This window comes from Barbatula barbatula, assembly GCF_947034865.1.
Source record: "Barbatula barbatula genome assembly, chromosome: 17".
Taxonomy (NCBI): Eukaryota; Metazoa; Chordata; class Actinopteri; order Cypriniformes; family Nemacheilidae; genus Barbatula; species Barbatula barbatula.
In genome coordinates, this window is record NC_136780.1 from 11,954,690 (window position 1) to 12,018,843 (window position 64,154).

Consider the following 64,154-nt stretch of genomic DNA (forward strand, 5'->3'; position numbering starts at 1 on the left):
ATGTTAACTCTGTCTTCATTTACTTACTCACGCTTTGTTCCAAATGTGTATAAATTTTTTGTTCCAAAGAAAACATAGAAGGATATTTGGAAGAACAGTTCTTGGCCACCATTGACTACCGATAGTCAGAACTGTTTGCTGTCCTACATTCTTCAAAATATCTTATTTTGTGTTCAACAGAACAAAGACATTTATCAAGCAATTTTCTTACTATGGTAGTCAATGGTGGCCAAGAACTGTTTGGTTACAAGCATTCTTCCAAATATCTTTCTCTTTGTTCATCAGAACAAACAAATTTTACAGATTTAAAAAGTCGAGGTTGAGTAAATGATGGCAGATTTGTATTTTTTGGTGAACTGTTCCTTTTACTTTATACTGATATTAAAAGTGCAACAGGGTATAGATATTCTATGTAAAGAAATCTAAGATATGGTCAATTTAAGTACATGGATTTCCTGATTGAGTTGTGTTTCTGCATTCACAGGTGTTCTCTGGCTGTAGCTGTGTAGCAGGGAACGTATCATGGGATGAGGAGGGTTTGGCTGAAGAAGGAAAATGTATGTCGTCCTGCAATCATATGCCCGCATTTCTCACCTTCCTCTTCATCACCATCTTCTTCACATTCCTTTGCAGTGTCCCTGCACTCACTGCCACACTCAGGTATGTATGAGCTTTTATTTACTTGAAAGATCACAAATTATGTTTTTCCCCATTGTAACCGAATGTGACAACAGTTTAAAATGTTCTCCCTTGTAGGTGTATTCCTGACCGTCAGAAATCATTTGGACTTGGAATTCAGTGGATTGTTGTAAGGACACTAGGTGGGATCCCGGGCCCCATAGCATTTGGTTCAGTGATCGACATCTCCTGCCTGCTGTGGGAGGAGAAGTGCGGGGAATACGGGTCATGTTATTTGTACCATAATTCAGCCATGAGTCGATACTCGCTTATCGCAGGCATCATCTACAAGGTAGACAAAGACACTCCTAATACACAAAATAAATTAACATCTTATTTCCTAATCTTTGTTTAAGCGTTGTCTTCAAGTTTTTTCATCATTAAAACCCCTTAAAACATTCTAGAACAAGTACTACACTGCAATACCTTTACCTTTATGCATATGTCAGACACTTTTATCCAAAGCGACTTACATTGCATTATGCAATACATTTGTTTCTAAGTATGTGCAATCCCCTGAGATCGAACCCACAACCTTGGCATTTTTCCAGTGCCATACGATGTCTCGAAAGGCCCACTCATATTAAAACCATTACGATATTGGCAAATCAAATATTGAAATATTAGCAGATCTATTATAAACAAGGAAAGATTGACTAGAAATTTATATTTATTCCATGGGTATTTGTGGTAACAATATACAGCATGCTATTTCTTGACCTTTTTGTTGATTTCACTTGTCTGTCTCTGTGTGTGATGCAGATCTTAGGCTCTATGTTCTTTCTGCTGGCCAGCGTTCTTTATCAACCTCCTCCTGAGTCTCCTCAGAGCAGCTGCGAGAGCACAGATGTGGGTGGGCACGACAGCGGGGGAGTGACCAAAAACCTGCCAATCAAACATCGTGCCCCTGAGATCATTGCAAATCCACATGCCAAGTTATGACCTCTGTGTGTGTCAACACCGTATCGTCTTATTGTTCCCTGTCACTCTGGCTGTTTTTATATTTGTAGGACATACAGTTGTGTTTTACACTAAACCAAAACCAAAAGTCAGAGGAACAGATTGAAACACTACTGTATATAAATTGGTATTTTGAATTGAAATTGAAAATAATGTGCAAATTTAATCTTTAAAAAAAAAATCTAAATGGAAAATGACAGATTATCTTGTGACTGAAGAAGCCATAGATGATACAGAAATGAGCACTATACAGTATATAAAAAAGTATATATAGTAATGTAACAAACACAAAAATGACAAAACAGGACTTGAATGCCAGTCGGTAACAGAGAGTGATGATACTAGAGTTACAAACTGTGCCTTTTAGCATCATAGTTTTGCATCATTTGGCACAATTAGAGGAAGATTTTACATGTGTTCAACATTCAACTCTCTAAATTGCACTTTACTGATGGATATGTACATTTGAACCATGTGTAGTAAACAAGGTGCCATTACAAATTCATAGCACACAGTTCTGATTCACATTCCACCACAACATAAAAGCATTTAGTCATTATTTTGTGATTGTCGTATTTGATAAATGTGGATTTATCACAAAAATGTGCCAAATTACTGCCGCTCAGAAAAGAGCGGGACAGAGAGGATTTATAATGACAGATCGCACAGAAAAACAAATCAGATATGGAGTTTCATAAACATCTGTAATTCTATAGCATCTCAAGACCAATGTTTGATTAAAAATGCTAATATTTACTATCCAGGATGAGATATTTGTGAAAAGCACTTCACCCCGAGATTACATTGACCAATATTCATTGTGTCTTGGAGATTTTCAACTGCATTTTGAGAAAAGGAAACCTAATAAGAACATTCAATTATTATTAAAATAACAGAGCACATGGCAATTTATTGTATATGAAGCAGGGATTTGAATTATCAAGCCGCTAAAGTCCTAATATGTAGAAAACACAACTAATATTTACTTTAGATGTAATTCGCTTTTAACATTTGCATTTAAATTTGTGTGTTTATCAGTGTATTTATCAGTTGGAATGTATTATTTTTTGCTGTCTGAACTTCCCTAATGTTAGAGATCTCTGAAAAAAATCTTTTGAATGTCATGACAAACTATGAATGAAAACAATGCACTTAAAATTGATTTTGCACAATGAAAAGGAAAATGAAAGACTGATGTGACTTGTAATAATTGTGTGCTGTATTATTCTAATTATTCTGAAAGAAGTGAAAGAAAAGTAACTGTTTTTTCTCAGAAAGCATTTGTGAGTGAGCCGTTATTGTCTTTATATAATATTTTTCAGAATTGTTTGGCACGGTGTACATACTCACAATATAATTCTTTTTTGGCACTTTTTGTCAACTACTTTTATATGCAAAAGTTTCAATAAAAGCAAAAAAAAACAATACAAAGAACATATTCTTTCGTGCTAGACCCTATACGGAGAAGTTTTAAAAAATCTGACTCAAGTAGGTAAAATGTAAATAGTTTAAAGATGTTTTATTCTTTATATAGCGTAACATTTCCACATCTGTCAAGTTGGTTAATTATCAGGTTTAAATGGGATTTTCAATTACAATTGCACAATGTGGTCTCAGGTCATCCATCATATGCCGAGTGGCTGGACCTCAACAATCTTCCAGAGGGGCCTCAAGATGACGAAATGAAAGCAAAATGACGAACAAATATACATATTTTTACAAAACAAAATGTATGCAAAGCTGTATAAAATAGGGTACAAACTATGAATAGGGGTTGAGTCAAAAGGTTAAGATCCACAGCTTTACAGTACGTGTCCGACAAGGATATAATTCGTTAGTACCACTAGATGTCGCTGGTGACGCAGAGCTGTAAATTTTGCTCACCAGAGAGAGGGATGTACTTGCACAGCATGTTAATATAACGCTTTAATGTAGGTACTTATACACACTGCTGATAAACATTTAGATTTTTCCATCAAAAAGTCATTCCGAAACAACAAGCGTCTGCAATTTCAGCAAATATCGTCTATTTTACACAAAATGATATTTGAGGGGTACAGTTACATCACTGCTGTATACTGTTTCATTCACAGTACATGTTTTGCATCATTGCTGCAGATTTAATGAAAGTCTATCTTTTATCTTAATAGACAATGAGTTTAATACTCATCATTAATGATACAAGTCTACACGTAATTCGGTCATTCATCTTCACCCAAGAGGATCAAAATTGTTTTCTATGTGTGCGGGAACAGGTTTATCTATCACTGCTGGAATCCACAAGGACGGTAAATGCCGGGTCTATGGTTGTGTCAAACAGGTACAAACACAACTGTTGCGTTACATTAATAATACAATTTTCATATTTGACCCAAGTAACTATGGGTTGAAACAACCCAGCAAACAGTAGGTTTATTTATAACCCAATGACTGGGTTCCTCCATTTTGACCCAATTTTGGGTTAAAAATAATCCAGCATTTTTTAGAATACAATAAAATGGAAATGTATTAAAAAAAATTAAACTAAACGATGTTTATTTGAAAATGTAAAATGCAAAAAGGTTAAGTAGGGTTGGGGAATATAATTTTCAGTTTGTACAGACTAAAAGCCAATATGTCTTTGGAAAAATTTTATATGAATTTAGATTTGTCAAATTTATCTGAGCAATGCCATTTATGTTTAAGATCTGTATCAACCAACAATCAACTTTCTAAAGAAAAGTACAAGAGAGACATCTGAGATGAGAAAACTGTCAGATGATGTGAAAATAAAATATTTAAACCTTGTCACATAAAGACATACATGTAAACAATCAGGTGAAACCGATGCATGAACATGGCATGTGTACATGGAACAAGACCATCTGTTTTAGCCGCTGTGTAAACACCACTATTGCCAGCGGGGAGTTTAGATCTGCACTTCACTTCCAGCTCAGAAAGGCTTTTCAAACAGCACTTATAGCTTGAAACATACAGTAAACATCAGAGAAATGTACTGGATGGTGACCGTTTCCTTTCTGAGCTGGAAAAGATTTCATTATTTTGAAGTTGGCATGTAGCAGATGAAATCATCAACCTGTAAGTGCTGCCTTGCAAATTGAAACCTGGAGTGTATATCAATCTGAGCTCACAATATAATGTCATTTTCTTAAAGTTTCATATGGTGACAAGATTCCACTTTCTTTAGATCCACTTGTAGTGCGTCATAATTTAGTTATATTTATCTTTAATGCCCATATGTTAAGACAGACCATGTATGATATTTGGGAAAGACATAATAAAGATTATTCAGTCATAAAGATATTCTACAGCTTGTCCTTCTGCAGTTTGTCTCTGAGATTCATTCAGACCGGACCGAACTTGCCCGAGGCAGACAGATATTGAAATCGAATACAGTCGAAAACACACAAACAAAGCCTATTTCTTATGGTCACTGTCAAAGCAGTTTTGTCAACGGTATTAGACATCTATGGTGGTTGTGACGCAGGCTGTAAAGGTCAGCTCTTTCGTGTCAATCTCACACATAACAGCCACTCCATATGTCATTGTGTGATCAAGATTAGAGAGCATCAAGAAGACAACCAATTCCCCTCTGACACCCTCTCTAAAAAACACATGCACACATTTTCACACCTTCATGACCGTGAACGTATAAACCGAACCAATAGATATAGAATAAGAAATACATGAACACACGCAGTAAAGTTTATCACTGCTTGACCGTGGTTATTCTCCCACTAGAAGCCTCAGATCTGGATCTATGCTCCTCTTTTTGACATCCAGAACTCTGCTGATATCAAGGGGTAACCATGCTTTTAAAGTGGCTGACCCTGTATCATGGAATAAGCTACGGCTCCATATTAGATCGGCTTCTTCTTTGTCTGAATTCAAGTCCCATCTCAAAACTTTCTTCTCTCTTGCTTTCAGCCTATGGGGATTGTCCTTGATAATTTATACTTGGCTTTTGGTTTGTTTGTTTAATTTTCTATTTTGTTTCAAATATTATTTGTGTTAATTATTTCTTAGTATTATTTGCACATGTACAGCACTTTGGTCGGCCTGGGGCCATTTTTAAATGTGCTCTATAAATGAACGAACTTGAACTTACACGGTTTACTTTCCTTTTTAGGAAACATAAACATAACCTGAACATTAATCCTTGACTAATGTATGTGCTTACATGCATAAGTTTGATTGGGGTAGAATCCTGGCAGTTGGGCAAAACAAATCTTGCCCCAATATTACCCCGCTTGAAATATTATCCTGTCATATTTAACATGTAGTGTGTGTAGCGTTAAAAATATTAGATTGTCCATCCCATTACTGCTTCATGAGACAGTGTTTGTTGTGTGCATCCATGCTTTAGGGGGTAGAATGCAGGCAGGTGTGCAAAACAGATCCTGCCCCAACATTGCCCCCCCCCCCCACCTTGAAATATTATCCTGTCATGTGTAACATGAAGTGTGTATGACCTTGACATTTTAGCCTGTCTATGTAAGCCACTTTACTGCAAGTAAGAAATGACATTTTGATGATGATTACATACCAAAACGTCACCAGATAAAAATCTGAAATAATTGGCCAACTTGCAAAAGTGATTATAACAGAAGAACCATGAGCCATTAAAGACATGTTTTATTGTAGTGTTTAATAGCACAAAATATAATGTCATATTTTTAGCAATTATTTTTACCTTTAAAAACGTGATTCTATATACCCGCTTGTTTACCTTTGCCCTCATCGCCTTGTTCATTCCCAGTTGCTGACGCTACCGGCACGTTAGCTCGCTGCTAACCAGACATCTAATACGCTCGCCCGGGATAGGACACCAAACATGCATAGTAATTGTCCCAGTTCATTACCTGCAAGGCGAACTTGTGAAATGCTTTCTTTCTCACTGTTTGTTTTCTAATAGGAAAGTAGAAAAAACATCATGGGAGCATGGGCGTAAATTTCATTTAACAGTAGGGGGGACAATAAACATAAAATTTCTTAAGAGCAATTTTTGAAGGGGACACAAATAATAAAGTCTAAATTGTATAAATATATGTGAACACAGAGGTATGCCATGCTACTATCATTATTATAGCATGGAGACGGCATCATTATCATTTTTTTACGTTTCTTCGGATCAATGAAAAAGCATTTTTTTCTTCAAAACTATTTATTGAAATGTTTTTAGTTGTTTAGAATCAAGCCATCAACATACAACCACACTCAATGCTATCTCTGTTATTGTGAAAACGTATGTAGTATAAAAAATAAAAATAACAGACTGACTCCTAAAGCAGCAGAAAATAATGTTTTCATACTCATAATAACTAACCTGTTTTCATTACACTTGTAAAATTGACAGATCCTTCTGTTCATTGGTGAGCCTGTGATGTTCATCTGCTGAACAGCCACAACTCCAAAAACATTAAAGGGATAGTTCACAGAAAAATCCTGTCATTTACTCACCAAATCTGTATAAATGTCTTTGTTCTGATGAACAGAGAGAAGTATAATTGGACAAATGCTTATAAACAAATAGTTTTTGGACCCCACTGACTACCATAATTACATTGATTTGTTTTTGTTCTGTTGAACACAAAAAGTGATATTTTGAAGAATGTAGGAGAGCAAAGAATTCTGGGGCACTTTTAACTACCATTGTCATTTTTACTACAATGTTAGTCAATGAGGTCCAAGAAATGTTTGGTTACAAGCATTCTTCCAAATACTCTGTGTTTAACCAAACAAGAAATGTATACAGATTTGTAGAAACTGAGTAATCACAGAATTTAATGTTATTTGGTGAATTATCCCTTTAATAAAAGTGGAACTTTTTTACTTTGCGTTTAGGTGAACTGAAAAATGATCTTATGTCCACTATGTGTTAGGTTTATAGGTTTACCATGCAGACTTACAATCATATTATATCATCATATAATTAATCGAACCAGATCGTGTGCACTTACAATTTACACACGCACCTCAATTCATAAAATAACTGCGAGCCGTTTCAGGTAACGTTAACGGGAGCAAGGTTTCTAAAAAACCTGTGGTAAATCGACAAAGTAGCAAACTATTATCTTGTGTACTTGAGATAACTTAATCTCCAATTGCGATAGCAAAAATAATCAGTATTCAAATAATCAGTATTTTTACAGAAAAACATAAGTTGCCTCACATGTCGCAAGTTATATTTACTCACAAAAACTTCTGTCATCTCCGTCTCTTCTGACTGACTCTTCATTACCCAAAAGGAGGCGGGATTAAGAGTTTTAGAATCCAATCACATTACAGTCTGCCAGTTTAAATATACACACCCTACGTTTCCATATACATGCATTACGAATGATAACTTAATGCACATTGTGCAGTGTGCACAGAAACATAACGGAACAAATTGAAAACCCTTTTACACGTATTTAAAAATGTTTGAGTTTTTTTCAAGGCGACCGTTACGTATCACTTTAAAATTTTCATGGCATTTTTTCTTTTTTATTCAATATATATAAAACTTGTAAACTATGTCATGAAACCTCTGATATTCTGATTGTCAAATATATGTATATGAATGTGTTTTGTTGTTTAAATACTTTTATAATGATTGTGTTAGTTGGGGTAACAGTTATATGTGGGCGCCGCAATGTTTGCCGCGATTCAGCAGGATCAGTTGTTTCCAGTACAGTTTCCACAACTAATTTATTAATAAATCAGCACCAACTACTTTAAATATAATCAGTTAATTTAAAGCTAATAACTTAATAGAGTTCAACATCAACAACCACATGAGTTGAGCCATGTAGGCCCTACCTGGCTTGCGTGTCTACTTTGTGCAGCGTAATAAGATGAATGGGGAAAGCTGGCAGTGGGAGGGGAAACTCAAAAGTTTCTAAACTTCAAACGCGTTCATTGCGTTTGTATTTTTTCTGTTTACACAATTATTTTAGGTATACATAAATATATATTTTTCACAATAGACAGTGAGATAAAAAAAGGTTTTTTGGGGGGACAACCCTCGGCTGGGGGGGACGTGTCCCCTGCGTTCCCCCCGGGATTTACATCCATGCATGGGAGGTAATAACATGAAACATGCCTACACTGCTTAAAACATACAGCTAAGATGTGACCACAGAGAGAAAAAACCTCTGATATCTCTCAAATGAGTCTCTAAAAGCTCAATTCAAACATGTTTGAACAGAAAAAATGATTAGGTAATGAAAATATAAACTTTAAATACAGTTACAGAGAGCAGGCAGCGTGAGTAAGACCCATTCACATAGATTGGGTTTTTGAAGTTGATTTGTTTAAAAATGTATTTTTAAACGTATGATGTCTTGAATATAGCTGTAATTGTGAAAGATGTTCTAAAACAGCACGATGTGACACAATGGTCATCCGTTTGTACTGTGAATTTCTCCCTTAAAACTAAGAAAATGTAATGTGATGTAATGTCTATTCGATGACTTCATCTGGCACAATAAGGTTTTATCTTCATTTATTAGCTTTCTTCAAGAAATATCGATGATATTTTTAATTGAATTATTCCGAATACATGTAATCAATTTAATAACTTTCTTTTAAAAATAAATGAACAGTGTTTACAAATATTTAGGTATATCTCTGCAAACTCAGTGACATTGTGGTACCGATTGTTCGCAACGTGGGATCTAAAACAGTTGGAATTGACTGTGTTTTATTATATTGTATTGATTCTTACAGAGGGATCCTGGCAATTTAGTTTTACATCGACTATACTGAACAACACAAACAATTGTTTTGGAAAGGGGATTGAAAACTCAATCCTGACTGAGGTTCAACAAAGATGACCTCTCTGTACAATGTAGGCTTGTTGACCGGCTGGTTCTACTAATGCAGATATTTTAGTTGGAAACCCCTAAATTCCTTAACTTTTCTATGATAAAAGTTATTAACTTAATTCCAGTATTCCAGTGAAGTTCTATACATGAACATCGAGAGTATTCAAAGTATTTCAAAAAATTGATTTGAAGATTTAGAGCTGTTGAAAGATGTGGATTTAGAGTCATCAATTTACTCATCCTCAAGTTGTTCCAAACCTGCAAAAATGTCTTTGTTCTGTTTAACACAAAGACAGATATTTAGAATGTTAGCCAATGACATTTCTGGGACATCAATGACTACCATAGTAGGAAAAATCTAAATGTTAGTCAAATGTGCCCTAGAACTGTTTGCTTTTCTTAATTCTTCAAAATATTCAATTTGTTATTCAACAAAAGAAAAAAAGGATACAATAATTTTTCCAATAATGAAATGACGCCCCAGAAATGTCAGTTGCTAACATCACAATAATATGTTCATTAATTATTGTAGAAACTGCCACCCGTACATGATGTTCAGAAAGCTATGTGCACTGATACATTTCTGAGAGTAAAAATCCACCATAAGAACATTTATAACCCAACGGTTGTTTTTGCCTATACTTAACCCAACTACAGCTACAGTTCAAAACCGAGCCATCATTTTCTAGAGTGTAAAGTTAAAAAAGAGAGAAATCGGAATAGAGCGAACAAGAGAGGGAGTGAAAGTGAGAGAATCTGCCAATAACGTTTCCAAAAGAGCTATCACACTGATCTTTATTTGTCTTGTGAAGAGGACTCCAAACACACAAAAGCACCTTGGTTTGTTTTACGAGTCAATTAACGCCTACAGAGCCGTATAGATATTCCTCACTTCAAATGACACTAGCAGAGTGCACTGTGAATGTCATGCAGACAGAGGTCAAGAGGCTCTGTTACGATCATAACTGGACAACTGGACGTCAGAGAGAGATGAATGTGTGTTTATGTGTTAATGAGCTTTCAATGCATTTATGTATGAAGGTTAAGAAAAATCAGGTAATGCATTTGTTTGTGTCCATTTCATTGTATTTTCCGGCTTCCACGTTACAAACTTTCCCTTCCAATGCAAGATTTATTTGCCCATACCTGCAAACAATCCAACAAATGCTGTGTGTGAATCCATTTTTCAAACCTGTCACCCTCACATGTGATGTGAATGAATAACCTGCTATCTCAAAGGACAGGGAAGCATTACGAATAACATTGAAGGCACATCATGTTTTCAATGACCTCTGAGTATCAAAGATGGTGCTTCTGAAACCCTTGTGTCAGAGTGTTGCTCTGAGGCTAAAGAGCAGAGAGTCTTGCAATTGGATCAAGCACAGGGATCGATCACCTCTGCGTCTGGTTTAAAGAAAGAAACATACACACAAAAGATTCTTGTAACCAGAAGCTGTCCGTGCACCATGTTACTATAACAAATACGGTACCCTTTCTCAAATAATAAATAAATGTTACTGTACACTACAGTACAATCGAGTTGGAGATCTGTAAAATGTAACCCGTCCAACCTCATGCAAACAAAAAACTATTGTTGCACCACCCGTATATTTCCTCTTTAATGAAATCCTTCACAAGTCGTCAGCATCAATGTATCTCTGACAAGACAAGCTGTGTGGATAATCCAATAACGGTTCTTTGACTCTTACAGAATAGATTCTTCCTCAGTCACATCATATTTGAATAAGTGAAATAAACCCTGAATGACAAAGAGGGATTAAATAAAATATACTTTGATACATGTTTTAAAACTAATAGAATAGTTAGTTTGGGGTTACATTGTCTCCTCAATTGGTGAATCATATATTCTGCTATCCATTTATAATGGTATAATATATGCTTTCCCAGTGTGAACCTTCTCTCACAAATGAAAATGTTGGAAACTCTGTAATGATTTACGCGAGCTTCAATCTGAACCACAGAGCCTCTTAATGGAGATGCTGTTCACCAGAAAAACAACAGTTACAAATAGGGGACTAATAGCATCTGCTGGGGTGTTCATACAATTTAGCTGTTAAAATTATTCAAATCTGTTATTTGTCTTTGCATTTTCACTGTAAAACATAGTGATTTTTTAAAATATAGTATATTTAATATGATGTCACTATAAACCACTTAATTTTATTTTTTAAATCTTACAGATACAATTAAATCCTAAAGATATTTTTTTAACATTTTGACTCAATTATAAATGTTCTGTTGGATGTGTTTTGTACAAACATTCCTGCAGTGTTAAAAAACGGAAACCATTCCATTGGACCAGTGTTGTTTAGAGTGTATATACAGTATATAGGAAGTGTATATTAATCACCGTTGTGCCACTGCCATAAAAAAGTAAAAAGAAAAATGGGGTTCACACTGACAGTGATTTGCCGCAACAAAACAAGTGAAAATCATTCATTGTCAATGATAATTGGTCATTTCAGGAGACACGAGTGAATGTTTGTGATGGGGCAATTAATGTACACAGTGTTCTCGCAAAAAAACAGCGACTATAAAAAGAAAGAACAACTGGAAAGCAGGTCTGACACAGATGTTTTTCTCTGTTTTTCATTATTTTCTTCAACTTTTTCAACAAAGTTTCAAAACAGATGAAAGTTTAAACCTGAAGTCCTTGGGTTTTGAGCAGCAGTCGTGTGTCTGGATTCTACAGTCTCTGTCTGTACTATTACCATAATGTGATTTGAGTGGATACATTACGCTATGCTTAATTCTTTAACACACACATGAACAAGCACAACTGTAATGAATCCTGAGAGATGTGTGTGAGTTAAATATATGAGATCAATTCTCCTCTCTGGAGGTCTGAATCATGGAGATATTGGAGGTGCTGTAAATTATTTCTGAGAAACACTGTTGAAAATAGACCAACACCTTAACAAAGTATTTTCTGATTATTATCTGTGTGTACAGCATATGCACATAGTCCTGGCTGTGTAATTAGGAGAAAATAAAGTGGATTGGACTGATCAATCAGTGTTCATGTCTGAGAATTTTGCTGTCAGATACCGTTTCGCTTGTGTTCCATTACACAGAAAGTTCATACTTCTCTGACATTTACACTGCTGACTTCAAAACCACAAGAATTAGGTTCTCAGAGTGTCAGGCTTAGCACATCATTAATTTTTTGTTTATCAAAGCAGGAGAACGTATCATGACAAGATAAGGTTCCCCTATATTTAATGTGAAAAATTAAGACAGGTCTTCCCATTTCAAATCCAAAGTACTAACCACAACATCAGTTGGTTTATTGGATGAGCCTGTTTGAAAGTGGAGCCAAGGCTAAATGTGGCCAGTTATAGCAGGGGGAACGTTATCTGACAGCTGAGAATTTTACTGTCAGATATCGGAATTTATAAGCGGGGTTTGAAGTTGGCTGTAGAAACCTCCAGAGGATTATGATTGGTTTATGTTATGTCGTGTGTTGTAGTAGTAGGTTTGTTCGACTTCATGTACTGCAATATAATTTTTATTTTCTCATTTCAGAAGCCATTTCACTTGGATATACATCACAACATGGAAAAGAGGACAATCGCTACTTCCGCTTCATGATGACTTCAAAAGCTGCTTTGTCAGGCTGACTTTGCTGTAAACAAAACGTATTGGTTTTTTCAAAATGGGATGGGGCCACTTATGTGTCACGCTGTCTAGACTTTTCAGTTGAAAATACGTCAACACATGAAATAATACTGCACGTGTCAAGGCCATTCACTGAGTCTTTATAGACCCTCTGACATGCATACAGACGCAGTACTGACAGACATGAACATCCTTCATCTCCTCACTGATGTTGCTTTGTAAGCAGCGCAAAATTTGTCTTTTTCAGTTACCGTATACTTTGTTTTCATCCCATAAATGGAAAGAGACCGTGACACTTAGAGAGATGAGACTTGAAAGTAAGATGATAGTGTATGATGAAAGTGAACAACAGCTTGAGGAAGTGAAGACGACAACAGCTCAAAATGAGCTATTCCTTCTCATTTTCTGCCTCTTTTTATCTGCACTCTCGTTTACAAGGCTCCTTCTCATTGGATGATGGCAACATTATCTGTGCTTCACTCCCAAAAAGAGGCTCAGTATCAGGGATCTATTAATTTCTCAGAAGCATTTATAAACAGCTCTCCACTCCTTCATACAGGTGTAAGGATCCCCATAAAAGTCAGACAATTGGCCCTTAAAAACTAAACCCTCTCAGTTAGCCCTCTTTTTTTTATTATTCATAGCCTTCTTACTCATATGGTCATGAATTTGGATACTGATCTATGCATGTGTGTGGGAGGCAAGTACCACTATTGTGCCTTTATCTAATATAAAAGTAAAACAGTTTGATCAGTCTTTTTATTTTTTATTAAGCTTCAGAAATAGAAAAAATGTCTAAATAAGACATTAAAATTAAAGACATAAGACAATACATGAAAAAACACGGATTGGAAGAAACACGTTTAGCATTTCTCTGTAGGGTACAAACTGTTTTTGAAATTGTAAAGGGTTTATTAAATGAAGTGATTCATGGCCAGACGTTTTTATCTATTGTATGGTGTGGGTTTGTACACAACCAGTCACAGATCAGATTTTAGCATAATGACAGTCAGTGTTATGAAGCTGTAGATAGGAGGGAGATTGGTGGAAAGAGGCTGTTTGTTTCTGAGTCATCATGTTGTGCGAACAGGTGCAATCTTGCACACTAGCAGATAACAGCAATCCCTGGCAGGTGTCTAATACTAATTGTTGGTCCATGTTTACAGAAATGACAAACCATTTGATCATCAAAAACAAAGTGTGGGTCTCATGGATTGCATGCACACATGTAACCACATAATGTTCCCAATTACAAAAACGTAACATACATAAAAACACCCACTTAAATGATGTGGGGAAATACCAATGGCACAACTATCATTTGCTTACCTAAGCAGTATGAATTTGGTTGTTCTGCTGAACACAAAGATATTTGGAAAATACTTGGAACCAAACACATCTCATCTCCCATTTACTGACATTGTAGGGAAAGTAAAATCTATGGGAGTCAATGGTGACACGCGAGGCTTAGAACTCAATTGCGGGAGGGTAAACAGATCTTTATTAATCAAAGTTCATAAAAATATACAAAAAAGTCCAGATGCCAGGCACCCCCGGCAGCACGATGACTGACGGGGAGAAGCTCAACCCTCCGGAAAAATGACGAACCCACAGAGAAAGTGCTGGACCCACACGGGGAGGAACGACCACAGAGGGAGAACTGGGTAGAACTGGGTATTGTCTCGACCCGACGATAACTCACGAAGAGAGAGATAGAGTGTGGTCCCGTCACGGGAAGTGTCCTCCGCCGGGGCTGAGGTGGCTTGATGCAGAGAGATCCAGGACGCCAACGAGTACTGTGGAGAGGTAGAGGAGAGAAGTTACAGGGGTACAGTGGCAATGGGCAGCAGGCAGAAAAAGAAAAACTAAGACTGAGGGTAACTGTGGCTATGGCAAAGACTATGGTTAAGCAAATAAAGACAAGACGTGCTAGACTTTGGCAGTCAGAGCTGGCAAAAAACATGCAACTGTCTGACACAAGACGAGAGAATAAGAGGGATTAAATAGACACACCTAATTAACGGGAAGGGGCTGGAGGTGAGAGGATAGTGAGATAGCAGGGGTGCTAATGGCCGGGGAATGAGGTGAAAGACTGATGTAGTAATGGGAAATCGGGGAAAGCCTGACTGGGGAACACGAGGGCGGGCGAATGATGCAGACCGAACGTGCGGGGCGAGCTGTCAAAACAATGTGCAATGCCCCGGACTAGAACCAGTTTTTATCTCCTTCAAAACCCTCATGGCCAGCTGTTAAACAATTAGTCACTAATTGCAATCATTAGCAGCAATGCAGAGGCAATAATAAAGTTACCCAATTACAGGAAGTATCGTCCAAATATGGGCAGAAAGGTGGAGCATGGTGATGAATTCTAATAAACAGAATGGGTTCACATCAGCAGGGGAGGATGCACAGTCCAAATTCGGGCTTAATAATAAAACAGGAAGCCGGTTGCCAGGTTTGTCTAAAAAGAGTCATGTTGGGCAATTTAAAAAATGGTGATTGCGCATGCACAGTGAATAACCACTACAATACAGAGTGCCAATATATAAATGCACACAGGAAACATGACACAGCACACACTAAGGCCCTAATGTCTCGAACTAAAAAAATACTGTAACCCGTGACATGACCACTAATTATTACTTCTAAGAGAGCTTCCACAAATATTTACAATATATACAATTTAACTCAATGCTGTAAATTGGTTTTCTATGTATATTTGTATTTTACAATGAAATCACGTTCCCTGCTATGAAGTTGTTTGCCTTTTTTTCAATTACGCTATGCCCATGAATACCTTTGCTCCTCTAACAGCATGCTTCCTTTGCTTCCTGTGAAATCATAAAAAAGGTGACTTGACCAGGCATTGATCTATTTCATTTCAGTGTTTTCATTCTAAAAAATGCATTGCCTTTCAAGGATACAATCATAATTATTTTCCTATCCTCATGAAATAATAATAAAAACAAATAGACTTTGTAATAGACAGAGGTTCTTATAGACCAACACCTGCAGCATCTTCTTGTTTCTTCTGTCTCCTGCTGAGGAATTGAGGGGTAGATCTGGTGCTTCCAGGGGTGAGGTGCCCTTTAAATGTCAGAGATGATGATGAAGATGCTGCATGCAATCGGAAGATTTGATCAGCTTGATCAGCTAAAATGCCTGATATATTTACATTTACATTTACTCATATAGCAGACGCTTTTATCCAAAGCGACTTACAAAGAGTTCGGGGATGTATGTGAAGTATATCAACCACTGCATACAGTATACTGTATGTCAATAACAAAGACACACTACAAAGTTACTTGCAACTGAAACATCCCAAATACGTATATCCCAAGGTTAAGGCCAATTTGCTTACAAACCACCAACTGTCTTTTCTCTGCCTTGTGATTTTCAGTGGTACAAAAAATTTTTACAGTGTAGACTTTTTGAAAAATATAACCAGGTTATACAGCAGCGACTGTATGGAAAATATTTGTAACCAAGTGCGGGTCCTGTGAAATGGACTTTTCAGTTAATTTCACAGGATAACAGCTGTCACAATATCAAGCTGTTTCGATATTCACTACAAAATTATTGTGGCCAAAAAAATGTATTCCATTATTTAAAGAATTGTTGAAAAATAATGATGCCAGTCAAATTAATTTATAAGTTGGTTTGTTTTGAGTTTTCTTATCATATTATCATCATATGTAAACATGTGTAATAGTTACTTTGTAATATTGGCAATCATGGTTATTGTCCATATACTGTATTGTGACACCCGTAGAATTGCAATATATTAGAAAATGTAAAAATTCTGAAAAAGTAGGCACTATTAATTATTCATACCGGTTGGAAACCTTTAAACAGAGTGGATATAACAAAAGCTGTTGTGAAAGCATTCAGACAAAGAGAGTCAAAGGCTAAATTCGACCCCAGTTAATGTCTCCATGAGAGAGATTTATTCACTTGTTCAGAGAAAGAATGGGCGAGAAAAACACAACAGTGTTTATATATTTATAGGCCTTTATGTTGTGACATTTAACATGTGTGACTGCATCTGAAAACAACAGCTAAATAGTCACCGTAAGATAAGCGGATTTAAATGGGTGACTCAACTCCTAACTAACAGAAAGTTACGGAGGTCATTTTACTCACAAATTTAAATGACTCACAGCCAATGAATGAATGTCTTGCTCCCCAGCTCTCTACACCGGTGAACCCACCTCATGCTGGTCTTTTTAGTCACAATACTCCCTAACCTTCTAACTTCAGCCCTCCTGTTTTCCCACCGAAAAGTTTATTGTGGCTTTTGGTGTCATGCACTTGGTGGGGGTTGCCAGGGAATGGGGAACGGCATTATGGGACAATGGACATGAGTGCTGCAACTCTGTCGAAACGTTTTCCCACAGCCAGACACGACTCTCCGCCTCAACTTCCTTTCCCAAAGGAGGAACCAATGTAAGTCAGCCAGGCCGGTCTCTCCACCAAGGAACGACGACGTGTGTCAAACGGATTATGCCTCTATTGCAGCGACGTAGGACACCAGGTCACCAACTGCCCAGCCTGTAGGCCACGCTCCACTGGCGCAACGCCCTGCAGGGTAAGCGCCACCTCCACCCGCCTTCCCGTGCGCAGCCAATCTACTCTCCTAGCAGTCATTCGGTCAGGTGTAGTGAGTCACCAGGTTTCTGCCCTCATTGACTCCGTAGGGGAAGGAGACTTCATTGACGTTGAACTGGCTAGGAAGTGGGGGTTCCTGTTTTTGGTGTTCCCACACCATCTCCATCAGAGTAAGTTCTGGCTCACCAAGCATAATCCCTGTATTGACTGGAGGAAGAATGTTGTTTTAGAGTGAAGTATTTTTTGTTCTTCAAACTGTTTGTCTTCCGCACTTTCTCCTTTAACCTCTGCTTCTCTGTCACAGGAAGAACCCATTAGCCTCACTGGTGTACCGGCTTTTTATCACAATCTGAGGGCAGTCTTCAGTAGGTCTGGAGCAGCATCTCTACCTCCTCACTGCCCGTACCTGGCACTTCTCCACCTAAGGGACGTCTTTACTGTCCCTTAGGCCATGGAGAGGTATGTGGCTGATTCCTTGTTTGATGGCATTCTCTCCTGCTGGGGATGGTACCCTCCGCCCCTGCATTGATTATCGGGGTCTGAACAACATCACAGTCAAGAATAGTCACCCCTTGCCCTTGATGTCTTAGGCCTTTAAACTCCTGCAGGGGGCAACCATCTTTACGAAGTTAGACCTATGCAATGCTTATCACCTGGTCAGGATCATAGAGGGGGACGAATGGAAAACCACCTTTAATACTCCTACAGGAAGAAAGGAGGCGGGAAGTGGTGAACGTACAACCACTTTTAATATAATAAACAAACAAACAAACAGAAAGTAAAATGCAGGCAGCTCCCTTACGGCTGACTGCCGGCCACACAAACATAATAAAACAGACATAAAGTCCAGGCCTGGTCCTCCCTCACCTTTCCCTGTGTCGCTCCTCTCTTATGCTTCCGGAGCTCCTCCGTGAGAGATGCGAGACCGGTGAGACCGGTGATACTCACAGCTGACGTTCCCTTATGGCTCTCATCCCGCCCTGCTTGCCAGGTGGAATCTAGGGTTCGTGAGGCATTGGTCGCATTTCCCCCCCGGTTGATTGTCCTGACGGTCTACTGTTTGTTCCCCAGTCGGTCCGAACCAGAGTTATCCAGTGGGGGCATTACTCCGATCTTGAGTGTCGCCCCGGAGTGGATCGTACCTTGTTGTTAGTTAAGCAGCGGATTTGGTGGCTGTCTGTGGCCCTCTCGTGAGTGCGTTTCGGCCTGCCCAGTTTGGGCAGCGGGTTAGAGCTCTAATCGCCTCCCGGTTGGATTCCTCTGGCCACTTACCACCACTTCCTAGTAGACTGGGAATGTTACAAGGATAGAAGCTAAGTCCCTGCTCTCCTATAGATCAGTTTCTCCGATCACGTGAGTAGCTTTCTAGATGCCAAGAGGCATCCTACGGGAGGGGGCTCTGTCACATTGTGTCTTGGTTGTGTTTATTTTAATATTTTTTTGGTTCAGTTTTTGGGCAAATCATCACACGTGTGCCTCATTTTTCCCTATTACTCCACTCTCACCTGATTCCCGTTTTACTTTAATAATTACATCACTGATTATTGCCCACACCTGTCACTCGTTTCTGTTTGCCCTATTTATGCCTCTCTCTTCCGTTCACTCAGTGCAATGATGTTTTTAGTATGAGGCTAATCCCATGGATTACTCATCGCCTCATTGTACTTTTTGTGATTTACCCAGGATTCACCATCTTGTCACGGTGAGGCTGTACAGAGAGCTTCTTGGACATTTTGGTACAACCAGTTTCCGGAGTTGGATTACTTTTTGTTCACTGCTGTGTGCCTGGAGTTCCCTGTCACTTTTGTTTTTCTGCTCGTTTTTGCAATGTGATTTAATAAACTTTCTTTAAAGACTTTCCCACGACGAGTCCTTTTGTCCCGTAACACATAATATCTGCTAACTATTCATAAGACAGGAGAAATGCTTACAATTAGCAGAACATATAAATGAATACACAGTATACTTTATGAACATGTAGTTTATTTGCAAAAGAAAACTTATGTTTTAATATTTCAAAAATCATGTTGCTTGTTGTGTTATTGTGTATTTGTTGTGTTATATTGTATTTGTTTGCTGTACTTTAAGTTATTGTTAGTTGATAACAAATAATAAACTGTTGGATTTATATTAATTGGAATGCACAATTAACTCTTCACTTGTTTAATTAGTAACTTTGTGTATATTTTATAATCCTTATTTGAATGTGGCTATATTTTTCTATTGAATATGAATGACAGAGTAAGTTCTGGCATGAAACTCTAGATGGTGCAGTCTTAAAGTCTAAACCAATCTGACATAATCATTTACTACACAGTGAAGCTGATTGGTTCCTTCCATATCAGCAGCCAATGAGCTTGCTGCTCTATGTTTAAATATTGGCTAGTGATTGTTGTAGCGTTTCAGAAAGCATCTGGATCTAAGAAAAGTAAAATATCTTCTACTCCACCCTTACTCGCTTTGCATTATGTGTGGTCTGCCTATATTATTAAAAATGAGCAGCCATATAACAAGTTCAAATAAGTTTTCTGTACGCAGTCTTGCATTGTATACTTGAGCTAAAATTTAGCAATTGGCAGCAGCATTTCAATTTATACAGCTCGGGCAATATGCAGTCTAGAGCATGTATGGCTCAGACATGCAAAAGTAACCAATAAGAGAACAGGCTAAATATATAGCTAGGTTTTATTTACTGGTGTACACCCTGTCCTGCAGAACCAAGTTGTTGTCACACGGACTGATTTAAGTGTTGGACGGGAAGACAATTTGATGAATGCTCATCTCTGCACGCTGTCTATGCTACGTATAATGTAAATGGTTCTCAATACACATGGTTGTAATTATACTTACTTTTTGTTTCTTTAGACCAGGGGTCCAAAACTAGCGGACTCCGGTTCGAATGCGGACCGCGAGATGCATCCGTCCGGACCTCAAAGCCTTTTGACATAATAAATAAATGAATGCCTCATACTATTTTCTAAGGCAATCAAATTTATACCAGGAACATCAAGGTCCGCTCAGTAGTAGTTTGGGTCCTACGGCGCCACGGACAGTTAACGTATGGGCACTGTTGATACGTTCAGACGTTGAGGTCATGCAGTGAAGAGAGCAAAGCGCACAGACAACTGTCAGTGATTGAAAACCAATGTCCATTTCAAATGTTTGAAAAGTTGACGCTTAAAGCCATGTTTTTCCGAGATAAATGGGTTAAAAAATTTGCATTTATTCTTCCCGCATCGATTTGTACGATGTGTAATTTGCTCGGAGTCTGTCGCATTTTTTCAAAAGAGAAGTGGTCTGTGGAGACAGACACATTGAAGAAATGTACCCGCAGCTGTCCGAGGTGAGGACACGGAAAATGTGTTAGCTCAAAGCCAGCATGAGCGATCTACACGGGTCCTCCCTCATGCACTTACCGCACAACAACGTGAGTATACAGTGGATCTTAGCAAAACATAACAAGCCCTTTACTGATGGGGAAGTAGTAAAAGAGGGCATGGAGACTCTGTGTTAAACACTTTTTGAAGGAAAATTAAGGCCTGAACTAATAGAAAACATTAAACAACCCACCCTTTCAGATGCAACAGCCACAAGAAGAGCTGAACGTTATTCAGAAGATGTTCAGTCACAACTTGATGCAGTTCAGAAGAAAACAACACTTTATTTTATTTTAAAGTTGTTAATATTGAAATAAATTTATGTTAAGTGCAGGTTTAGAGATTAGACAATGCCTTATATTGTTGTCAGAGATTGTTGTGACGTCATATAGATATGAAAAGACATGTTTATTTCTTTGGTTTGCCAAAAAACATCAAATCAAAAACTATCTTTGCGAAGAATCATTTTCAATCACTGATTCTTTTACCGGAATCCTGTCCATAATTGTCCGCCTCAACCAGCATTGTATGGAGTCGCACCACTACTCTGGGGTTGCCGTACCCAGCTAGTAATTCCATGTTTATGTAAGCGTACGCAATGGCAGTTGCATGTCTCTGGATGGCGCAGTCCTAAACTCTAAACCAATCTGACATAATCATTTAATACACAGTGAAGCTGATTGGTTCCTTTCATATCAGCAGCCAATGAGCTTGCTGCTCTACGTCAACATTTTGGCTAATGATTGTTGTAGCAGTGCAACGCATTTCAGAAACCCACCTCCTTCCCCAGCCCAACTTGTATAGATCTGCTACACATTGATCACGTAATGTATCAGGGTTTATTCATATGTTATATGTGTAGCAGCTGTTTTCCTTATATACAGACAACAGCATGATGTGGATGTATTGGCAGTAGAAAGTCTCCGTACTTGCTCCACCGCAGCAGCGTAGCAGATCTATTCCGCCAAGACCAAATAAATTATTATGTCTTGTACCCTACTATGCCAAACCCTCGGAGAGTTATGACAGAACGTCAGTTCTGGTCCTTGATTCAATATTGGCTGAGCAGAGTTCGAAGCCGTTATAAAATGCTCCGATTCATAATGGCTGACTGCATTACATAGCCTAAATGTCACGCTTGTGTTCAAAAGATACTCGCAAGACACTCACATAACACTTATATCCAGGGTTCGAATTACGGGGGAGCTAAGGGGAGCTCGGCTCCCCTGAAAAGGACCTGGGCTCCCCTGAAAGCCTACTTTGAGACATTTAGGGGGAGCTCTAAAATACTGTCCATTTTTTGTGTCGCATACAGATTTAGATTTTCTGTACATTAAGTTTCCTGAAATAAATGATGATATTAACAATGTTGTGTGTTTATTCGCTCATTACATTACTATTTCCGAACATCTGTCTCCACTAATAAATGCAATGCTGTGTCTCCTGCTGTGACCATCCATGCGTGGCGGCGCTGCACTGAAATTACTACGTTTACGTCACCAATTGAACTTCTCACTGATTTGAATGTTAGCTTAACTTCAAGTAAGTTAATACTAAGAATGTCTAAAAGAAAGCAGCCAAACCTCAGTCAATTTGGAGTTTTTCCTAAACAAACGAAGAGAAGTGATGACAGCGCACCAGCTACAACTAGCTTGCCGGTGTTACCGCCGCCGCCGCCGCTAAAAGTTGCTGCTAGTGACTGCACCAGCACCGAGGATAGCGAGACTTTGGTGCCAGAAACCACCGCTGCGACCTGCAGCGGACCAGGCGATCATGCAACACCTTTCAACTGGACAACAAAGCAATGGAGTGAGTGGAGAATCAGGAATACATGGCTCTACTCCAAAAATCAGAAGTTATGATGTACAGTATGCATGGAGGCAAAAAGCCTGTTGCTCGCCGAAAGAGCAACGGGAGTACATCTGTCAGAGGAATGGATGAATGGAGAGGTCAGCAGCGAGTCACAGAATAACCTGCAGAAAAAGATTTACAAGCATCGGGACAGTTTGGCACACAAAAGAGCGGTTGAGATTTCGGAGATGAAGGAAAAGGATGTGCTCACAAAAAACGTGCTTGAAGTAAATGCTAATTTTATGCAAGAAACAGCTACCTCTTTCAGATCTGCTTATATGGTGGCCAAGGAAAAAATGGCCTACAGGAAGCTCCCTGCTGTTATGTCCCTTCAAAAACTTAATGGTGCAAACGTGGGAAATGTGCACAAATCAGACCATGCTTGTGCTGAAATAATCGGACATATCGCCAGTGAAATGAGAGCTAAATTTGTTTCAAAAGTAAAAGAACTGGGATCACGAATCAGTATCACGATAGATGAGAGCACAGTTCATGGCCTGGCTTATATGATCATTTATGTGCGGTGTGACATGACATGAACGGGGGAAGTGGATAATGTTTTTTTAGATATCGTTGAGCTTTCAGAAGGCACGGATGCCGAATCGATATACAAAAGTTTGAGGAAAAGCTTGAGACAAGCGGGACTGGATGATGAGTTTCTGGGAAAAAATCTCATCGGCATTGCAACGGATGGAGCAGCGGTACTGACGGGCAGAGTAGGCGGACTCGTCACTAAACTCAAACAAGATTTCCCCAAAGTTCATTCAATACACTGTCTAGCTCACCGACTTGAGTTAGCTGTCAAAGACTCACTTAAGGAAATAGCTGGATGTAACCAATTTGAATTTTTTATCTCAAAACTTTACGCCCTCTATAACCAGTCTTCAAAAAACGCCCGTTTGCTACAGGAGGCAGCGACAGGTTTGAACATGCAAATCCTAAAAATAGGTCAAATCTTTACAATTCGTTGGGTGGCTAGTAGTTTTCGCACTGTGAAGGCAGTATGGAACGATTATCCTGCACTGGCGCACCAATTCAGAACAGCCATGGAAGACACATCTCGCTGCGACACAGAGAGGCAGAAATTCAGGGGCCTGCACAAACTCCTTACTAGCACAGGTTTTTTGGCTGATTTGGCCTGTATGAAGGATGTCCTGCGAGAACTAGAAAATCTGTCCCTAAAACTGCAACGCAAACAAACATCTTTAGTTGATGCAAGTTGCCTCATTCAGCAGACCATTGACGTCTTGACAGCCATGAAAGCAAGTGGAGGAAAATCCACACAAAAAGCTGAACAACGCATATCGACTGGCCTGTTCAAAGATGTTGAGCTTTCAGAGAGCAGGCCGAAGATAAACCGATTTCAGTTCAATCAGTCTATTATCAACAGCCTAAAGAAGAGACTGCCCGAACCGGACCTTGTCCAGATGCTGAAACCGCTGGATAAACGCTTTTGGCCACAGCAACATAGCACCCGTATCCTATATGGGGAAACTGAAGTTCGAGCATTGGCAAAAACACTGGGAAAACCGGCCCGAGAGGCTGTCGAGGAGTTCCGGGACTTTAAATTGCAAAACAGAGCACCAGGGAAAACGCTTGTCAAACTTCAAACAGCAAGTCTGACCTACTTGCCGTCCTTAGCTGAGTGTGAGAGGGGATTTTCTGCCGTGAATTCTACTGACAGCAAGTATCGCAACAAGTTGCGTGAACAAAGCCTCTCCTCGCTTCTCTTCGTGGATCTGAATGGACCCCCTTCGGAGCAATTTGACCCTCTGCCTTTTGTATAATCTTGGAGACATCCAGTGATACAACTAACATAAACATTAGACAATGCACCGACACTGAACACAGGGAAACTGAGACTATATAAAGGGAGACACTAACGAGGAGTGATTACATGGGGAGAGTGGTGACAGGTGATTGGAATGAAACCATAATGAGAGTGATTAACAGACCAGGTGATGGGAATGAAACCCTAATGAAATTACAGAAGATAGGAGGGTGGGGCTGAGAGACATAACAGGAAGACACGTGGCCCCACGTAACAACATAAAGCCACGTGTCTCCACACATAACACAACAGAAACCCGAAAGACGTGGCAATGTCATGACTCTGCCCAAGGAGCTAGAAAGCTTGAGACAGGAAGGACAGAGTCCTAACAATGTCAGCAGCCACGGAGAGCCCCAATTAATCATCAAAATGGTCTTGCCGGGGGGATAAATTTGCCTAGGTCCCCCAAATCACTAAATCCACCACTGCATAGAAGTGCATATCTGCAGTTACCACATGCTGTGTGAATTCTATGCTCATTTTGATTATGTCGTTTGCTGTCCTTGCAAGATATTGTATGTCCAAACTCGCAGTTTTTATGGGAAATGGAAAAAACACTGCACTTTTGAAATGATAACAAAGTAGACAAGCACTTTTTGATACGTTTTAGTGCTTAAATTTGATCAAAAGCCCAGTGACAAACGTAAAGTGTGACTAACAATGATTTATGGCAAAAACTAAAAATCACGAAAAACAGAGATATGTTTCAAGCACATACCAGAGATATGTTTTCTGTTTTCTGTTGCTTTCAAAAGACATGTCAGCCACAGACAGTTTAAATGAACAAAACCAGTTCCATTGAAAAAAAAATCAATCACACACTTGCAGTCATGTAAAAACGAAAAGTCATCACAAAACCAGATTATTCAACCTTCCCTGATAACAAACATCCTGTTAATATCCGGCACTTAAAAGGGAAGAAGGTATTTATAGCTACAAATAACTGCTCTAAATGTTTCTTATCTAATGCCAATTAATTTGAAAGCCTTGAATGCATGGCTCACAGAAATAGGTTTGTTTGTATCTGAATGTCGTTTTGCACATCTTAAGTAAAACTAAAATATTTTGTATTTACTTTTAAATTTATGGAGTATGTGTGACATTTAAAGGTCCAGTTAGTAATATCTAGCGGCAAGGTTGCGAATTGCAAACAACCGCTCACTCCACCCCTTCCCCTCCTTTTTGAAACACTATACGACGGCTGACAGAACATGGTGAATTTCATGCAAGGGGACCCACGGTGTATGTAGATAGAAATTGCTTATTCTAAGGTAATAAAAACATAATGCTTTATTGTGTAAGCTCTTTATACACCTCTGAAGACATAGCTATATACTTTTTATTACATTTCTATCAATAGATTATCCCAAACCTTTAATGCTTGTCACATTGTTTTAAATAAAAAGGCAAGCCAAATAACAGAGCTCCCAAAGGGAAACTTCATTGTACTCTGTTACAATCCATAAAGCCAGAGTAAGTCCTCAGAAACTGTGTCTGACAATAAGATTTGAATCTGAGCCATGGGACACATTGTCATGCATCGCAGTACTCACTGAAAAACTACTGTTATATTCCTGAAATAGGGAGTTATGAAAATATGTTATAACATGAAATATAACAGACACAAAAGATATTGGCAAAATAAGAACAAAAATTAAAGCTTTGGCTTGATTGACATAATGTTAAGACAAATAAGACAGAACACATTAGCGCAGGGCTGATCTTCAATTTGGACATGACAGCGATAGACGTAAAGAGATCAGAGGACATTCAGAGACTATAATCCAAAGAAAATAAATGCCTGTTCCTACCAATCTATCACAAAATTTTTCCTTTGTTTCCTGACAGCCTCGCCTATACTGTTCATTTCTCTGGGTGAAAGGTTGTCTAACTATGGGCATATCATTTAATTACTGTATTATATTGAATTAAATGTAATTTAACCTATGAACATTTTCCCTTGCAATGGGGTATTCATTTCCGTGGAATATGTCAAATGAAAACACAAGAACACACTTGTTTCAACTCTGGATATTTGAACAAAAGCTCTCAGAAGTGAGATGGCGCAGTCTTTCATATGGTCAAGGTTATAGCGCATCCTCGCAGCAAAAATACACCAATCTTTGAATGGGGTTGCGTCATTGCTCAAAGGTTGCGTTCAACACGCCTCCTCGTCATTTAAAAGCGTCTGAACGGCTCTCCTCACAGACCTCAGTGGCCACTGGCTCACCAGAGATTTTGCGCACAGCCGCCTGTTGAGTTGACGCGCAGCGTGAAGATGTTTACCAAAAACTCTGCGATAAATTAAACCACGTTATGTGTTAGTGTAGTACCCTTAATGAATAACATGGAGGTCAACGGTACACTCCCAGAACGCAACTTCATAGACTTGCGCATCTTAACAGAACATCTTTTATCGTCGGCGAACAGGTCTCAGCAATTTCTGAACAACGAAACGAACCGCGTCGGCGAGGATGATCTGGACGTGAACACAGACATCTACTCTAAAGTTCTGGTCACCGTGACATATGTGCTGCTTTTCGTAGTCGGGTGTTTGGGGAATTCCATCACCCTGTACACACTTCTCACGAAGAAATCTCTTCGGAACCTCCAGAGCACGGTGCATTATCACCTGGCGAGTCTGGCCATATCCGACCTTCTCATCCTGATCCTCTGCATGCCCATTGAGTTGTACAACTTCATCTGGGTGCATCATCCGTGGGCTTTTGGAGAGGCTGTGTGTAAAGGTTACTACTTTCTGCGGGACGGGTGCTCGTATGCGACGGCGTTCAACATCGCCAGTCTGAGCGTCGAGCGCTACATGGCCATCTGTCACCCGTTCAAAGCGAAGAGCATCATGTCGAGGAGCCGCACGAAGAAACTGATCAGCGCCATGTGGCTCGCGTCTTTTCTCCTGGCCACCCCGATGCTCTTCACAATGGGACAGCGTCTGGTTGAAAACGAATTCATATGCACCACTATCGTGTCCTCGATCACTGCCAAAACCGTACTGCAGGTGAGTGCGCAGCGTTGTATTTTCTAGTATTGCAAAATTTGGTAAATGTCCACATTAGATTAAATGGTTTACCTTATCATGCTTGTGTCATCAAAGTAAAACCACCTGTTGCATCTATGGTCAATCCAGCTCCCACGAACAATCTCTCACTTTAAATGTCATGCACGACATTCATTTTTGATTGGATTATTTTTATTTTGATCGCCTTCCATAAGAGTCTAATGCTCCCTTTAAAAATGGTACATGGCTTTTCCATTTGTATAACTACATTGTTTAAATACAAGTATCGTGGTAGAAATGTTGTTATTTTAGCAAAAGCATGGTTCATTTGTGGTTGCTGTGGATTCTACAAATAAAAATCATAGTTATTATAATCAAATCATGGTGACTTTTCATTAGGGCTGTTACAGCATCCTCTCAAGGTAATTTATACCCCTTTGCTTCTTTTGAATTACAAATAAAATTTCAATGACCTGAATATTTATAAACATTTAAATGATGATCATTGTTTTCAAGCACCAGCTGTTTGTTATTTATGCACCAAACGCCATGAAAGTGAAAATACATTTCAGTTTTTCTTAAGCATTTTGTAAATATAATTACCAACCAATATATAATTTCCACATGCCCTGAAGTAAACACTGACTGGCTGAAAATGTACACATAATGCTTTGATTCTTGGAAATTGTGCCCACAGCTGTAAACAGCATGTCTGCCTTTTTCCGTGTTTATAACACCAGTGAATCAAATTTAGTTCGGAAAATCTATTTACAGGGGCTCCTAACACCCAGTTTCATAAACTTTCTTTGTACAGTTAATAAAACACAACCCAGCGTGAGACCAGGAAAAACTGACACCTGTGGAGTTCTATTGTGCAAGATAACAATATGGGCATTTTAAAAGGATAGTTCACCTTAAAAGGAATATTCTTTCATTGTTTACTCACACTTAAGTTATTCTAGATCTGTATACATTTGCTTGTTCTGTTGAACACAAAAGAAGATATTTTAAAGAATGTGGGTTATGGGGGACTTAACTACCATACTAGTTTTTATCCTACTGGTGTGCCCCAGAACTGTTTGGTTTCTCACATTCTTCAAAATATCTTCTTTTGTGTTTGTATGATGACAGAATTTTTATTTCATTAAGTCCTACAAACAGATGAATGGACTTCAAAGGGCAGTGGACACATGAGTCACAACATAAGATATAGCATTTAACTTTATACCTTCAAACAACAGTTACTATAGAATGGATATGTACACATCAACACAGATGGAAGAAAAAGGATAAGCTGGGAGATAAAAAGAAAGGGATGCAGAGCGATAAGAGACATGAGGGATGAGTTTGTGCTTACAAATGTTATCAGAGACTTATCAGTCCAATGTGTTGAGGAAATTGGTTAGCACTGAATATCCTAAAATGCTGTCTAATAAACATAAGGTTTCACAATATGAAATAGGGTGTATTATTATATATTGATTTGATATAAAATGTTAGACCTGAAACTCAGTTGCCTTTTTGGCCACAGGTGATTTCATTCTGAGCAGAAATGGCATACTGACAAACGTCTTCTACAGCAGGGGAACTGTGATCTCTGACCCATAGCAAAGCCCTATATGAGATCTTTATTTATCTCTTTATTAAGTCGACTTTAGAAGACACGTGTAGATTTCCTTTTTTTGTCAATTAGAAACAGACCCCATTAATCAATATGAGTCTCAGAAGACATCTCAACAATATCTCAATTTGTGCTGTTCTAGAAAACCTTTCCCTGTTGTTCAAGCCCAGTTTTCTGAATGCCGTTTTAATAGCTTCCATAATGTCCCTTTACAGTAGTCACAAAAAACATCTCTCATTCATTAGATTCATATGTTGTTGTGTTCTTCTAATGGTCTTTCCCTTTCATGTGTTTGCTTCTCTGATCTTGTGTTGTACTGTCCATGTCTGAAATGACTGTCTACTGCACGTTCAGTCAGTTGTGTAAAGTTTTGGAGGAAATGTAATTAGTTACTGAACTCAAGTATCTTTTTGGCTAGTCTGTAGTTGTACTGAGTATTTAAGATATTAGCAACTTTCTACTTGACTACATTTTTGAACAAGTGTACATACTGTATGCACTCTTTTCTCCACTACATTTGTAATGACTATAATTACACATTACATTTTGTATATGACACCTATATCTTTTTTTTGCAGCAGTTTATTTTTGCTACAGAATAATTAATATTGCCATTTACAGGGCATTGAATGTACTTGTGGATTTTGCCCTTACTTTCAAAAACGTGTCTACATGGATCTCTATGTGAATACATAGAGTGCATTATTAGGTAGTTGTCAATCGCTGGCGGTTTATGTGAAATGAGGACATGACTGCACCTGGCCATGAGCCCAAAACCAGCATTGTCCAATGCAAAAGGGCTTTGACTTTTAAATTTACTTAATATTATTTTATTTATCCGTTATATTAAAGAGACATTTTTGAAGGATTTTTGCTTACTTATGAGCACTTGAGCTTAGATGAGACTTGGGTGTTTTTGTAATAGACGTTGATTTGTTTGCAATTTTGAGGTGTTCAGTCAGAAAATAAATGTGATTGCTCTCCTCACGAATCAACTGTTGTTTTTCACTGACATGTCTCGTAGGTGCCAAGGACTAGTGCTTCTTTGAGCCTACATTTAGTGTGAGTAAAATACTCAGGTACTATTCAAATCAGATTCTCTAAGACTTTTACTGAAGTCGTTTTGGAATTGGTGATTTGTAATTTTTGCTGCAAGGTATCTTTTACTTAAGTATAGTTTTCAGGTACTCTTTAAACCTCTGCATGTGGTTCAAGTACATTGAAATAAATACACAAATAAAATTAGACGTCTTTTAGAAGCAGGAAGTGGTTCTGCCATGGCCGATAGCTGACAGTCACTAATAAGCACAGGTGTCTCCTCAGCTATAAAGTGAGAGAGAAATCTCCAGCTTCTCCCCCCCACCACTTTATTCAATAGTACATTCTGGAATTGATAAAATAGGGCACCTGAAAGAGACACCTGGATTGAAATATAAACGGATTTCACTCCAGGACATTTGTGATACAGCTTTGCCAAAACAAGCTTTGAATATTGGAACCTAAAGAGGGCTCGAAATTGCCTTTTTTTCTTGGTAGCACAGGTGCTCCAAACTTAAAAGAGAAAGGAGCACCAGCAAAAATTTTGCAGCACCCCCCTGTCTGAATACCCAATACAAAATAGTAACAATTTTGCCAACATGCATGTGATGCCTGCTGTGTTTTACAGATCATAAATGCCTTCATGGTTTCCTAATCACATTTTTAATCATACACATTATGTTACTTTATATGCTTACATTGCACATATGTGAGGGAACACGATTTTTCAAGAAGTTTGCACATCAGTGTATTTAAAATAACTGTTATGCCAACTTGTAAGAGCAACACCTGTGGTACGGTCACCTTCTGTTCATTTAATTTCAATTTTATTTATATAGCACATTTAAAAACAATCATGGTTGACCAAAGTGCTTAACAATGTCCAGAATAAAAACCTCACATATATACAAATACAGTAAAAACATCACAATATCTCACAATGTGAATACAGTTCAGCCACACAGTACGCGCTCCCAATGCTATCAGCGGTTTTGTTTAAACTGACAGACAAAACGAAACTTTAGCCGAAAAATATGTCGCTATTGTTACCAGTTTGTCCAAAATGCGGGAGTACTATGTAGTAACTTTGTATTAGCACCTATTGTACTATTGCTCTTGTATGACATATCGCTTATTGCTCCCTGAACTCTTTGTAAGTGACTTTGGATAAAAGCATCTGCTAAATGACCAAATGTAAATGTGTTTACTATGTCATTTGCGAACAAGTGGGCGGGGCTAGAGAAGTAGTCATGATATCATTTATAGGTATATTCCAGGACCTGCCATTCGCTGGGCCTGGTGTCAATAAAAATAGTCTGACACTTTCAGGATGTTCGTTTTAATAAGATGAGCTTTTATAAAACAAAACCTCAGGTTTTCAATTTGTGACACCTTTAAATTATTTATATAGGTTTACAATGAGATCAAAAGATAATATTTTTGCTTTGTTAATTAAAAATGATTAATATATTGAAATCTGTTTTTATACAAATATAGTTTTATTTATTTAAATGCTATGTTTAAAAATAATTAATTATTATTTATGATCAACTCATATAATAATTAAATAATTGTGTTTTGAAGTACATTCAATAAATGTAAATATAATATTCAAATAAACACTTAGCAGCAAAATATTTTCCCTCTAACATCTTATTACTTTAAACTTTTAATTTGGATCATGAATACATGGGGAGTGGCTTCACTTCGTCAGATACGTCACTTTTCTAAGAGCTGATTGGTCCAGTTTTGGTTTGCGATCTCTAACCCGGAATTAAACCTGCTCTGGAGCAAGTTCGCCATGTAGCCAAAGTTACCATGGCGACGAAACCCGCTCAAAAACAATTCACCTTCTTGAGCTCGAAAACTCTGAGTATTCTCAAACTTAACGCAAACTTACCTGGGTAAAAACCGAACTGGCATCAGGGTACAATACCACAGGCCTGGCATACCCCAAACGAACCCCAAATAATACACGGTTTTCCTCCAACATCATGTTTCCCAAAATACCGAAGACTTTAGAGGAACTGGTTTTATCCCCAAGCTACAGAACATAAGGGTCTTCCATTGCTCCTCCTGATATTGAATGATGTTTGTTCCAACCTATAAACAGATTCTCTCTTTTGTAATATGCACACATACAGTATTATTATTATTACAATGATTATTTATAATTTAAAACTGTTTCGTCAAAAATGATGTTCGGTCATGTGGAAAAAAGTGCAAGCACACTTGAACATGATGAAGAATTCATAGGTCCTTATATCCTATCCTGATCGCCTTTAGGGGTCACACTTTTCCTAAACGTTTTATGTCCTTCTTTACATGACTGTACTAACAGGAAGTTTTCAGACATTAATCTCTTACCTGTAAATCTGTCGTTTAAGGCTTCACGCTTCCAATTCTGAAGATTTCCTTCGTATATAATCTCTCTAAAAGATATATAAATATATATTTAAAGTATACAATGAAGGCCATTGCTGCCACAAAACAAAACTTTGTGAGGCAAGCCCCCTTGATTTGTGGTCAATGAAAGCCCCACAAAATGTGCTGCTATTTGCTTTAAAAGGGGTGATTTAACACTTTTTCATGCATTCTGACATATTTACAATGTTGAAAGTGCTTGCTTCTCATGCATAATATGGTCAACTTGTCAAAAAACAAGTTGGACGTATTACGTAGTATTCCCATGCTGGATATTCTCCCCGAAGGCTCAAATAGATTTTGGAAAGGTTTTGTTGGACATGGAAAACAGTTATGTCACAAGTTTTCTAAGTCCTTAATGGGCAATTCTCCCGGAAAAGCAGGCCCATGGCGAGGCGAATTTTGGACACAGCCTTGGCATTAGTCATACTGTATTTGATGTGTGTGCCTGCGTGTCTTTTAAAAAAATGAATTACTCACCCTCAAGTTTTTCCAAACCTGTATACATTTCTTTGTTTGGTTGAACACAATGAAACATATTTGGATGAATGTCAGCAACTAAGATTTCAGAGACATCATTGACTACCATAAAAGGAAAACATATTGTATAATTTTCATTAAAAGGGGGAACTATCCCTTTAATGTTGTGAACCGTCTGTGCACAACCTCCCTCTAAGATCTTTCAGTGATATAAATTTATTATCCATTATTTGCAATGGATAGCAAGGAAAACACAGCCAAAGAATTTGTATGAGACAACAATACAATCTGGAAAAACACATCTTTTTCATTATAGAGACAGCGCTTTGACCATGGACATACAGAAACCATCCATTGAGAACTTTCATCCATTGCTGTGATGTTAAGTGTTAGAAAATGATGGCACCACTGTTGATGTACGATTCAGAAACCAATGGGTTGTCTATGTATTTATTATGTCTATGGGTTTAGACTAGCGAATATAACAAAGTTGATAAACTGAAAATAGAGATGATCAACCCTTCTTATAAATCTTACATTTGAAGATTTGCAGATTAGCTGGATTAATGTGGACTAAGCAAAACTGTATACTGACTGATTTGTCACAGTTGATGTCAGTCAGCTGTGTTTTCTATTAAAAATTCACTGTAATTTTGTGACATTGATTGACAGGATTGCTTTACTTGTGACCAACAGCTCTGTCCAAAGTGTAATTTTCAGAGTCAGAGTGCTTCAAAGGAATCCCTGGTTCACAGGTGCTTCAGATACCCAGAATACATCAGAAAAGTAGATATTGACAGCCCTACAGAGAAATGTCTGAAATATAAAAGAACCCTCAGTCAAGAGATCAGAGAGGAAAGAGGCGAGCCTTCAATGTACATAAAAATGTCTCTTCTAGAATATGTATGTTAAATAAAATGTGATTTGAGCAGTGTTATTCTATCTTTAAATTCTTTATTTCTAGTCTTATTTTTCTAAAATAAATATATTCAAAAGCGTGTTTTACTGACCATTGGAAGGTCTTTAATCTAATCTCAGTTCAAGAACCATTAATGGCGTCATTATGTGCTGCTATTTGAAAACAGATGTGAATGAATATTGTGTAGGTTCCAGCCACACACCACAGCCCAGAATCCAGAATCATTTACTCATTAGAGCTTTAATGAATCATTAATTGATCAAATCTAACAGTACAGGACTTGAACAAATGTGTGCAGGTCTCATAGAACTCAATGATATGAAACCAAAGGAAAGTCGTCATGCTGCAGGTGTCATGCTGCTATGGCTTAGTTCATCCGTTTAGCATCCATTTTATAAGGCTCAATTTCTTCCTCTCTCTTTCCATCCACATATTTTTTATATTGGTGTATTTGACTCCAAAAGGTAGGCGTTGCAGCTGTATTGAGTGAGGTGGTGTATCTCAGAGGTGTCAAACATCTTTTACATTACAAACGCATTTGGTACTAAGTGAGTTCTTTGAGTTCAAAGTGCTGTTCTTAAAGAAACCTTCATTGTGAGTTCTGCTCAAGTGATCTTACAATTGAACAACAGAATTGGCATCTAAAAGAAGAGAGAGAGAAACAAAAAATGTGGGGTTTCATTTGTTTTTAGCTTAGAAACAAACCCTTGAGACCTCCAGAAAGTCCTTTCAGATCTGTTTTCCGGGATGTGATAAATGTTTCAACATACAAAAATTTGAAAATAATTTTGTTAATACAGCGTATAGGATCGCCCAAATATAAAATGCACACAATCCACAATCTTCCTGTAATGCTGTTTCATCGTCTAAACTCACAACACTGTTTCAACATCTTCATTCAAGGTGAAGATAATCCACGCTGGACTGGAAGACTCAGAGAACAGGATCCTCAACAAGCAGACACTTGAACAGAATTTGATTTTTTTGGTTATTCGAGTGTGTCTCTGCTGTCCTAGTGAACGTACCTGCTGGAAAAGCTTTGATGGAGAAATGATACAGGACAATATCAGCCACTGGCTCTAGTAAAGAGCGGATAGACATCACAAATCGATTAGGGGGATTTATATAAAAAACATCAATAAGCAGATTTAATTAGTTTTTTGTGCATAGGGATGAGTTTGGCTCAGGTGGCTGGACAAATCATGCCTCTTTTAAATGGCCTCCATGGTTCCCATGGAGATGTGGTCTTTGTAGGTAGTGTGTTGTATTCAAAGGCATAACATTCCATCAGTGCAAAATTTTAAGTCGTTGCTGGATTGGTAGAAGTATGCCATTATAATTTAGGAACAAAACCTACAATCAGTAGACATTGAAACATATAAAGGTCCGCAATATGTCCAACACACTGTACATCATCGGAGGTCCCTTTGAAAACCCTTGATGTTCAAGTGCTTTTTTAGGAAATGGTTTTTAAATGACTGAATACTGTGTTGTCAAGTTGACAAGTACTTTTTAGTACTGTTTATTAGTTAGATATTTGCAAAACCTAGTGACAAACTTAAATGGCGATTAATAATAATGATTTATGACAAAATATTGAGATCATGAAATATGGAGATACAAGGACAGCAGTGATATGAAACATTATACATTTGTGCCTGGGTTCTTGCCATGTTTTGTTGACACTATGAAATTGATTGTGGTTAGTCAAGTCAAGTTTGCCTCCCAGCAACAGAATCCCTTAAGAAACAATTTGTATGCCAATACACACAGTAAGATAATGAAGATCGTATCTTCATTTGAAGTGTGTTTGTGTCTTCATCTACACATTCAGGACTTTTATAAATTCCCTTAAGCAAAGTCTCCACACTAGCATACCATATTTGCAATGTCTCCAGCTATGAGACAATTCTTTCTACTTGAATAGGGGATGATACCTTGTAAATCACTTTCTAAGGCCAAATAAAAACTTTTCCAACTAACAAACCTGCAATGTAAAAAACATCCTGTTTAAAAAACATTCTGGCAATTGGGTGCCAGAATTATACTGTCAAAATTTTAGTTTTTATCAATAAATTCATGAAAAATCTTTAAAAAAAAGTAAATTTTTTTACAGTGTTACATTAACTGTGCCGTACAGTGGGTCTCATTTGTGAAATGAGCGTATGACCGAAAACTGGGCACCCAACTGGGAAAACCTGACATTTATCAAAATGGACATCAGCGGTTGCTACGAACAAATCTCACGACAGGTCTCAGCTCGTGTACGCAAGTTTTGAGATAGGGCGAAGGTCCATGTATGCTTAACCCTTTTGAAAACTGATAAGGAATATGGACAAATAGGAAGATAGATTACGTTTTCAATACGATTTTCATTATATTAATAAAGTATTTTCTTTTCTAACCTAACTATATAAAAAATTAAATGCTTGAAATTACAAGGTAGCGTAGGTGCTATTGTGTTCAAAACTTTAATACATTTTAAGGCTACTTCTAAGTTGGTTTGTTAACCTATTTGCATGATGATAACTTCTTTGATTTGACTAATATACATTCTAATGAAAAGAAACAAAACGCATGATTGAATTGGTTCTTGCCTCTGACTGACAGATCTGAAAGAAAAGAGAAATGAAGCAAACGTAAAACTGCGTCTGCTTGAATTAAGCAACATGAAATGCAAGATGAGCAATAGATCTAGAAACATGCATCTGTCTCCTCTGCCACAGAGCATTTTCTCATTTTCACCTAAATGATGTTTTTTATAAAAAACATTTAATACACATTTAATTGCGCCACAACAATGACCAGAAGGGCTTAATTTACACCTACATTTGTTTTTACATTATCACATTACTGTAATTCAAAGTTATTTCAGACTGAAGTCAGATTCATTTTGTTTAAATGCATTATACAACCAAAGTCAGTTAAAGCAACAACAATACTTTGTGTAAAATAGTGAAACAATAATAATTTATTATTTGCAGTCTTCAACATATATATCCAGTAAATATCCCCTCCAAAAATTCAAACCTCAGCTCGAGTTCGGTTTGCTGTTGCCTGCACCAGTGATCTCTTTACAAACTGTTTTTCACTTCTTCTGATTTTGCTTTTCAAGGTTAAAGTTTTACATATCTAAATCGTAAAAGTTCCTCTTTTTGGCCGCATTGCGTTTCGCCATGTCTCAATATCTAGGGGCCAGGTGTACAAACGCTAAATTTTTAGGGGCGTGAAATGGAAATTACGATCGATTTCAGCCATCACATTTACATGAGATTTGCGGCATACGCATGTTAAATGAATCACACGTTAACCCTGTCGTAAGATGATTTCTGTTCACGGATCTGCACTCAGTTCTATGTTTAATTGATAAATGCTACTGTGCATGCACAAAGGCTGAAAAGCACAACACACAACATTCAGTACAGAGCCCCTGCCCCATAGAATGAATAATATTTTATTGAGTAAACATTTGTTTATCATAGCTTTTATATTGTAGAATTTAAGTAAAGAAATGGACTTGAAATGTTGATTTGTGTTTTACTTGATAATGTGAGGAAAAACTGAGAACTAATAAAACACAGAACACTTTACTTCAAACAATGTTAAGGCAAATTGACTGTCAGTTCTTACTCCTTTACTATTGTTGGTTTTCGTCAGCAGTTCTAGCTTAAACACTTAGAGGTAATAACAAAAGAGGACATTTCCTTCCTGAACGTGCAGTTCTGTCTCATCTGAACCACTTCAATCAAAGACCTGTACAATTATCCCCCTCTTTCTCTCCAGTGCATATTGATGTGTTGGTTATTTCTTGCAGATCTTTTTTGATGTTTTCTAAGAAAAAGTGCTAGACATGTAGACGTCAATCTGTTGAAACCCAATTAAACACGATTGCTTCAACTAACAACATGTAATTCAAAATTAGTGTCGAGGACATTTCAACAGTCTTTGCTTTTCACGCAGTGCAAATGTCAGAATGGGTGAGATTTATCGCTTTGACGAAAATTAGTTGCGATTGTTTTTGTACTGTACATGGCCTACTATTCTTTGGAAACAAACGTAACAAAAACACTTGAAACTTTAAAAAAACTCCTTTTAAATAAAAGTATGAATAGTAGTAGTTTAAAAGTATTTACCTTTAAAGCCTCGATCTGAAAATGTTGCCTCTATACCGTCATCTTGAAAAAAACGTTGCAGGTTACTTCATGTGGGTAGTCCACAAATAAAGCGTACATGACTCCTGTGATGTGACAGCAAAAATCTAGAAAACACACTGTTAATAATATATTATTTTAAATTGTTATTATTTATATTTATAATATTAAATATAGAATGAGCGATATTTATCTTTATTGTTAATTTTTGCTGTCACACCATAGGACACATTTATTTGTCATCTACCCTTGTACTTATCTTTACGTGGGTTGATGTTAAACTGACATATCCTGTCACATCTGACCTGACAGCTTAACTTCATTTTTATCAGCATACCGGTGCAAATCAGGGTAAGACGTGAAAAGAGTTTTATTTTTTTATGTACTCACTTGGTAAGAGATTTTAAAAGATTTTAAAAGGGCAAAGGGGGTTAACGGGTGTTAGAAGGATTATTGTTAATAGCAATAATTATAATTAGCTTTAAATATAATGTTTTTTTATGTAAATGACTGTGATAACTAGGGTATTTTGGGGTAGCAGAGTTTAACTTTGGTGAGGAAAGTATCTGGTATATTATGATTTATATATGCATTAATATGATTTATATATGCATTAATATGATTTATATATGCATTTATATGATTTTTAAAGCTTTAAATGGAAATGTTGTTGTTGTATTTTTGAGTTTTGGGGTTACCATTGTTCAGAAGAGTGGTGCTTATGCTTAGGTTGTGGGAGAATCAAGTGAAAAGTCAAGTTTTTCAGCTGTAGTGAGTATATTCTGATTCCCCCCCAGCCTACTCACCTGTCCGATATCGACAACATCCTGTGAAAGTATAATCTTAAATTCTGACTGACCAGGGTCATACAATTTACATAAAAAAGTAAATCAAATTGAAATAAATAGTTAAAATCAAACTCTGATGTTCGTCACTAATAAACACACTGGGTCACCCTTATGGTTGCAAGTTGCACCTATTATTGAATATCGACATTGATAGTTAACTATAATAATTAACAATGGACATTTGTGCAGTTTTATCAAGCACCCGTCGCACATAGATTGCTGGCAGTGTTTCTAACATGACTTTCACAAGGCTGGCCACGAGTTTTCATCTCTTATCATCTAAAACAATTATATATATATTGTAGTATAAGTTATCTCTTTCACCATCATTTATTGATTCACCACACAAACTAACGTTTGTGAAGTTGTCTAGTTAAATACATTTTGAAATGCCAACGATACCCTGACATTTATGTTAAGTATAACAAATATGCAAATTGTATTAAAGAATACGCGGTGGTTTCAAAAGTGGGGTGAGTTATCAGCAGAAAGTAAATATACAGTCCAAAAGAGAAACGTGGACACGACCCGAGACGCTATCGTGACGGAGGGGGACTCCTCGGGCTGATTTTCTGTAACACCTGCTACAGCTGCAGCCCAAAGCTAGTCTCCTGTAGCCAGACCTTCATACTGTCAAAAATTGCATAATGTCATTTTAATTTGGCAGGACTTGTGAAGGGAAATGTCAGTTGGGTTGAATTTGAGCCATTTATGGTTTCGTCAGTTTGTGTAGCGTATGTGAACTGCAGAAATAATTGTTTTATGACATTATGCAAAGTGACAGTAAAAAAATTACTTCATGAGAACTTTGCACTGTTATGTGGACTACAATAATCATGTTTCTTAAATGATATTGCCTAATCCCTATTCTTCCTATGATCTCCTCTCTCTTCTCAAGGTTAATGCTTTCCTGTCATTTGTGGTTCCCATGGCATTGATCTCAGCATTAAACGGAGTCATAGCCAGTCAGCTGCTGCGCATGTTTCTGGAGACTGCGCAGGACAATCGCATCTGTATCATCGGAGGAAACGCTACCATGCTCAGTGTCACAGTTGAACCTAACCGCGCCCAATCACTGCGGCACGGAGTCATGGTGTTACGTGAGTGCCTTTCTCTTTTCCCCAAGCATATAGTTCAACAATATTATAGTGTTTAGTGCTTCAAACAAGTATGTGTGCATACAATTAAATAGTATACAAGAGTCCAACAGTCCAATAATTGAAATCAAGTTTGGTTGTATCATGACGAAAATAATATCAGCATTAAGTCAACACAGTAGATTCATGTGACTCATGATTTATGAAATACTGTCGACCTCTGCATAAAGGAGATGGAATCAAAACATTTGGTAAACACTACAATGGTGTTTGGCCCACAATTAATCCTAACATAAATAGTGTTTCTGCAAATATATCACTTTTAATGAAAATTTTAGATCTAAGATATTTGTTTTGTACCATACTTTACTTCATCATTTTTTAACATTCATTTATTTTGAAAATGTGTCTTGAATGTCTTTTATTTCATAATGTTAAATAATGTAACAATTTATTAACGTACATACAAAATGATCATGCCAGTTCTTTGAATGGGTCCTTTTCCATCACATTTTAAAAACAAAAGTCTTTCAGATTTTATTACTGCATTTCCCCAATAAATTAAGATCCAAATATATAGGGGCGGTTTCCCGGACAGGGATTATTTCAAGGCAGGCCTTAGTTGAATTAGGATATTTAAATCTAAAGACTTTACAAAGAAACATTACTGGTGTGCATCCTGAGACAAAACAATGGCACTGATATAATTATAAGATCAATTATCGTCGTTTTCCATCAAGCTACGGTTTATATTTAAATTAGTCTGAGACTGGTCTAAAGTCCTGTCCGTCAAACCGCCCCATAAAGTTTAGTATTTCTAAATTAAGAATACATGTGTTTTTGTGCATATATGTGTTAGTGACCATTCTGAAAAATCTCCACTCATGGACTTGATCAATGTAAAGAAGGTTAATAAGATTACCACACTTAACCCAATAAAGTTTGTCAGAAGATGAATTTGACCACTGACACAGGAAGTTGTTTTAATAGTCTGATAGGAAGTACATTGACAAAGAACATGTTTATCCCATAAACTGTCTTTCATATTTGCTACTCAACACTGGAGATGCTTTCTTAAAATAGGTAAATACAACTTCTAACACATAATGATAGATTCAACGTATCCAAGTACATCTTACGTCCCACAGTCTTTTCTTAGGATCCATCTTCATGATTTTGTTGTTTAGTTTTCTCTCTTCAAAGCAGAGCGCACTTTAAGTCCGGAATTAAAAATATATACTCACAGAGCTTTACAATTTAATCCTCATTTTTGAAGCAATCTTGCTCACACTGAACATGAAGATTGTATTTGATCTATGAGAGAGGCAGTGAGATATGAAGTTCAGTGAAGGCTAGTTTGTTTTGCCAGTTGACTGAATTCTCCATTAAAGGGCCATACACTCATACACATGCACTGAGCACATCTTACGTATTTCCGGTTAAATTTCAGGGTGCTAAAACTCTTGCAGGTTGTATTAACCCATAGCAAATGTGCTTTTCCAGCGCTCGTTTTTTGGGAATTATTGAGTAATATAGATAAATGAAATACATTGTATTGTTAAAATATAATAAATTAAACAACTTAAGTTTAGTCATGACCTGCAGCGTTTAAATACATATCTGACTGTGGTCATAAAATGTCCCGTTTTATGAAGCTTCTCAGAGATTTAATCATGCATGGATTTATTTTAATAAACGTAAGGATTTAAACATTAGCTGGTACTACAGTTTGTTGTCATCACTTTAAGAGTGCAGATGTGATCCAGCCACAGAACGACCGCTACTGAAGAACAAATGGCATATTGGTGAAAGCGCTAGCATTAGTTAATGGTAAAGAATAAACGCAACACTGTAGATGCATTAATTTGTTTTTTGTACAAATAGTAATGTAAATAGAAATAATTTTATTATATTAAGATATACTTTGACATGTGCTTGTGCAGTCATCCATAACTTGTTCTTAGTGTGTACTTTGGAAGAGAGAGCTAAAAGTTTGTTGTACGCAGCTGTGATAGTGTTAGGACTCTGTCCTTCCTGTCTCGAGCTTTCTAGCTCCCTGGGCAGAGTCATGACATTGCCACGTCTTTCGGGTTTCTGTAGTGTTATGTGTGGAGACATGTGGCTTTATGTTGTTACTTAATGCCACGTGTCTTCCTGTTATGTCTCTAAGCCCCACCCTCCTATCTCCTGTTAGGGTTTCATTCCCATCGTCTGTTTTGTAATTCACCTCGTTAGGGTTTCATTCCCATCAGCTGTCACCACTCTCCCCATGTAATCACTCCTCGTTAGTGTCTCCCTTTATATGGTCTCAGTTTCTCTCTGTTCAGTGTTGGTGCATTGTCTTTATCTACTGTCTTTGTGTTATATCTATTGTCTCTATGTCCAACACTGATGCCTTGAGTGCACAGTATTATCCCCCTGTTATTGGATTACCTGGTTCCTGTTACAGTTTGTGGAATTATTATTTATCTTTGCTAAAGATTCTTGTTTTGTTTTTGTCCCCCTCGTGGAAGGTGTTTGTTTCTAGTTTTTGTTTGCTAGTGTTTTTTGTGCTTGTTTTTCCCCATTGCGGGTGTTTTATTTATTAAACATTTATATTTAACCCCTCGTCTGCCTGCATCTGGGTTCTGTCAAAACCATTTTGTGACAGATAGGACAATAAAGATATTCTATTATGTATCATGTATTATGTATCTAATTATGTAGCGATCCATTAATGTAAGCTTGTATATATTAACTGATGCAGAGAAATTGCAGGTAAAATGCAATAACAAAAATTATTAAACACGTCAAACAAATTTCGTTTTATATTGGAATCTTGTTAAGTAAAATACTTTAATATTTAAAATGATTAAAATAGATGGTCTATATGAAATTCTCAAAATACATTATTATTTCAAAAGATGTCCCGGTTCTTCTCATGTTATCCCTAGTAACTGTGTCTCATATTTCAGTACGACTTCGTCTGTGATCTTTCTTCTCCTCTGTCATGTTCACAGCTCTAGGTAGAGATGAATGGCTTCCGCTGAGGCAGCGGATGTTTTCTCGTACCCTGAGTGTAAACACGGAAGTGACCGGGCATATAGTGCATTGTAGTGGTTTATGGACTCATCACCAAGCTAACACCACCTTTCAGATTAATATAATTTTAATCCTACTGTTCATTGCGTTATTTTACTCCAATAACTGCTTTAAAATTGAGCATTTCTGCATTTGGATGTCTAAAAAAACGTAATGTATTAATTTAACTTCATCTGCTGTGACCATCTGGACATTTTTCCGAGCTTGCAACGCAGCTTCTGCTTCTGTCAATGCTTCTTTGCTAATGTTTAAAAACGTAATTTAAAAAGCATATCCTCTCACACCCGACCTTGATACATCTGTCCATTGACCTGTCAGCATTGTGTGAGCTTAATGTGAGTTTGCTAAGAGTTAGCAATCTACAACCAAAACATTTAATCTGTCAGTGTAACGGCACTTTCTGAGAGCGAGTGAGGTGATCTTTAGTTGATGTAAGCGCCAGCAAATCTCAGACAATAATTATGGCAAATCTGCAGAAGACACTTTCTTTTGCCCAGCAGGTTTGGACAGGGTCAGAGATGTTGGCAGGGCTTTCATCAATTCTTCCCAATTTATCTAATGTTGGCTCCACTTACTTCGATGTCAACTGAATTTGAATTGATATGGTGCTGTGAAAGTTCAGAAGCTGCTTTTAGTCCTGAACTGGATCCAGAGCAGACAGGCACCAAGTGATAGTTCATATCGGCAAGTCACTATTGAAGTTCTTGTGATGGGCGAGTAGGGCTGTCACGGTTAAAAAAATTGGCTGTCAATTTATTGTCTATTAAATAATTGTGGCTGTTGGCGCAGCCATTTCTAGCGTATAATAACTGGCAATATCTTATATTAAATGGAGGTACAGATCACGCTCACACTCATCGGATTTATCTTAAACCGGAAGAGAAGTCTTTATTTTGCATATGACCATATAAGGAAGATCACATCACATATTCAAATAACACTTGATTACGTGTAACATATGAGGGCATACTTATCACAACTTAACAGTGGCGATTTATTGTGTTATTTAATGTCGCATTTCTTCCAATTTATAGTAATGGCAGTGGCGCACTTTGTTAATATATTGTCTTTGGCCTTTTCCATTGAACGCTAGTGTTTGCAGGGTTAAACACGTTTGTCTGTTTACTTCCATTATAGCAATCGCAAGTTTGCAATACATGATTTTACATACTCTGATGCGCAAAACCTCTGCAGGAAGCTTATTTTACTGACATGTGGATAAGCAAAAAAACAGGAATTGCTGTCAGCTGCCAGTGTAAATCTTTACATTTATTCAATACACAAGGAATTTGTACACTTGATTTTTGCTTAAAGATAATAAAATAAGACAAGGAAAATCAAGAGAATTGCAAGAAAAGTTTTTTTATCTTCTTAACATTTTACTGTTCCTGTCACATAAACATAGAATAATGAAAACACTTTAAAGTGCCAAGCCATCAGAACCAAACCAAAAACCGTGGATAAAAACCTGAGGTATTGAACCGTGGGTGAGGTGTATTATTGCATCCCAAATAGATCAACTGTGTATATAACCCTGCGGGGTATATAACCCTGCGGGGACACCGACAGGGCACTTGAGTATTGCACTTCTTTTGTACCTTTTTTTGTTTTGTATCAACACTTGCACTTTTTGTCTTACTTGTTTGCACTATTACTTATTCCTTTATTGTTATCTTTAATGTTTCTCCCTATTTTCTTTCTGCTTCTCTTAAATATGTGTTTTAAAATCCTTTCTGTTATCACAACACGTACATTATCTGCCGCATGCCGAAGGCGACGCAATGCTAATAATCTTCACAATGTATCACTGCTAGCAACTGCCCCTTCTACTTTCCCAATAGGATTGTGGAACTACCAATCTGCTGTGAACAAAGCTGATTTCATTACAGCTTTTGTTAAACATTCTGGTCTTTCCATTGTAGCACTTATAGAAACATGGATCAAACCATTGGACTCTGCCACTCCCGCTGCCCTCTCCCATAACCACACTTTCTCCCACAGCCCTCGCATCACAGGTAGGGGTGGAGGCACCGGTCTACTCATCCCCAAAGACTGGAAATTCAATCAGCTAACACCCATGTGTGACAACAGCTCCTTCGAGTTTCATGCTGTTACTATCACCCACCCTGTTAAAAGTCATTTTGTAGTTATATATCGGCCCCCAGTCAGCTTGGACATTTCTTGGAGGAGCTGGATGTGCTTCTTTCATCCTTCCCTGAGGATGGTACTCCCCTGGTGGTACTAGGTGACTTCAACATTCACATTGGAAAGCCACAGGCTTCTGACTTCGTCAACCTGACCGCATCATTTCTCCTCGATCAGGTTTCCACATCAGCAACCCACAAGTCTGGAAACCATCTAGATCTGATCTTCACAAGGTACTGCTCCACTCATCACTCTCAGGTCACCCCGCTGCACACGTCTGATCACTTCTTCGTCACCCTCGACCTCACTGCTCCGGATATCGCAGATGTCTTACCGATGGTCACCTTCCGGCGCAACCTGCGGTCTCTCCCTCCCTCCTGTTTTTCCTCTGCTGTCTTCTCTTGCCTCCCCCCCTCTGATGAGCTCTCTCTTTTGAATACAGACAATGCCACAGACACTCTGTATTCCACGCTTTCATCCTGCTTGGACAACCTATGCCCTCTTGCATCTGGACCAGCCCGCGCATCCCCGTCGGCTCCCTGGTTATCGGATGTACTGCGTGAGCATCGCGCCAGCCTCCGGTCAGCTGAGAGAAAATGGCGCAAGTCAAAAGACCCTGCAGACCTCTCTCTCTACCAATCTCTTCTCTCTTCTTTCTCTGTAGATGTCACCTCTGCAAAAACAGATTACTACCACTCAAGGATCTGCAACTCTCCGGACTCTCGAACGCTCTTCAAAACTTTCTCTGCTCTGCTCTGTCCGCCTGCTCCCGCGCCTTCATCAGAGTTAACAGCTGCTGATTTTGCATCGTTCTTCGTAAAGAAAACTACTGCCATCAGCAGCCAGTTCTCTACGCCACCACCTGTCGAACCCGCCCACATCCCTGACACGTGTGTGCTCCCCACCTTTTCTCCTCTGTCTGAAGCTGATGTCTCTAAGGTCATTGGCTCCAACCACCCTACCACCTGCCCACTGGATCCCATCCCCACCCATCTCCTCCAGGCCATCTCTCCAACGGTTGTGCCTGCTCTGACCCACATCATCAACTCTTCGCTCACCACTGGGACATTTCCCACAGCGTTCAAAGAGGCCTGCATCACACCGCTTCTAAAGAAACCCACCCTGGACCCCACACTGCTAGAAAACTACAGGCCTGTCTCCCTTCTCCCCTTCATCGCCAAAGCCCTGGAGCGAGTTGTGTTCAACCAGCTCTCCTCCTCTCTCATGCAAAACAACCTCCTGGACAGCAATCAGTCTGGGTTCAAGACCGGTCATTCCACAGAGACTGCACTGCTCTCAGTCATCGAAGCCCTGAGACTGGCAAAAGCATCATCCATGTCATCTGTGCTCATCCTGCTGGATCTGTCTGCTGCCTTTGACACTGTCAATCATCACATCCTCCTGGCTTCTCTCAGTGCTATGGGTGTCTCTGGAATGGCGTTGCAATGGTTTGAGTCCTACCTCTCGGGTAGGTCATTCAAAGTATCCTGGAGAGATGAGGTCTCCGTGTCCCAACAGCTCAACACGGGGGTGCCACAGGGCTCAGTGCTTGGACCGCTACTCTTCTCCATTTACATGACATCCCTCGGCTCGGTCATTCAGAAGCATGGCTTCTCCTATCACTGCTATGCCGACGACACACAACTTTACTTGTCATTTCAACCGGACGATCCGACGGTCGCTGCTCGCATCGCGACATGCCTGAGTGACATCTCGCTTTGGATGAAGGATCACCACCTGCAGCCAAACCTTGCAAAAACGGAACTGCTTGTGATCCCAGCTAACCCAAAGATTCACCACAACCTTGCCATTCAACTAGGCTCATCAACGATAACACCGTCCAGCACAGCCAGAAACCTGGGAGTGGTAATCGATGATCGGCTTAACCTCACAAGTCATGTTGCCAGCACCACCCGGTCCTGTAGATTCATCCTCTACAACATTAGGAAAATTAGACCTTTCCTATCGGAGCACTCTACGCAAGTCCTAGTCCAGGCTCTTGTCCTGTCCAAACTGGATTATTGCAATGCGCTTCTGTCTGGACTTCCTGCTTGCACAATCAAACCTCTCCAGATGATCCAGAATGCGGCGGCAAGAGTGGTCTTCAATGAACCTAAGAGAGCGCATGTAACTCTGCTCTTCATCAGGTTACACTGGCTCCCTGTTGCCGCCCGCATAAAGTTCAAAGCTATGCTCCTGGCCTACAAGACCAACACCGGATCTGCACCATCGTATCTCCACTCGCTAATGCAGATCTATGTTCCTACCAGCTGCCACAAGATCAGCAGACTCGGTTGCCATCTTTAAAAAACGCATCTCTTCCGTCAACACGTCGCTGATTGATTTTTCCTAATTCTCTTCCCTTTCCTTCTTTATAAAAAAAACACTTACTAACCTCACAATTCTTAGCTTTTTATACTGTTCTAGGCTTTAATGGACTAGTTTGATGCACTTATGTATTTTGTTTGCTGTATGTTGTTATAATTGCTTCCAATGTTTCCTCATCTGTAAGTCGCTTTGGACAAAAGCGTCTGCTAAATGACTAAATGTAAATGTAAATATAAACCTGCAAAACTGCATTTTTAAAATGTAACTAAATAAACATACATGAAATAAATATAACAGGAACATTTATAGAATAACTTCATTCACATTTGCTGCTATGCAGTGCAAGTATAGGGTCAATAATGCAAATAAATTCCCATAGACATTTCAACTTATCCTGTGTGCTTATTCTTAAAAAAAACAAGCTAAAGACATGGATTCCCATTTGAGAAAGAAAGAGAGGACGATCTCTTCTCATTGGCTTGCAGAGCGACTTGCCTCTCATCTGAACCCGGCGCAGGAACAAGAACAGGAAGTGTCACTCTGTCTGAGAGCAGGAAGTGAGAAAACGATTGTTGCAACTCCTGGTCCATTTCACATGCTAATAATTGCTTCAAACACGCACGATATTATAAACACATCACAAATATGCTTATACAAGTGACCATGAATTATTCAAGGTACATTAGCCGAATAATGAGTCTTTATCTGCTGTTAGTAAGAATGACCCTCAAATGAATCACGCGGGAGTGGGGGCAACATTTAATGGACATTACATTGAATAGCAGTGTCTAATTAACATATTCACCAACTCAAATAATACAAGTAATTAAGTCTTATCAGAGCACGGCACCAGGCAAGAGTTTTGTCACTTTTTAATGTGTTTATGCAACTGCTGAATTTAAAATGAAGAGTGGAACAAAGAGATGAAATGGACAAGGGCTCTATACACCTTTGATATCCAATGTGTGCGCGTGTGTTTGTATAACGGCTCCTATTTGTGATGTTGACAGTGTTGATTCAGTCTGTGTTGTGTTAATCTATTGCTCTAAACAGGCATAATTCACTTCCGGTGTGATTCATCACTGATCTGTGGTTAGATTTCTTCATAGGAAACAGTTTAATCATCCAGCCTTATTGACTATTCTTATCTAGGCACATACCCATACACAAGCCAGATATCCAGAATGCACATTTGTCTGATTAGCTTTCAAATGGAAGGCTGAATGAGGCTGAATGGGAATTCAGAGTCATTTGGAAGGAAAATCAAACCAATGCGGATCCTTGATTGAATTTCAGAAAGATTGTAGTGCAATCCTGCACTTACACATTAACATTCAGATATGGTTTGTTGGTCCATTACTGATAAGATAGAGATGTAGACAGGTGGAATGAGAAGAAAACGATCCACATCAGAGCCGGATCATTTGGAGTGACAGCTAAAGAATGGTTACTGCCGAAATGCCATTGGCATTATAAGCAGTTCGCCATCATTATTGTACTGATCCGTAATCCGACACGATGAACGTTTGTTAATATTTATAGTCTGTGGAAATATAAAGGACAGAACCCATTTTGCTTTCTTCAATGAGACCAAGTACATAGGTACATTTTGAACTTTACAAATGTTTTTGCTTTTTTAACTAATGCTTGTAATTTTACTGTTTTGTATTTATATGCTTTTGTGTTGATACACTGGTGGAAAAACATTACAAAAAAATACCACAAACCATACATTTTTATTATTTTCAGTTTTTCTAAATTTACTATTTATGTTTTATTCTGTGATCTACTTAAATTAGATCTACTTAAATTTGCTGAAAATGAGAACTGTATAATAAAGGTCAAAATAACAGAAAATATGCTCTGTAATTTTTAGACCTCTAATACTGCAAAAAAAAATCATATTTACCTCTAAGCAATACAATAAAATATTTGTAGATGTATTAAGCAAACATTGAAAAAAATATTTGTGTGTGATAACCTGGATTTTTTATTAGTTTTCATGTTTCTTGCCATGCTGTCAGTCTTTCAAATTGATGTTGGATGACTTTGTCTGACGCTGGGCTGGAATGGCCACAATACCTCTCGAAACGCTGATTGAATAAAATGTGGTATGCTGTCTTAATTTATTCCGCAGCTGGAAATGCTAAAAGAGATTCAAATGTTTGAACTTCAATGTGTTTGCTGGTGGCAGAAGCCCCGGATAACTGAGACAGATTGTGAAACAAATGCTGGGAAGCTATTTCTCCAGCTTCCTTCTGTCTTTATCTTTTAATTGCTTCCTTCTTCACCCAGAGATATAAGAATAAATTTGAGTTCAAACCCTTAGGGCTACATTTATTCATTTAAGACAAGCAGGTCTGTCAGTGTTATTTATTATTCATAAATTCTTGAGATGCAGATTTATAACTCAGCATTACTCAGAAGGGGGAATTCCTTTCTTTCACGGAAACACACACACACATTTATATCGCCTCATCTAATAAATGGCCGACTAGTTTGATCCAGAGAAAAATGAACTGCCTTTGGGAATCTCCAAAGTGAAACAAAACAGAAAGAAAATTATGCATTGTAACTATTATCTCAGCCAGTGTTTCTCAAAGTTTTTACAGGGACATACCACAGATTATACTATATTATTAAAACATACGTATGCTGTACATTTTGAAAAGGCTAATCTGGGTATTTCAGAAAATGTGCATAATGTATACAATACGTGTAGTGTGTACAACAGAAATGATTCAAGTATTGGATTATATTCTCAACACAGTCATTTTTCTCCAATGTTCAGGGAAATAACCACAATTTTTATCAAAGCCTAAAGTTCAAAACATTCATAATTCTTAAAGTAATTACATTCAACCAATGCTTAAAATGTAATTGAATCATATAACCAAACAAAGGGAAAGTTTTATTTTTCTTTACACTAGCTAATTTGACTACCCAATGGCTCTGAACATTTCTGAACAAAACAATATGATGAAGCTATAGTAAGCAAACTAATATTTAAGCACAGACTTGATGTCTATTGCCAAAGCCTCACGCCATATAATTGAGCATTGTACCAGCAGTCAAGAACCTCATATAGGGAGAATAACAGAGATTAGTAAAGTAATCCCAGTTTGACTCTAATCAAACCCGAAGTATTGGAAAAAAAAAAAATAGGAGTGAGATGGAGAAAAAATGCTCGTGGACAACTAGCTGAGGCGAATTTGCTTCAGTGAGAAAACAAATTATGACTCATCTGTTGTTCCCAAATGTGATTATTACATGTGAAGGCACCTGCAGAGCTTTTGAAAGCCTTCTCATTTAAATATATCACTGCACACGAGTGGGAATGTTACTTACCGTGATTGTTATATTGTCTGTTTTCTTTCACTTAACTCTCCGCAGGTGCTGTTGTCATTGCGTTTGTGGTGTGCTGGTTACCTTACCACGCAAGAAGACTGATGTACTGCTATGTTACTGAATGGACTCAGTGAGTGTCGCTTTAAATATTACAACAGAAAAAAACTGGAACATTTTTTTATTTCATTCCAGTAAAGGATAGTTCACCCACAAATGAAAATGTGGTCATCATTTACTCGCCATCTTGTCATTTCAAACCTATAGGACTTTCTTTCTTCTAGCATGAAGATATTTTATTTCAATTACATTTTATTCATATTGCGCTTTTCACAATGTGCATTTTTCCAAAGCAGCTTTACAGTAGAAAAAAACAACAACCAGAAAACACAGAAAAGGTATAACAATACAGCGCATCCTAGGTGCAACATATGAGAAAGCACTACCCCCTTTGGTGGATTTAGTTATAGGTGATATCAGTCCGGAGTTTTAAAGAATGTTGGTAACCAAATAATGGCGGGACCCGGTGACTTACGTTGGTTTTGTGTCCATACAATAGAAGTCAATGGATACCGCTGATGTTTGGTGTTCATAGAACAAGCAAGATCATTCTAATAAATAATGTCTAATAAAAGCAGTCTCCCTTTGAGCAAGCCAAACACGGCCTTGTGGTGAGGAATCCAAACTCCAATGATAAATAAATGGAGAAAAAACCTTGGGAGAAACCAGTCTCAGTCGGGAGGACCAGGTCCCCTCTGACATGTCACAGCTGCACTCAGTGACTTTGATCAAAAGTATCTGAGTAAATGTTTATGAAAAATAGGGACTCATTAGTTGTGATTTAGTCAATTTCTTTTGTTTAGGACAAATTTTCTCGTTTTTTTGTGATCGATATCAGACAACAGAGGAATGTTATAAGCAGGGGATATAGCAATGACATAATGTAACTGAGTGTCAAGATTCTCGAGTGGTGAGACACGGAGAGAGGACCCAGGTTCAGACAGCGGGTAAGGGGTTAACATATATTTAATAAATAATAAAACAGACCCACAAGGGGGTAACAGAACAAAACATGACATGGGTACAATAACAAGACAGGACTAAAACTAACTACACTTAAACAAGACTTAAATTAACTTTTGACATGAACTACAAATAACTAAACTGACAAGACATGAACTCACCAAACAAATCACAATGAACCAGCACAAGACAGAAGACACAAGGGCATTAAATAAGGGAGCAAATCAAGAGGGAAACAGGTGAAGGGCATTAATCAATAACGAGGGTAACGAGAGGATGGGAACAAAGACGAGACAGGAGAGAGAGTATGGAAGGCCATAAGAACAATAATTGCCTCTCTCCACACAAAACATGAGATTCTGTCATGATCCTGCCACTAAACCAAGAGAAACATGACATGATGCGGCAGAATCATGACAGAAGCCCTTCCTAAAGGAGCAGCAACCTGATGCTCCTAAAGGCACAAACAAGACAGACAATGACAATAAAATCAACATGATAAAACAATAAATCAAAACCAGCAAGCACAAGAGTCCAAGGGAAAACAAGAGTCCAAAGGAAGTCCAAACAAGGGCTGACACAGACACTATAGACGGCAGACACGGACAGGATAGCCGGCAGACACAGAGGATGCACTGGGCTGGAATGGCCGCATGCACCGGGCTGGAACGGCCGCATGCACCGGGCTAAAATGCCTGGCTCCGCCGGGCGGGAATGCCCGGCTCCACCAGGCGGGAATGCCTGGCTCCGTCGGGCAGGAATGCCCAGCTCCACCGGGCGGAAATGCCCGGCTGCACCGACCTGGAATGCCCGGCTGCACCGACCTGGAATACCCAGCTGCACAGACCTGGAATGCCCGGCTGGGGATCTTTGGCGGCCACAGGATTCCGGCGGCTTCAACCCTGGAGGGAAGACCGGCAGTCTCAACCCTGGAAGGCAGTCCGGCGGCCTCGGCCCGGAGCAGGAATCCGGCAGTCTCAACCCTGGAAGGGAGTCCGGCGGCCCTGACTCAGGAAGGGAGTCCGGCGTTCTTGGCCCTGGAAGGGAGTCCGGCAGCCTCTAACCCTGGAGGGGAATCCGACAGCCTCAACTGCTGCCACAACGATCCCTCTGTCTGCTGGGTCCGATTAAGGCTGGTTCATTCTGTCAAGATTCTCGAGTGGTGAGACACGGAGAGAGGACCCAGGTGCAGACAGCGGGTAAGGGGTTAACATATATTTAATAAATAATAAAACAAAGACCCACAAGGGGGTAACAGAACAAAACATGACATGGGTACAATAACAAGACAGGACTAAAACTAACTACACTTAAACAAGACTTAAATTAACTTTTGACATGAACTACAAATAACTAAACTGACAAGACATGAACTCACCAAACAAATCACAATGAACCAGCACAAGACAGAAGACACAAGGGCATTAAATAAGGAAGCAAATCAAGAGGGAAACAGGTGAAGGGCATTAATCAATAACGAGGGTAACGAGAGGATGGGAACAAAGACAAGACAGGAGAGAGAGTATGGAAGGCCATAAGAACAATAATTGCCTCTCTCCACACAAAACATGAGATTCTGTCATGATCCTGCCACTAAACCAAGAGAAACATGACATGATGCGGCAGAATCATGACACTGAGTGCAGCTATAACTTCAAACTACTGTCATGTGATGTAAGTTTAGCATTAAATGCTAAGTATTGTAAATTTAGCATTAATGTGATTAGTAGTCAGTCTTTGCTCTTGGTTGGGGATGGAATTGCCTGACACTGGTGTTCATTCATTTTTTTGTGCATATTATGCATTTAGTGAATGCTTGGCTGAAAAGATGTGTCTTTAATCTATATTTAAATTGGGGTAATGTGTCTGATCCTCCAATAGTATCGGGAAGGCTATTCCAGAGTTTAGGTATGAGAAAGCTCTACCCCCTTTGGTGGATTTAGTCATTCTAGGTGTCATCAAAAGTCCCGAATTTAATAGAATGTTGGTAACCAAATAATGGCTGTAACCGGGGACTTGCATTGGTTTTGTGTCCATACAATAGAAGTCAATGGGTATCGATGTTGTTTGGTTCCCAACATTCTTCAAAATATCTTCTTTTGTGTTCTGCTGAAGAAAGGTTTAAAATGATTACAGAATTGTCCTTTATGGGTGAACTATCACTTTAAGGAGTAACTAGCTAAAGTGCCCATGGTACAATTTTAAGTAGCATTTCGGCTCATAAAATTTTATTTAGGTATACAATTTTAAATTTAATTGATAATTTTTTTGTTAAAACAACTTGATGAATTAAAAAACATATATAATTTAATTTATTATAAAAAACATGTTGTATTAACTCGTTAAAATGAAGTTAATTGCATGATATGCGCAGCATTTTTTTGTGCATTTTGGATGTTCCTGATTTGAGTACCATGTAAGGACATGATAACATTTAACTATAAAATGTTTTGCTTGTTTTCAACTCTGTAAATAACTCAATGTGTTTAACTACCATAAATCTTAAGGTACAGATTTCTAGTTGTTCTAAAACAGTTTCATTACTGTACATTTCAATATTTTAAATTATGAAAATTTCAAAGTAGCTTTGATTTACATGTATACATGATTAACATTCTAGCACTAAAGAAAATGTAGGCAAACCAAGAACATAACTGAAGTTCTCTTTGATAACATCACATTTGTCCCTTTTTCAGACTATCATTCTCTAAGGTCAAGGAGATTCTTATTAATAACACACAGACTAGCAAAAGATGACGAAGTCATAGCCTGTAGCCAGTTCATCACACAATACAGCTCTACAAATCAATACCTAGTTCTGGGCAGACATTGTTCAGATGTTCCTCACACACACAAACAACACGGCACATGAATCATGATGTAGCCTACCTGGCTATAATTTCTGGGAGTTTTCTTCTATCATTTAGAAGCAGGTCGATAAATCTACACCGTATCCTCCTACCCTCAGCTTATCATTCATACATACCAGGACAACACACAGTATAAGTCTTTTTGGAATGTGGAGGAATCTGATTTACAGCAATGGTGGACTGCACACTGCTTTAAACTGCAGTTGGTTGGGTTTCTTAAGCATGTGGTAAAGAGTGATGAGCCTTTTCTATTCACAAACGTAATGCACAGATCACCTCAACGAAAGCCTCAAAATACACAAGTTTACAAAACCAAACGTTTGAACAACGTTGAAGGTTCTAGATGATGGTTTATTGAACACAAACATAGCCCAGCCATGAGTGTCTGTGAAATTCTCGTCCCTCAAGTCTCCAAGTGACTCAAGTCCTTCATTAAATTCAATCCCAAGAGATTTTCTTTATTATCCAGCAGGTCTAAAACGTAAATCCGGTTGCTTGGAAAAGTAAATGGCAAACCTTTTATCAACAAGCCGCATGACTTAAAGCAGACATACAGTGCAGGATGAGTTATGATCTCAAATCAACCCTACAGCTCAACTGGTAGAGCATTGCATTGGCTGTGCAAAGATTGTGGGTTTGATTCCCAGGAAACCTAATAAAAATATATAGTAAAAAAAGCTATATCACATTTTCAATTAATTATGTTCTTTATTATTAGTAACGGAAACATCACTAATGCTATTGCTCATACTTTGTGCTGGGAATCTTACATTTGTACTTTACGGATTAAACAGCTTACTGTGCATTAAAGGGATACACGTATATTATATAATTTTTATTATCAGAGCTGTAAAACTTTTTTTGTTTGTTTTTTATGTGCACTGTAAAACATTTTTATCTTGTTATTGATCCAAAATGATACAGTGTTCCATATTGTTCATACGCCGGCCTTGATAGATCTAAATATCTTGCAGACTCTACTATCAGAGATGAAGAGGGAAGAACAGCAGGCTTGAGACGAAGTGATGATAATAATAAAATAAGCATTTATTTTGAAAAAAAATATTGCGTTTAGATGCTCATTCAAACTTTCTAGAAATCCGTCTAGAGTTCCATTGCTCATTTTAACTCTGTCTAACCAGCAACATATTGAGCAGGTGTTTATAGTTACAACATAAACAGTGTAAAATTACTGCTTCACAACAGTCTTGTGACTTTTTTAAAGGGATATTCAGAGGCAAAACAATACGGAGGTGAAAGCTCCCGCACAGAGGAGATGGTATCCTATTGGATCAAAATGAAAAATGCTGCGTTCGTCACCAGAACTTACGACACGCCTGCCTCATTTGCCGGAAAAACAAGCCTCAGGTTCACGCGCAGCCGAGGGATAACAGAAGCTAGACATTAACGTTAATAGCGCTCTAAATATGTATATTTCTCTCAAACAAAGGCATCGATTCACTTCAGTAGACTAGTGTTAAGACCAAGAAGCCATGTAAATCCGTTCTTTGATGATTGGATGCACTTTTTGGAGCTTCATAAAATTGCCCCCCCATTCACTCCCATTCTACCGCTTGTAAGAAAAACTATTCGTGGTATTATTACTCCGCATTATTCTTCAAGAAAAAAGTAAAACATGGGGAAATTTTGTTTTGCCTCTGCAATATCCCTTCGGGAACCTTGAGAAAGACATCACTGAAAAACTACTTGTTAAGACATTATAAATGCAGCATCCAACGCAATGTAGATAGCTATAGTATGATATATGACTGATAAACAAATATATATAGAAAATAGTAAGAATAAAAATAAGGATTAATAAGAATACGGAATTAACTAGAACAAAAAAATGCAAGTCTGTACTCTCAGGTCAGGTTTTATAAAGAAGGAGATATGCTGGTATTAATAATATATTGAACGCAACAGACGGAAGCACCTGTCAAATAATAAAATATAAAAGAAATGGAAAAAAGCATTTTACCAGTAGTCCCAAAAGACCACCGTTTAGCTTCAATATTGCGAAAAACCTTTTATGTGTAAATAACAGGTGTTCGTGTTGACCTTCGTGAACTGCGGCAGAGGATTTGCAATGTACACTTATACGTCTATAGAAATAGATACAGGCACTGATGCATTTTCTGATTCATTCAGTCATTCAGCTGTGAATCTCAGTTACAGAAGAGTGAGAAATATGTCAGACAAATTTTGTGACATGATTTGTGTCTAAATAAGTGCTGTTTAGTACCTCGTCATGCAGGGCTCATCGTCAATGTTGCCGTAGGGAGACCATTAAAATCTTCACCCAGAAAAACAAATGCAAGTGAATTACGATACACATTATTCACATTTCAAGCTGAAAAGCTCTTCAGATTTAACTAAACATATTTAAACCTTATGTTCTGTGGAGATTTACTTTATTTAGTTTTTGGGGTTCAGAAGGCGCCTCTGATTCAGGTGTTAAAATGATTGTAGCACATTCAATAAAAGGAAGGAAGGAGGTGGGAACCGGCAAAAAAACAGACTTTTAATAAAATAAACAAACAACAAAACAAACTTAAAATCACAATACATAATCTCCAGGCAAAAATCATAAAATATGGAGATACAAGGTTTCAGAAGGAAAGGAACAGTAAATAAAATTAATATGGACAGTTGACAGGGGGTCTGTTTGTACCACCTAATTCATTTAGTAACATAAGTCTCAAAGACCCCCAACATAATTAATGTAACATTGTTAATAGGTTTATAATGAGATATCATAAGAGTATCAACCTGATGCTTCAAGGGGAATTACTGTAGGAGATGTTAAAAGAGCTTTGGGGTCTCTCAGGCCACAGCAGAACATGAAGTTAAGAAGTTTCTTATGAGGTCGGAAATATGTCATATTTTGACACCCCCTGCCATGATAGACTGGAATTCTTTGAAATAATGTTAAAGAGAAAATGTGTAGTAGCCTAGTTACAGAGAGATATCAAGTCAGTATATAATCAATCACTTTAAATGACTCATTAATCATCTGAGCTAAAGTCGTTCTGTTAATGCTTCAGTCCATTTGCTTCCCAAGCAGGGGTGCGTTTCCCAAAAGCGTAGTGAGCCTACTATGATCGCAACGATTCAAGTGTTTCCCGAAATCATCGTTTCAACGATCAATCGCAAGCAGCATCGCAAAGTTGGGTGGTTTGAAGCATAGTTCTTTATTATTATGACATGTAGACTTACATAGATCATGCTTTTGAGCAAAATAAGCAAGCAACATGCAGTGCATTCTATAGCCATCGTTCTAAAAATACAAATTCAAGTTTAGTCAAAGAAAATAGTTTGTCAAGAAAATAGAAGCGTTGTTTTATTAAACGTGCGCATGGCCCTACATACTTTAGGACCCTGGGGAATCCCTGGACGGAGTTATGTAGGAGGGAACTTATGAATGAGTTAAATATCTGAAATAAAACAATAGGGAGCAAAAATACGATACCAAAATAGTTTTCATGTGCATTGTACATTATTTTCAGCAATAATATGACATTAAATCGATCTGAACGGATTAATTAGAAGACGGTATTACTCCACAAACTACGTGACGTCATCAACTATGTTGTTGAACCACCGTGCTTCAAATGACAGATGTGCGACAAAGTTACTATGTTTTCCGGAAACAGTCGTGAGTAGCTTGTTAGTTTCACAAGCGATGCATCATGCTATGGTGGTTAACCAGAAAGTTATTTCGTTGTTCGGGAAACACACCCCAGTGTGTGATATTTATCTTTCTCTCTTTCTACTCGGCTGGATTCTGTAAAAAATGATGGCACTTATTCTTAGAAGATGAATGTAAAGACATGCATGATCATGGTCTTTTCGTGGGCCATCTGATGCAGATCGCACACAAAAATGAGCTTTCGGAAAATATATTTTTTTTCCAGAAAAGTTCCACTTGCAACTTCCAAGTCTCATTATACCCACGTGCATGTGCAGCTTTGACTTTGGATTTTTGTGTCTGTAAATGGCTTCCTTGCATTGGTGAGATGATCTAGTCTGCTGTGGCAGGGTTAAGTAATCTTTAGAGTTCTGGTGAATCTTGGTTACAGGTTGATGTAGACAGACCGGTTCACAGTGAGTCTGTACATGTGTCTTACATCATAACCCTGATGTGATCAGAGAGAATAATTTATGAATATGCCCTTCACTCAGTGTAGTCAAAATTCAATTTCCGTTTTTGAGTTTGATGTACAGACGTGATCTAAAGAGACATATGATTGTTCATGAGATTGTCGTTTATTTGAATCAGTTCAAACAAATCAAATCACTATACAAAATCCCAGATTCACATTACATTGAGAAATCTAAAATATATTTTTCTAAACACGGCCTGCCATGAAATAACAACGTCAAAACTTTCCAGAATACGTTTTAGTAGTATAATTTCACCGTGCCGTAAATTAAGATTTCTGTTGATTTCCGAAACAGAGTGGAGATTGAAAAAGCGTAAAAGAGATTTAGTTTATAGGTACAGTATACGGCATATGAAGATCATAAAATGTTAATTTAAAAAGAACCATCAGGTTATTTGTACGTACAAACGACATAAAACGTAAAGCAGCTGTCATGAAACAAGGTTTATTGTGAACGTTTCTATAGCACAAATAGATTTGAATTGAAAATGAAAATTTGATATCCAACATGACTCTATAGCCAATCATTTAAGTGCAGAATAGTTTGTCTAAACATTACACTTACTGTTTATCTAAGATAGTTTTAATGCTTCTGTAAAATTTGCAAAAGGTGGATTCAATATTGCACTCATGTGTAGCGTCAGTACTATTTGTTACACATCTTGCCGCGCATCAGAAGCTGCTGGGAGAGTGGTGTTGTTCTTACACTCTCCATTTTTTTACGTACTAGGATCCACTCACATTTGACCATGGGTAGACGCCAAAAGACGCAAATTGTAAACGACCCCTAAGTGATTCGTACACGGCATAGTAATAAAACATTAGGAGCTTTACTGAAAACCTTTGGGGCTTCATCCCCTTAGCCCACCCCTAGAGCCGCCACTGGTCCTTGGTATCATAAAGTTTGAAAACCTCTGATGTACTTTCTGTATTGGTACAAATATTTGCTCTTTCTCTCTCTCAATCTACTCTGTTTGTTTTTCTCCTACAGTGCTCTGTTTGATTTCTACCACTACTTCTATATGGTCACCAACGTGCTCTTTTACGTCAGCTCGGCTATAAACCCCGTCCTCTACAACCTTGTCTCGTCCAACTACCGTCAAATTTTTTTTTCCACGCTCCGCTACTTCCTGCTGCCGTGCCGTTATAAGAAACAACAACGCGTCCTGACCCGACACTCCATCAGCATCTGCAGCAACAACACCTTGTCCAGCAACGTTATCAAGGAGACCGTTTACTGATCGCCTATTCTGTTCCTCCATTTCATTCAGCAAAGCCAGGAGGAGGCCATTGGAGTGAAGACTGTCTCCAGATGGACTTGTTATTACAAGAAATGTTATGTTTGTGCTCATACATCACCACATGGAGCTTTCAAGTGTCACGTAATAGCTACGAGAGACTGTGCTTGTGTGTTAAAGAGTGCGTTGTTGTACCAAGGAACAATGTAATAATCTCAAAATGTAGAAATATTACGATTCGCAGTAACAAATGTTACATGCTCAGCTGACTTTAGATCATATTGTGTGTTGTAGTGAGAAGTTATAATGTGTTGTCTACAACATTAGGTGGTTAAAAATGTTTAGGGTTAAATTGGATGCAATGTAGAAATACATAATTCCTGAGCTAATCATAAGAACAAAACTGCAAACAGTTGATTTATTCCTGTGAATAAACAGCTGCCGTTGTGTATATAGAGTCTTTATATCCAACTGATGTAATTTACCAACTGTGAAGATGAGAACATGCATTTGGTTTTATTACAGCCACAGTAGTGATCGCTACATCGTGAAACAAGCGATTCTAGCTTTTAACACATCAAGATGCACGTCGCCATAGCAACAGTCTACATTCAACAAGGAAGAATGCTCGATGGGAGGACGGGCATAGTGAGAAACGCTGGCCACAGGAATACTGAGCTTTACATCAAAACTTCCACTAGGGAAGTGTTTCGAGAATGATGAGAGGGCTAGATCAGAAGATTGAGGATCCGTGAAAATTATGTGGGTAATGAAATTTGGTAATACAGAAGGAAAGCCAAAGAAAAATGGAAAGTTCAAGATAGTTGGCAGCCCAGGTCCCAGAGTCTGGCTAATGCACTTTTCATGTCAACTGGATAAAGTTTTGGTAAAAACAGCTTTTCATCCACATTAACCACTGTGTGTCGCACAGTAGAGAACATGGTGAATGCTCACGGCAAGGAGGATGCTAGGGAGTTGAAAAGAGCAGTGTTGAAGTACACAGAATGTTAAAGAGAAGATGTTGATATGCTGGATGCATGACCAGGGAGAGAGAGCAATATAAAATATCACCTGCTGAGGTTGTAGACACGACAGACACAGATAGAAAGGTTATGATGTTCATTTGATGGTTCTCCAAGGGGACAGCAAGATAATTACAACATTTCTGTTATTAAGAAAATGTTTTGCAAAACCGTAAACATCCAACATGGCAAAGGTCATTACGCATGGTAATTAAATGTTCTCTCATAATGTCAATTTAATAGCTGTACAGTATGTGGGAAATGTAAGATAAAATGAAGACAATTATCATATATATTTGGTGTACATACTAAATGTCATGCATCTTCAAACACCACCTTAAGATTTTTTTTAAAAGCACTTTGATACTGTACGTGATCCATTGTGTAAACGTGACGTTCTGCACACTTCAATATGAATAGTTCTGGCATATTTTGGGTTTGCTCCCAAAAGTCCACATCTCCACTGGTCGAAAGCTAGCTCTTACGTTCTTTGTCATTCCCAAATGTAATCTACAGGAGTAATACAATCAGGTCAGGACTAATAACTCCTAATGGGAAGATAACGGTTTAAAATGATGTATGATTTGATTTTCCTGTAATTGAATTTACAACCCTATTAAAGCGAATTACATAAAACGTTGACTTGCTTGAATCAGATACTGTTAATGAAACCTGAAACTTTGTGGAAAGCGAATTGTGTTTGCACAGATTTGATATGACAAACATGTGCACTGTGCATTAAGATATTATTGATGTTAAGATATTGGACCATTACAATAATCTCCGCTCTCCCCATAAGTCACAGAAATGTATCACTGCTGTTTTTGTTTGATGATTTATATCATCATCTCTATGACCTTTTATTGTAATGTTATTGTTGATGCGGTCAAATCAATATCTTTTATGATTGTATACACCGTAAGTCATTTCTAATGCGCATGTGACTTGTTTTAGAACAGGGGTAATCAGATTCATTTTTTACATGCCATTAGAGTTCTATAGGCATCCATACTCGTAGCATCATGAATCCTTCTGAATCAATGTCGATTGAATCGATTTCATTAAAATCCCACAGTTGGTGTTATCTCTGTTTGTTTAAAAATGAAATTGTAAAAAAGATTGTATATGGTAACACTTAAGATTGATTTCAATAGTGCTGATGTTGTTTTGTTATTATCGACTAAATTAATTATTCGTTTTAATGGGAAATAACTCCGACTAATGAATTGTTTGTTTAAAAGCTTTCCTTATGCATTTAACTTGTGATGTTTAATGGAAAAGCCACTGTATATAATGAGTATATGTTTTGTAAAGTGCAAAATAAATACGAGATAAATAAAAAGATTTTTTAATACATGTCAATAACTAATAAATCTTCCCACTGCGTTTGTTCTCACACAAGGCTATGACATACACCAACAAACTCAATTTAAATAACAATGTTTGCTGCCGTTGTGTTGGTTCGGTGCTATAGCACTATATAGAAATAGCTTACACAAATTATTGATCAGTTGAAATTCAACCTGGAATGTATTGCAAATCACAGCACATACACACACTTGAATGGCTGATGTGATTGACCTTATCAGATTCTCCTCAGGTTGTGCTCTGTTCTGAGGTTGTCTGTGATGGATGTGATTCCTGAGGTTCTTGAATCCATAGCTTGTAGCAGCATTGAGAACAAGTCAAATATAATTGGTCTGTTTAATCTCCTATGAGAGCCGGCTCTGAAAGCTGGGGGCATCTTTATAACCTTTACTGATAACCTAAACGCCCATTCTGCTAAAGTGTTCAAATCGTGTTTACAATGACAAAATGATTCAAGGATGCACAGTTCAAGAACTGCATTGGTTTCTTCATGATTTTCACACTTTACATGCATGTGGAGGAAGCTGAAATCACTACAGGTTTTGTAATTTGAAGATCCTTTTATCTTTCCGTTTATTTTTTAGACTTTTCACATGCCCTATGTATTTATATCGTTGGCCCAGTTATGGGGTCACAATATCACGATATTTGCAACCACGGTTATGGTTTATTGATGCTTTGCGCAAATAATGCATTTTGTAAATATGGTTACAAGCTGTCTCTCTGCCTCACTACAATTGTACTTGTAATTTTAAAGCACAAAATTAACCTAATATAAAAAAATGATCAGCAGTATTTTTTATTGCGTATTGTTTAAATTTCGGATATCGTAACAATACTGGTATCGTGAATTATTTTGCCCAAGATAAACATGAAAATCTGATATCGTGACATCCCTAGTCATAGACTTTAAATCATAAAAATCCATAAAAAAAGCTTTTTATAACTGATAATCTAAACAATTTTTTTAATATAGTCTATATAAAGACATTGATGTATATGTGAATTTGGGATACAAAAATGAATTTAGGATAAAAATAATTAAAGGAGCAAAATAAAAGAGCCTGCTTTTTTCTTAGACTATTTTTAAAATCGATTGTTATTTCAAGCCTGTATATTTTGCTTCATAACGTTCCATGCGGTGGAAATGGCAGATATTTGTTGCGTTGCGTGTATATTCAAAGGACATTTGTGAATGAACAAAATAAAAAGAAGTAGA

General features: G+C 38.0%; 2 protein-coding genes across 2 annotated transcripts in view; both read left to right on the forward strand.

Moving 5' to 3' along the window:
• slco4a1 (solute carrier organic anion transporter family, member 4A1) overlaps positions 1 to 2,522 on the forward strand; it is a 22,436-nt gene extending 19,914 nt beyond the window's left edge. The window contains exons 10-12 of the mRNA XM_079478069.1: positions 485 to 660; positions 757 to 970; positions 1,441 to 2,522. Coding sequence (XP_079334195.1) covers positions 485 to 660; positions 757 to 970; positions 1,441 to 1,620 — 570 coding nt within the window. The 3' untranslated portion in view covers positions 1,621 to 2,522. The remainder of the gene's footprint in view (positions 1 to 484; positions 661 to 756; positions 971 to 1,440) is intronic.
• Positions 2,523 to 27,102: 24,580 nt separating this feature from the next.
• ntsr1 (neurotensin receptor 1 (high affinity)) lies at positions 27,103 to 60,548 on the forward strand (the record flags this gene model as incomplete). Its single annotated transcript, XM_079478439.1, has 4 exons — positions 27,103 to 27,771; positions 40,151 to 40,352; positions 51,297 to 51,381; positions 60,299 to 60,548. The coding sequence occupies 4 exons, from the start codon at positions 27,103 to 27,105 to the stop codon at positions 60,546 to 60,548; spliced, it is 1,206 nt and encodes a 401-aa protein (XP_079334565.1).
• Positions 60,549 to 64,154: the final 3,606 nt, after the last annotated feature.